The 71299-nt window shown below is 42.0% G+C and overlaps 2 protein-coding genes across 2 annotated transcripts; both read left to right on the top strand.

Annotated features, from left to right (window-relative positions):
* Window positions 1–17893: 17893 nt before the first annotated feature.
* On the top strand, window positions 17894–30903 carry LOC134573601 (olfactomedin-4-like). Its single transcript, XM_063433386.1, has 5 exons — window positions 17894–18034; window positions 18418–18567; window positions 18707–18919; window positions 20600–20750; window positions 30083–30903. The coding sequence occupies exons 1-5, from the start codon at window positions 17894–17896 to the stop codon at window positions 30901–30903; spliced, it is 1476 nt and encodes a 491-aa protein (XP_063289456.1).
* An 18551-nt stretch (window positions 30904–49454) lies between these two features.
* On the top strand, window positions 49455–64349 carry LOC134573466 (olfactomedin-like). Its single transcript, XM_063433232.1, has 5 exons — window positions 49455–49525; window positions 59881–60033; window positions 60726–60935; window positions 61349–61502; window positions 62946–64349. Exons 1-5 carry the CDS (start codon window positions 49472–49474, stop codon window positions 63767–63769), a joined length of 1395 nt encoding a protein of 464 aa, XP_063289302.1. The 5' UTR covers window positions 49455–49471; the 3' UTR covers window positions 63770–64349.
* Window positions 64350–71299: the final 6950 nt, after the last annotated feature.

The raw sequence follows: 71299 nt of genomic DNA, 5'->3' as shown, positions 1-71299 counted from the left end.
ACAAACGCCGACTTGGGGATGGCATCATCGGCTAAAGGAATCTGCCAATATCCCTTACATAAGTCAATTGTAGTGAGATACTGGCCCCGTGCCATTTTATCTAGCAGTTCGTCTATACGGGGCATCGGGTAGGCGTCAGACACGGTCTTGTCATTCAGCCTCCGGTAGTCAACGCAGAATCGGGTCGTGCCGTCCTTTTTAGGCACCAGGACTACCGGTGATGCCCAGGGGCTATCTGAGGGTTCGATAACCCCTAACTGCAGCATTTCATCCAGCTCGGCCTTCATATGAGTCCGGACTGATTCCGGGACCCTATATGGTGCCTGCCGCATAGGTAGCTGTCCCGGGGTTTCAATTCGGTGGGTGGCCAGCGGAGTGTACCCAGGTAAATTAGAGAACGTAGCCCCTTTAGCTACGATCAGCGCCTGTATCTGGGCACGCTCGCGAGGGCTTAGCCGCTTCCCCAGTTGAACCCCCCGGGAGGGCTCTACCGGCTCTTCCTGTTCTAGCAGATCAGGTAGTGGTAAGTTCTCCTGATCTTCCATGGCTGAGGCACAGATTGCCGTCACATCCTCTATCCGCTCGTGGTAGGGTTTGAGCAGGTTGACGTGAAGCATGCGTCTCTTCCCTACCCCGGAGCAGGGGCCAATCACATAGGTAGTGTCGCATCGCTGCTCCACTACCTGGTATGGGCCTTGCCAGATGGCCTGCAGCTTATCTGTGCGGACAGGTTTTAAAATTAAAACTTTCTGCCCCACTTGAAAGCTGCGGTCTCTGGCTCCCCTATCGTACCATCGCCGCTGACGTTGCTGGGCCGCCTGGAGGTTGGTGTGTATGGCCTGGGTTAGCGCCTCCAGTCGGTCTCGGAACTCCAGTACATATGATATTATAGGGGTTTCGCTAGCGATACTCTCCCCCTCCCAGTGCTCCCTAATTAAGTTTAAAGGTCCCCGTACTCTTCTCCCGAACAGTAGTTCGAATGGGGAGAACCCGGTCGATTCTTGGGGAACCTCTCTATACGCAAAGAGCAGGTGAGGTAGAAATCTCTCCCAGTCTTTGTGGGTTTCCCCGAACGTCCGAAGCATCTGCTTCAGCGTCCCATTGAAGCGTTCACATAGTCCATTGGACTGGGGGTGGTAGGCTGAATTGACTATGGGCTTAATGCCACACACTTTCCACATCTGTTGGGTAACCTCAGCAGTAAATTGGGTGCCCCGGTCAGATATTATCTCCTGGGGGAACCCTACTCGGGAAAATATTTTTATTAGAGCTTCCGCCACGGTTTCAGCGTGAATGTTAGAGAGGGCTACCGCTTCGGGATATCGGGTGGCGTAGTCCACCACAGTTAAAATGTATTTCTTCCCAGAAGGACTGGGTTTTGGCAGGGGCCCTACTATATCTACTGCGACCCTGCCGAAGGGTTCGGCGATAATGGGAAGGGGGCATAACTTGGCCTTGTGGCGATCCCCTCGTTTTCCTACTCTCTGGCAGACGTCGCAGGACGTGCAATATTGTCGCACATCCTGTGAGATTCCGGGCCAGAAAAACGCGTGCGTTAGGCGGTACCGGGTACGGGTCATCCCTAGGTGTCCTGATAAGGGGATATCGTGAGCAATTCTGAGCAGCTCCTGCCTATACTTCCGGGGTACCACTAGTTGTTTGTTCGTCAAAGTGACGGACCCCCCCACGTCTTTGGCCGTGATACGGTACAGTAACTCTTTTTCCCACGTGTAATGCTCTCCCTCTAGCCCGGCCTGGACAGCTTGTGCCCGGTCCCTATAGACTTGTAGAGTGGGATCGGTCTGTACTTCGGTGATAAAGGTAGTCGGGGTATCCCAGGATATGGAAGTCGGGGGAGGGTCGTGGTCTCTTACCTGAGCCTCAGAGTGTATCGGTGTAGCCGTGGTGCGTGCCTGTTGCCGTGTGGTTACTGGATGGGCTTCCTGGTAGGGTGCCTGTGGAACAAAGGCAGAGGTCATCTGACCCAAATCATTCCCTAACACAACATCTGCTGGTAAGTTCTGCATTAGTCCCACTTCTACTGTCCCCTCTCCCGCACCCCAGTTCAAATGTACTTTCGCCGTGGGTAGTCGGTATACAGCTCCCCCGGCTACCCGAACGGCCACAGATCCGCCGGTATGCGTGCCCTCCGAAACCAAATGGGGGGCTACCAGGGTTAAGGTAGCTCCCGAATCTCGCAGACCCTGCACTTCGGTTCCCTCAAGAGTTACCAGTTGTCGGTGATGTTGCCGGTTATCAGTGGCTCGGACCGACATGACTTCGTGCAATATGCCCAGAGGTTCCTCCGCCTGTACACTCCATAAATCCTGAGTGGCGGGGTCCCTCTGGTAATGGTGAGCAGCCGCCCTGGGTGCGGGGTTTGGACGGCCCTGATTCCAGGTGGGCCTGCTGCGATTCTGGGTGCACTCTCGGGCCATATGCCCCCATTGTTTGCAGGAATGGCATTGGATGTTGGCCCGCCCGTTGTATCTGGACGGTGGCGGTATCTGTCCTTGTGAGGGACGGAACGGGGCAGCGGTGGGCGCTAGGGGTGTTGTAGCGCTAGGTAGTCCTGGGGGTCGGGAGTAGCTTTTGGCTACGGGTCCCTGGGGTCTCCGGGCATCAAAATGTTGATCGGCCAATCTAGCCGCTTCCGTTAGGGTAAGGGGTTTCCTATCCCGTACCCATTCTTGCGTCTCCGGGGATAGTCCATTAAAAAATTGTTCCAACAACATCAGCTGGCGCAATTCCTCCATGGTGGTGGCGTTGCTGGCCTGGATCCACCCTTGGGAGGCTTGATCCAATTTGTGTGCCCATTCTGCGTGCGAATCTCGCTCCGGTTTTCGTAAGTGTCGGAACTTGCGCCGGTATGCCTCCGGGGTAATGGCATACCTCTCCAAGATTGCACGCTTTACTTTGGCATAATCTTTGCTGTCCTCACTGGGTACAGCACGGTACGCTTCGGCTGCCCGACCTGCTAGTTTGCTTGCTAGCAGTTGCACCCATACGGACCGTTCTAGCTCATGCAGATCACACAGTCTTTCAAAGTCCTGCAAGTACCCGTCTATCTCGTCCTTTTCCTCGCAAAAAGCCCTGAAGGCCTGGTACGGGATCTTGGGCTTTACTGGGTTGTAGAGGGACCCTGGGTTTGACTCGGTTCGAGCCAGGGTGTGTTGCGGGCTGTGTGCCATAACATATTCCTGCACATTTGCCATTACCATATTTAACATGGCATCTGATATCGGTTGCGGCAAAAACGCTAGCCTGGTCCTCATCTCTCTTTCATAGAGCGTTTCCTCCATAACTACCGGGGGGGTAGCGCTGCGGGCTTGGTCTCCCTCCATCAGCTCGGCAATGATTGTCGCCTTGTTTTTGCTGCTGGCTACTTTCCCTCTGGCTTCCAGTAGTTCCTTTAACGTCTGTCGCTTCAGTATGGTATAGTCAATCTCCATACGAATTGCCTTTGCTTTCCTCGTTCGGTAGTTCCAGTTACACGAACTCCGTTTTTCGGCTGTAAGGTTCGGATCCCGTCGCTTGCCACCAATTGTTACGGAACGCAGTATATTAGTCCACGATATCCGTTGGTATCTTCAGGAAACCCACAGTCAAGACAGAAAGCACGGCAATATTCCCCATCCTCCCAATAACCGGACGAAACACAGTTTGGGAGTCAACTAACTCGGTTTATTCGCAGGTAGCATATTTATACAGTTCCCCATGCAAGGGGTTTCCAGACAGTAATTCCAGGGGATTTCTCCCAACATACACTGCGACTTTCCCAACAGGCATTGCTGCACGAGAAGGATACTCCTACCAAAATGGACGCTTAAGTGGATTATCTCCTCGTGCAGCAAAACCGACAATTGACCTTAAAATACACAATTCACACAATACTCGGTACTTTATAATAATTGAACGTTCGGTAGATAGCTGGGGTCGGGGCGCACACCTTGGGAGAATACCGCTCCGATCCCAGCTGAACTGACCGAACGCCGCACATAATACGATAAAACATTCAAGTGGTTTTAAAAGCACCGAATAAGTACAGGGCATAGGATGCACCGAACGCGGGACTCCCGAACGCTCTGAAAGTCCAGCGGTGTTCACTCATCGAGTAGCCGTTTTCCGTTCCAGGCTCTCGACGACCGAACACCGCTGCAGAGACAAAGGATCCAAGATGGCCGACCGCCGCATGGTCGGTAGCCGATCGGCGGCCACCTAGGAGAGCCTTGAAATACCGATTGCAACCGGGATGCACTCGGTTACTTGGTGCCACACGACGGTGAAGGTGTGGTCTACCTGGGGAGCCCACATTCGTACGGCGAACGGCTGTACATAGCATTATCACAGGTAACGACTTGCAGTATACATTCAGCCTATGGACAACATACGATACATATAAGTCAGAAGTGGCTGGGTTTGCCACAGCAGTGTGTGTGTATGAATGCAGTGTGTGTGTATGAATGCAGTGTGTGTGTGTATGAGTGCAGTGTATGTGTGTATGAGTGCAGTGTGTGTATGAATGCAGTGTGTGTGTATGAATGCTGTGTGTATGAGTGCAGTGTGTGTGTATGAGAATGCTGTGTGTATGAGTGCTGTGTGTATGAGTGCTGTGTGTGTATGAATGCAGTGTGTGTGTATGAATGCAGTGTGTGTGCATGAATGCAGTGTGTGTGTGCATGAATGCAGTGTGTGTGTGCATGAATGCAGTGTGTGTGTGTATGAGTGCAGTGTGTGTGTATGAATGCAGTGTGTGTATGTGTGTGTGTAATGCAGAGTGTGATGCAGAGCCTTGGTGGGGGGTGGGCATTTTTATTTTTTAATTATTATTTTAATATTTTTTTTGTTTCATTACATTTTTTTATTATTATTTTTTTTTTATTTTATTATTATTTTTTATTTTCTTATTATTTTTATTTTATTTTTATTTTTCTTATTATTATTAATATATATATTCATTTTTTCGTCCCCCCTCCCTGCTTGCTAGCTGGCCAGGATCCCCCTCCGGCATGCCACAGTCCAGGTGTTAGTCCCCTTGAAACAACTTTTCCATCACTATTGTGGCCAGAAAGAGTCCTTGTGGGTTTTAAAATTCGCCTTCCCATTGAAGTCAATGGCGGTTCGCCCGGTTCGCGAACGTTTGCGGAAGTTCGCGTCCGCCGTTCTCGAACCAAAAATTTTGTGTTCGCGACATCACTACTCTTAATCTGGCCCTGGGCCCCTTACAAACACATGGACTTGGGCCCCTAGTTCCAGAAATATGCAGCCTTCCAGGCAGAGATTTTTAAGCACACACTCTCAGAGAGGGACTCATACTCATGGACACAAACGCATAGACACACATACAAATACACACTGACAGAAACACACACACCAACAAACAATGCCAGAGAAGGACTAACAGGCACAAGAAAACAGACATGGATATGCATTCCAGATGCTCTCACCGGACACTCACACAGAAATACACTCATATACACAAACACACATACATAAGTGCACACTGCCAGACACACACTCAACACTAAACACACACTCTGCTAAACATACACACACAGAATCACAAACACATGCACACTGAACCACACTCCCTACTACACATATACTACATACTCTGCTACACACACAGTGCTAAACACACACAAAGTGGCAGAACTAGTATAGAGAGGGTCGTAGTGCAAGAAATTGTTTGTGCCCTCTCTAGAGCGAGGGTGGTCAAAAGATAGATCTCCATCTGTAAAACTCCTACGATGCTATAGCCAGTGGGTGGGGACTATTAAATAAATAAAAATACATTCAAGTGGTTAATAATTAAATGAGGAGGAGGACCTTTCCCCCCACCCCCTCCCACTAGCCTCCCGTGGGTGGCAAGTGTGGCTATTGTTAAATATAGAAGGGTCGACATTCCAACTGCTGAGGTGAACACAAAGGGAACACAACAATAACACATCCTAGATCTGAATGAATTAAATATTCTTCTGAAATACTTTGTTCTTTACATAGTTGAATGTGCTGACAACAAAAACACACACAAATTAAAAAAATGGAAATCAAATTTTTCAACCCATGGAGGTCTGGATTTGGAGTCACACTCAAAATTAAAGTGGAAAAACACACTACAGGCTGATCCAACTTTAATGTAATGTCCCAAAAACAAGTCAAAATGAGGCTCAGTAGTGTGTATGGCCTCCACGTGCCTGTATGACCTCCCTACAACGCCTGTGCATTCTCCTGATGAGGTGGCGGATGGTCTCCTGAGGGATCTCCTCTCAGACCTGGACTAAAGCATCTGCCAACTCCTGGACAGCCTGTGGTGCAACGTGATGTTGGTGGATGGAGCGAGACATGATGTCCCAGATGTGCTCAATTGGATTCAGGTCTGGTGAACGGGCGGGCCAGTCCATAGCATCAATGCCTTCGTCTTGCAGGAACTGCTGACACACTCCAGGCACATGAGGTCTAGCATTGTCTTGCATTATATGTCTTGCGCTGGATCAAAATCTAGAAATTATAGTGAAAAAATCTTATTTTTAAAAATCTTATTTTAAAAAAGCAGCTCCTTATAAAGTGCAATAGCTCAAACCACACTAAAATACAATACAAAAAAGAAAACAAGGTGCGCCTTGTCTTTAAATATAGACTCAAAACACCATTGAAATTTTTGTATTTGCATTTGCACTTTTTTTTGTTGGATTGCACATAATTGCTATTTTGCACAAAATTGGTTAATTGGGATTATATTCCACACCCATGCAATAATTCATTGGCACTTAAATATTTGAGTCTATATTTAAAGACACAGCGCACCTTTTTTTCTTTTTTTGTATTGTCTTGCATTAGGAGGAGCCCAGGGCCAACCGCACCAGCATATGGTCTCACAAGGGGTCTTAGGATCTCATCTCTGTACCTAATGGCAGTCAGGCTACCTCTGGCGAGCACATGGAGGGCTGTGCGGTCCCCCAAAGAAATGCCACCCCACACCATTACTGACCCACTGCCAAGCCGGTCATGCTGGAGGATGTTGCAGGCAGCAGAATGTTCTCCACGGCGTCTCCAGACTCTGTCATGTCTGTCACATGTGCTCAGTGTGAACCTGCTTTCATCTGTGAAGAGCACAGGGCGCCAGTGGCGAATTTGACAATTTTGGTGTTCTCTGGAAAAAGCCAAACGTCCTGCACGGTCTTGGACTGTAAGCACAGCCCCCACCTGTGGACGTCAGGCCCTCATACCACCCTCATGGAGTCTGTTTCTGACCATTTGAGCAGACACATGCACATTTGTGGCCTGCAGGAAGTCATTTTGCAGGGCTCTGGCAGTGCTCCTCCTGTTCCTCCTTGCACAAAGGCGGAGGTAGCGGTCCTGCTGCTGGGTTGTTGCCCTCCTACGGCCTCCTCCACGTCTCCTGATGTACTGGCCTGTCTACTGGTCGCGTCTCCATGCTCTGGACACTACGCTGACAGACACAGCAAACCTTCTTGCCACAGCTCGCATTGATGTGCCATCTTGGATGAGCTGCACTACCTGAGCAACTTGTGTGGGTTGTAGACTCCGTCTCATGCTATCACTAGAGTGAAAGCACCACCAGCATTCAAAAGTGACCAAAACATCAGCCAGGAAGCATAGGAATTGAGAAGTGGTCTGTGGTCACCACCTGCAGAACCACTCCTTTATTGGGGGTGTCTTGCTGATTGCCTATAATTTCCACCTGTTGTCTATCCCATATGCACAACAGCATGTGAAACTGATTGTCACTCAGTGTTGCTTCCTAAGTGGACAGTTTGATTTCACAGAAGTGTGATTAACCTGGAGTAACATTGTGTTCTTTAAGTGTTCCCTTTATTTTTTTGAGCAGTGTATATTACTGCTTCCAGTAGTTAATCCCTTAAAGGAACACTCTAGGCACCCAGACCACTTCAGCTTAATGAGGTGGTCTGGCTGCCAGGTACCTCTAGGATTAACCCTTTTTTTTTATAAACATAGCAGTTTCAGAGAAACTGCTATGTTTATAAATGGGTTAATCCAGCCTCCAAATCCTCTAGTGGCTGTCTCACTGACAGCTGCTAGAGGCGCTTGCGTGATTCTCACTGTGAAAATCACAGTGAGAGCACGCAAGCGTCCATAGGAAAGCATTGTAAATGCTTTCCTATGCGACCGGCTGAATGCGCGCGCAGCTCTTGCCGCGCATGCGCATTCAGCTGAAAGGGAGGATCGGAGGCGGAGAGGAGGAGGAGAGCTCCCCGCCCGGCGCTGGAATAAAGGTAAGTTTTAACCCTTTACTCTCCCCAGAGCTGGGCGGGAGGGGGTCCCTGAGGGTGGGGGCACCCTCAGGGCACTATAGTGCCAGGAAAACGAGTATGTTTTCCTGGCACTATAGTGGTCCTTTAACGCCGTTCTATGCCGTCCCGCTTTAATTGGGCTTTAAAGCCGTAACGGCTGCAGCCCCCAGAGCGCCCCGGGATACTTACCTTCCCGGCGCTCCGCTTCGGGAGGACTGTCTGACAGCCCAGGCAGCCCTCCCCCGGCAAAAGAAGCCCCCAGGGGCAATGTGATCACTCTCAAAGAGCGATCAAATGGCCCCCTATAGCTGGCTGTGGATCTGCCAGCAGGGGGACTGTCTGAAATGTCAGACAGTTTCCCTGCTGGTGGGAAGTATAAAAAAATTATTAAACATGTTAAAAATAAAATAGAAATATATTTATATATATATAATATATATAAATATTATATATATGTAACGTCATACAAAGTGTATTTTAATATTAATATAAGTACATATATTAGTATTAAAATACACTTAGAATGACGTTACATATATAATATATATATATATATAATAGATATATACACATATATTATATATATAAATCATAGGCGTGCGCAGCCTATTGCGTTAGGGTGTGCACCCTAAAGCACAAACACACACGCCGAGTGTGTATATGTATATTATATATCCACACATACACGTGCAGTCAGAGAGGGCTGGTAACCTAAATAGTTAGTTTAACCCTATAGTGTCAGGAATACCTGTTTGTGTTCCTGACTATATAGTGTTTCTTTAAATATATGCTAATAATCTATTCATTGCAATATTTAGGTGGAATTAAATCCTTGAAAGGGAGAAAAATACCCAACCCGGGTGTCTTGTAATAAGGCAACCAGATGGGTAAAGGCCCAGTCCAATCTTAAACTAAACGTAGCAAAAAAACAAAAAACTTTATTAAAGTCTATTAAAAGACTGGGTCCGCATAGTGATGGACAAAGTCCTATAAGGAGAGCGATAGCTGCATAGGTAGTCAGCTTACAATAGGCTGATTCTATTAGACGAGCCCCTTGTAGATCGAGGCAGTATGCTAAACCATGCAGCAATCCGGGAAACAAGACAGCAGTAAGGACAGGAGGGGGGAGAGAAAAAGTAAAGTGAATAATCTCACACAAAACCCCTAAAGTCCTGTGCTAGCCCTTATTCTCCTAAATAACACCTTCGTGGGTGTTCTAATCTAAGACTAGACTAAGTCCATACACATATAGCCCCAGTTAAAAACGCTAAACAAACATGAGTGCAGAAAAAGGTGCTGAAGTGCTCAAGTAAGTGAAGACTGACTGAACCCGACGCGCGTTTCGGCGTAACCGTACGCCGTCATCAGGGGTATCTGTAAGTATCAGAGATTATTCACTTTACTTTTTCTCTCCCCCCTCCTGTCCTTACTGCTGTCTTGTTTCCCGGATTGCTGCATGGTTTAGCATACTGCCTCGATCTACAAGGGGCTCGTCTAATAGAATCAGCCTATTGTAAGCTGACTACCTATGCAGCTATCGCTCTCCTTATAGGACTTTGTCCATCACTATGCGGACCCAGTCTTTTAATAGACTTTAATAAAGTTTTTTGGTTTTTTGCTACGTTTAGTTTAAGATTGGACTGGGCCTTTACCCATCTGGTTGCCTTATTACAAGACACCCGGGTTGGGTATTTTTCTCCCTTTCATGTTTGTAATTTCAGGGTTATGCCCTACTACCCAGTCTAGGTGACCATCTCTCCTGGGGTACGGAAGTTGGGTTTGGAATTTTCTTCCCAGTCTTCTGGCCCCTAGAGGCCTTTCATTTTTTCGGAATTAAATCCTTCCCTTAATATCTCAGTCAGCAATCAAAATCTTTGTAGAAGTTTTCTTTGTTCTTTGCTGCACATTTTTTATATTCTTTATTTTTGCAGTGCATATGAGTTAACAACGTACATGGGGTACCCCAACGGCAATCCTCATGCTTTATTTTAATAAACATTTGTAACAATAAGGGGTATGTTGATGCATGCACAATTTTATAAGTAATAAGCAGTTTGGTAGGATTATTCACGCTTTGGTATCTCTTAGCTGTGAAGCAGTAGTATAGCATTTGTGAATAGCATTTGTGAATCAAGTAAGATAAGCAACGCTTGGGTGGAACTGCTGGAGTCTAAAATAAATGTGAGGTTACATGCTAGCCCATGCACTCCTGCATTTGCTAAAGCGGATACTGTGCATTTACATGTTATATATACATGCAGGAGTGTGTTGTGGTATTAGATTGACTCTGCAAGGTTAACAAGGATTTCCAGGCTATAGGGTTGGTCTACTGTCTGAGAATCGTTTCTCAGGTTACCCTCAAGTTAGACTGCACTACTGTACTGTGTGGTTTGCACATGTCTACAGTGGACCAGGTAAATATTAATATTGCCAGCATGTTAGTGAGTAGGAGCTTAAAATCAGGCACTGTGGACTATCAGGTTTCGTCAGCAGGGATGCTTAATCTGAAAGGTTAGCCGCCTTATGCCTAGCTGTCCCTGCACTATTGCGCGCTGCCCTGACAGTTTGTGTATTGGGTGGCTCGTTCGATGCCCACTGCCGGTAGGCTACCACCCCAGAGCACCAAGGTCTCAAAGTCCCAAAGTCCTTTACACCGCTGCTTCTTGGCTGCCGTCAGGCAGCAAGGTTCTTGTTTCAGACCATTTCCCCATGGTCTATTCCGTGTCTGTAGTGGGCGCTGTAGCACGTGTCTCTTCTGCCAGGTTGATTTGGGAGCGTGGGGTCGGTCTATTCCTGACCAGCGTGTGGTAAAGCCGCAATGAGGCTGGTGAGAGGGTCTGCGTTGGCGCCATGCCCAGTGAGTGTGGGTGTTGGGCGGCTGCGCGGGCGCTGGTTTGCTTGCGGGCAGGTAAGTAGGTGGTCGCTTTGCAAAGGTGGGAGGTTGTAATGGGGCTTGTAGGCATACGTAGGGTGCTGTGCCAGGTACCTTTTTCAGGTGAAGTGCAGCTTGAGCAGGCCCTCCGAGTGCAGCAGTGAGTCTGCGTTAGGAGGCTAGGTCTGTGGAGTCCCGCACAACTTGCTCCCCGTTTATTCTCTGCTGAGCTTTGGTTGTATGTACCTGGATCCGGTCATGCTCTGGGCAGGTTGTCATGAAGGTCGGGTGGTGTTGGGTGGTCTCTCCTGCGTTCGGCTTGTTCGTGCCTGCTGGTCGCGCACATGGTTGACGTGCGGCGGCCATCTTGAGGGGCCCTGCCCTGTAAGTCTTCTGCAGTAGGGCGGTTGTTTGGGCCCAGGTCAGCATTTCTGTAGCAGCCCATGGAGACCGGGATAACCCCCCCGGTCCAGGGGGGGGGGGAAGGCGAGACGCCGGCCGGAGACCCGGGAGAGCGGCCGTCTCTGCCCGGCTCAAGCTCCAGCGAGCTTCGGGCCTCGTCGGAGTACTTTGGATGCCAGTCTAGGTTATGAGGTATCCCCGTGTGCCCCATCAGCTGGAGGTCCCGGTGGGCACCAGTATGGAGCTGTAGTTGCTTTTGGCTCCTAGTTGGCTCCGATTCTTCAGGCCCTGAAGCGGGAGCTCAGACAGAGCACGTCTGATCCCGCCGGCGGTCAGGCCCCGCCCCCCGCTGCACATTTTTTATGTATTATAACTTTTAGTAACACCCTATTTATCTCAAGACAATGTCATGCAAACTGCATCCAGGGACTTATAGCACCATAACCACTGTAGCACACAACAGTGGCTATGGTGCTTAGTGTCTCTTTCAGTCAGGGTAGGCACCCAAATAATCCCCTCATCTAATGTTGGATGCTGCCAGTTCACAATTATGACCCTTCCCCCCAAATAAATACATTCATAAAATATATTAGGCTACTATTTTGTACCAAGGCAAATTAGAATTTTTATTAATTTACACTTTAAAAAAAAACAAAAAAACTTTTTGACCATTATTTTGAGCTTTCTGTGTATTTCTAACATTATATCAATGTAATGACCGGATGATAGGCTTATTATGGCATTTACAGTGTCAAATGTTTATTGTAGTGAGAAATAAATGAGTCTTATATTATTATTATTATATTATTATTATAAATGCCATAATACGTCATGCTGCAGGAAAATAGAATCTATTATAGAATAATATAGCCTATAATAGAATAATAATAGAACCTTACTGTGAGCCAGGCTGTATACAAACGGTCTGAGCCAGTGTATTCGTTGATTGAGAAGTCCTAATTATCCTATGTGATGAGTGGAACTGTGGCTGGGGAAAACCTATATTTCTCTTGGTATACAGAGATTTATGGGATTAGAAAAAAGCCTAAATTGAGCCTCTTTTATGTCAGAGAGCAGTCAGTCTGTTCAGAGGGAATTCCTGCCCATTGTGTCCATTGAATGATGCACAGCAACACCAATACATGTATATAGTATGTACAGAGAATCAATAATTTGGAATTCAGATACAAAATAACACTTGATTTGAGTTCAGTGTTAATGAATTCCACTAAGCAAACCATAATGACCTCATATAGACCTAACCCTGTCATTGCATGTTCATTGATAGTAAAAGACCTAGGTAAAAGTGCATGTGTTGAAGGCAAAGTAAGAAGGGGAATGGGCCCAGTATCTTCTAACTTGTAGACCTGCATGAATGCTGTATGGACATACCCAAAATAAACATACCTGGTAAAGACGGGAGACACATATTTGCTGTCAATCAATCTCTGTCCCATTCAGAGTAGATAAAAAAAAACATTTCCTGATTTATAAGCATGACACAATGATATACAGTAAAGTTCATTTTCAAGAAATCTCTCAAGAGCTTCTTAGCCTTACTATGGATAAGTCCTGGAGGGACCAAGCTAACCTCGTAGCTCATATTTTGCCTGCTGAATTTGTAAATATTAGTGAGTGAGTGATATTTCTGTAAATGCCAAAATAAGCCATGCTGCGGGATTCGGGAAGGGAGGGGAAATAATCTGTACGTGCCGTTCTTGGAGAAGATACCGCTCGCATAGTGAAGGATCGGATGGGAGGGAAAAATTGTGCTAAAGACCGTAAACGGCAGTGCAGCACGGAGGTGATGGAGACTCAATTTTGAGGCTTGATTAGGGTGTGCCCAGGCTCCCCCGGCACACCCCGGGCGCACGCCTATGATATAAATACGTATAATTACAATAATAAATAAATTATATAATAAAATTCATAAATAAAATATTGAAACAAAATTTAATATAAATTATATATCCATACACGTAGAATTTAAATACCTATAAATGCATATATATTAAAATTCTACATGTATGTCTAAGTAATATTTTAACATAATTAGGTGATTTGATTAATTAAAATTTGATTGACATGCCTGACAACACAGGGAGAAAGTGCAGAGAATTTAATTCGCAAGCACTATATTTGACCCTGTAACTCTCCAAGACACCATAAAACCTGTACATAGGGGGTACTGTTTTACTCGGGAGACTTCGCTGAACTCAAATATTAGTGTTTCAAACTGGTACATTGTATTACAACGATGATATTTTAAGTAAAAGTGAAGTTTTTTGCATTTTTTACAAACGAACAGCACTTTTATGGACTATATTATTGTTGTAATATGTTTTACTGTTTTAAAACACTAATATTTGTGTTTAGTGAAGTCTCACGAGAATAACAGTACCCCCCATGTACAGGTTTTATGGTGTTTTGGAAAGATAGCGAGTCACATATAAGGCTTGCATTTCATTTTTTTCACATTGAAATTTGCCAGATTGGTTATGTTGCCTTTGAGAGTGTATGGTAGCCCAGGAATGTGTTTGTGACTAAGTGGCTACTAAAAAAGACTAAACATACCCCACTTTCAATACCTTGGGTTGTCTACTTTTTCAAATGGTATGCCATTATGGGGGTTATTCTCATTCCTGGGCTACCACACCGTCTCAAAGGTAACATTACTAATCTTGCAAATTTCAATTAGAAAATTGAATGTTCTATATTTGACCCTGTAACTTTCCAAAACACCATAAAACCTGTTAATGGGGGGTACTGTTGTACTCGTGACACATCGCTGATTACAAATATGTGCATTTTTTCGCAGTAAACCCTAACAGTATTATGACATTCACAGCTAAAATGTCAGAGGGAAATACAAATTTAAAAATAATCTTATTTTCTCACATTTTTTTTATTTTATTAATAATAAATTATGTTCCATATATGAATAGTTAATGATAAATTAAAGCCCTGTTTCTCCTGAACAAAATTATATATAATAAGTGTGCATATAATATGAAAGAGGTGAATTACGGTTGAACAGACATATAGCGCAAATTCTAGTTTTTGTTTACGTTTTGTTTTGATCAGAACGTGCACTATTGACTCCGTCCTGAAGGGGTTAAATAGTACAAATCACAAAGCAAATTAAGCTGGTTCGTCCATTGACCATTTCAGTTATTTTGTGATTCGGTGATATTGCAATTTGGAATTTCGACGACCCCCACATTGCACAACATTTGGATGAATTTCAATTTAGCTGAAACTGAATGTACAAATCTAATTTGCAGTAATTTTGCAGAAAATCAATTTTATTTATTCTTCCTTTTTCCCACCCACCCGGCTGTCAATCCAACTGTCACCCTAAACACTTCCCAATAACATCTGTCAATGTTGTCCAAATATCCATAGCGTGATAACTCTGAATCCTGTCTTTAGGACTGGTGAACATTATCCTGGTTTTGCATACACTTGTCCTACTAATCCCCTTGCTTGGAGCTTTGTGCTAGTTGGACTGTGCTCGTAGTCCTGTTTAATGTTCTCTAACAGAAGCAGTTCATACTTAATTAGAAGCTGTTGATTGGACGTTATTCAGCACTAACAAATAATAAACTGCTGGAATAATTACTGTGTGAATCCAGAGGGCAGATGAGGCAGTCCTACAGCTAATCATAGCTGAGTTTTTATTGAATCATTATGGAACCTTCACTGAAAGCTATGGGGCCTTTTCTGTGGAACACATCAATACTTAGTGCTATTGTTTGGTAATATATTTATTGTGGAAACCTTCTGATAGCAGGAGCCCCTTGTATGAAGATACTAAACACTTTCCCATCACATTTATATTACCTTACTTTTTATTACTTCCCTCCAGCAAAGTATTTTTTCATCTTATCATCTGTAAAAAATGGTTTACCCATCGTAGACGCCATTAAAATTAAGATTTATTAAAGTATATCCATATAAAATTTACTTATTGGTGTACTGTACTCACTCATATCTCATCAATGTCATTACTAGAACGTTCCCACGGTCCCCGATCACTACATTTCTAAACAACATGTTAATATCCTCAATTACTGAATTAATTTGGGCAAGATTAAAAATTACTCAGATAACGAGGAAATGAAAAGTAGGAGGAACGGTTAGAGAAATCCCTTTATATACAAACAGTGAATCCAATAATGGACAGAAGGGGAAGACAGACAGACAGGAGAAGAGAAGATGGTCTACTTCCTAATTTTACTGCTGGGAATTACCCAAAGTCAGACCACAGAGCTGGTACGTTATAAAGTGTATTTATAATCTCACTCTGCGTTGGGTATTCATAATTTATATAGTGAGCCGGTAAATTATAAAGGGTATTTATAATCTCACTATTTATAATTTATATAAAGCCAGGTCACAGAGCCGGTTAGTTATAAAGGGTATTTATAATCTCAGTATTTATAATTTATATAAAGCCAGGTCACAGAGCCGGTTAGTTATAAAGGGTATTTATAATCTCAGTATTAATAATTTATATAAAGCCAGGTCACAGAGCCGGTTAGTTATAAAGGGTATTTATAATCTCAGTATTAATAATTTATATAAAGCCAGGTCACAGAGCCGGTTAGTTATAAAGGGTATTTATAATCTCAGTATTTATAATTTATATAAAGCCAGGTCACAGAGCCGGTTAGTTATAAAGGGTATTTATAATCTCAGTATTAATAATTTATATAAAGCCAGGTCACAGAGCCGGTTAGTTATAAAGGGTATTTATAATCTCAGTATTAATAATTTATATAAAGCCACGTCACAGAGCCGGTTAGTTATAAAGGGTATTTATAATCTCAGTATTTATAATTTATATAAAGCCAGGTCACAGAGCCGGTTAGTTATAAAGGGTATTTATAATCTCAGTATTTATAATTTATATAAAGCCAGGTCACAGAGCCGGTTAGTTATAAAGGGTATTTATAATCTCGGTATTAATAATTTATATAAAGCCAGGTCACTGAGCTGGTAATAGGGTGCTTATTTCTCCTTTGGAGAGGTTTGTAATATCGGCTGGCAGGAACTCAGTTAAAATGAGGCCAGTCAAGATGGCAGTGGAACCCATACCTCCTAACATTTCACATGAACCAACAAAAACACTTTAATTTTAGTGGTGTGAGTGAAATGTGGCCAAGGGTTGGACTGTTCTTACTAATAACAATTTATCAAAATAAAATGTAATTTAGACTAACAACAATATTTCTTATTTCATCAGACTTATATCTAACAACATTTATTGTATTTTAAAGACACATGACTGGGAGTATTATTGCTGTAGTATTGCTGTTATACACTCAGACACATCAACAATATGGAGCTCCTAGAAGAGCGGGACATTAGGAGAGAAAAGAGGGACAGAGGAATTTGGGCTCAAAATAGTAAATGACCATCCTAAATAGGGACACTTGGGAGGTATGGCAGAACTGGAAGCCCCTTTAATGTTTAACTTTCCAGAAAATGTAATTTCACACTTGGCAATGCACGCTGTAATCCTAGTGTTTGTTTACCTAGAATAGTATTTTTATTAAATTAATTAAATTATATTTAGTGTTATCTTAGAAAGTGGTAAAACTCAATAAACGGAGTTTCACCTTTCAGTGGCTGACTAAAGCCATTAAATATCTAGATATGGGAATGTCAGCTGACCAAGAGGACCTCTATTGCTTGGACTTTCCCCCTATGTTGACAGTATTCCATATAGACCTAGCAAACTGGTCCCTACCCCACCACTCCTGGCTAGGCAGGGTGAGCGTGGTAAAGATGAACCTTTAACCTGTATGTCTTTCAGGCGCTGCTATTGTAATACCTACTGTCTTTTTTTCCTCCTTACGATTGCTATTTATTAACTATATTTGGAAGAAGGAATTTATAATTTAGTTCTCCATTGTTACTTGGTGAGCAAAACACAGGAGTCTGCCTATAAACTTCTATATTTGTGGTATAAAACCCCAAAGGCCCTCTCCAGGTTTGTTCCATCTCAGAATGGTGCATGCTGGAGATGTCAGGATGCCCTGGGCTCTTTCCTCCACATATAGTAGGACTATACCCAGATTACCTATTTCTGGAAAAAGATATATTCACCAATCACCTCCTTCCATTCCAGCCAGCATCATTCCTACTCCAACATATCTCAGTGGCGACTTATATAAAAAATCTATGATTTCCGCATATGTAAAAAAAAATCTATGAATCTATTAAAAAGTCTATTTAAATACTGAACACTGCCAAACACCTAATTCCCCCAATGTGGCCTAAACCTGATACATAGTCTTTCAGGCTTTGGTTTTCTAGAATGGAGAACCTCGGAACAATGGAGGAGCTTATTTTCATCACATCGGGCTATATTGAGACATATACAGCAATTTGGGCACAATGGATTCACTACTACCGAGACAGTGGACTTCTAGAGGCTTCTAGATTGCCCCAAGCTTTTACTTCTGTCGGTTGGAGAGTATTTTTTTCTCTTTTTCTATCTCCTTTCGGTTTACATTTTTTGGGGGGGATTAAATAATGACTGAGCAATTATTATCTGTATTGTCCAAATATTACTGAAACTTGTACAGAGAGTTTTCTTTGTTGCTCGCTTTATTTTGAAATCCCAGATACCTGAGAGCCTCACTGTATATTAGTTTATGTCTTTGTTTTGAGACCTGCGAGTCCTGCAGTGTAATATTTTATGATCGATACATTTCCTCCTAATAAATAAAATTTCACACAAAGAAAACTTAATAAAACCGAAATGTATTTTAATTCTTCTAATTCTGATGTAATGATGTAACATGATGTGATCATCAGTGTGCATATTATTAATTCCCATATGTCTCCACAACCCAGGTCCAATATTCCACAGGGTCTCTGGATGAAAATGGGGTCTGTCACTGCACCGTGATCCTCCCAGATTCCACTTTCCCGGCTGATCGCATAGAGTACCTCGAGATCTACAATTACAACATGAGTATCAGCGTCCAACAACAGATTACTAAGGTAGGTAATAAGGCTTTATGCTCTTCGTTTCACATGTATTAGACCATATAAATAGCATTACTTAAATGCATTGTTATAACCCACCATGTAATTGTGACAGCAATAGACAAAGTATCTCATTATTTTACAATTCCTCCAGATAAACAGCTATGAACTCATGGTGACCGTCTACATAGAGAAGCTGAAAGACCTAACCAAGCGGGTGGAGATAATGGAGACAGGAGGGCTTACTTACACCGAGTTGGACTTCGAGCTCGTGAAGCTGGAGATCAGAGAGATGGAGTCTCTAATTCTGGAACTGAAAATATCTCTTAATGGGAGCAACGCGATTGTGGAAGCTCTCTATGTTGAGGTAATTCTCTGAGATTTCTGTATTTGGAAGGTGCCACTTGCTATATTACGGAACAGAATGTTATATTGATCTGTACCAGCCTGGCCGGTGGAGACATCACACCACTCCATTTATTATGAATGGGTCATGTCTGTGTGCAGCTTAGTCATCTCTTGTCTGCATCCTTTGCAAACCCTCCCCTTCTAACCCCGCCCACACTTTCTGTGGCTGTCCAATCACAGACTTCCCAATGCAGCTCTATGAGAAGTCTTTGCTAGGCAGGTGCTCTGGACAATTCCTACTTCTTGAGATTAGCTCCATTGACCTAACCAAACCAGGAAATAACAGGACCAGACATTAGATTGACAGCCAGGGGGTGTACCAAGGTTAATTTATAAAAGTGTCAATTTCTATTGAAATCTGCACTTTTTGTAAAATGAAGAAATAGGACACACTCTTCACACATAAAGTATGTAAGCAAGATAAAGAACTTTAGGGGTCTGGAGTGTCCCTGTAAGATCAAAATAGCCAAACTGGAAAATGTCTTTGTCAGCTATGCTTTAAATTCAGCTACTTTTACTCCAACACTTATCTTTACGAATAATGTCCTGTTGGGAATCATTGCTTAGGTCTCTCCGATACAAACCCTAAAATGCCCCTTTGTGACCTCACAGAAGACTCGCCAAGGTCCAATCAAAGGCCTCTCATAGAGAAGTTTCTCAGAATTCATGTGCGCACCGGTGAAAATAGCAGTAAAGGGAGTGCGAGGAAGAAGAAATAAAATGGCGGAGGGCATAGGGAGGAGGGAAGACTGCATTTAAGAAGGGAGGGAAAAGAAATAAAATATTGGTGGGTGTAGGGAGCAGCGAGGGCTGCAGTTAAGAAGAGTGGGATGGAGACAGGGGAGACACATGCTTTCGTTACACTTGCCACCAGTGCAAAGAACGCCGACGACGGACGTAAATTATGCACAGATCTGACACTGGTTAGTCTGGACAGAGTTCTGGGTTCCCAAACTGACATGTGCCGGTGGTTTTATTAGCCCCCCAGCAGACAATTGCAAATATCTCATATGTGCAGCTTTTCAAGCACGAGACTCCTACCACCATGACCAATTCTAAAAGCAATAGTGGTCATGGTGGTTGGAGTAACCCTTTAATTTAAGATTCACTTTGACTTCTCACTTCAGTAAATAACCCTGATTTTGTTTATAAATAAAATAGCACATGTATAAATTCTAAAGATCACTTTATTCTGCGACACTTCTCATCCTGTGTAAACGATGAGAAGTTGAATAATGATGATTATCTTTTTATAAAATCAAGGGATTTATATACTGGTGAGTGTCGTGATTTAGCAAATTAAAATGTAGACAAAAAAACAGTTAAGTCAGCAGTTCATTTATATATTAAAAATCTGTTCTCAAACTACCGCTGCTATTTAATGAAAAGATTTTTCTCTTTATAAATCTCCCCAGTATCTCTCCCACCTCTCATCACCCAGTTAGAAGACCTCCAGTCTAGCCTTGATATTATTTGCCGTTCTGCTTTGTTCGGCTGTCTATTTCTCTTATTACAAAGTGTATCAATATAGATGCTATAGATAATGCATATAATTATTTATTCTATATGATTTTTTTAAAGAACGAATATTCACTTTCCATGATACAGAAGTATTAATTCTGTATTTATTCTGCTCTAGATCCATAACATTTCCATCTTGGTCAACCAACTGGAGTCCTACGACAAGAATAACGTTCTCGTTATACGAAGGGAAATTGTAGCCCTACAGAAACGACTGCAAGAGTGCCAGGACCATGTCAACGCTACTCCACTTCCTCCGGTGGACATCGGTGAGTACCGAATGTAGAAGATAGAAAAAAAGCAATTCTTCATTGTAGAGGAATTCATCAGCTAACTCTTATTTACAGTGTAATATGTAAAGGAATCTGGAGGATCGGGGGGCTGATCCATCATTCCCCAGTTATTTTTACATTTAATTTTTTTTTTAAAGTTCTGCAGTTAGTCTCCCTATTAATCTGTGAAGATGCTGCAGTAGGACAAGTATTATGGTAGTGTTGAAATGTTCCTATTTTCTGGTTAAGGATCTCTCAGATATTATTAGTCTGCTCTAAGATGTCCAAGATTTCTTGCATCACTCATTGGTTTTGCATTGGACCATCAGATCCTATATGCCTTAAGGCATGCGTTTTGTTGTGTCTTCTACGATTTTCATTGACCACATTACAGAGTGGAGTCAGACATTATTTCCCCCCATTTGTATTTGTATCTTGTATGTATATTTCTATATTTGTATGTTCCTATGTATATTAGTATATTTCTATTGATAAACAAAGATTGAGGTCTCATTGGGTCAGTGGTTGAGTATATGGGATGAAATGGGCAGAATCTCAGGATTAGTAGTCCCAACCCGCAAATCTAGGAAAGCAAAGAGAATAGAGCATTAGCGTTAGCGTCTCTGTCTGTCACGGTTTATATACCCCAACACGCAGGAATAGTTCAATAGTCAAGAGACAAGAAACAGGGTTCGTCTTACCGGACCTTAGAATGGCCGGACTAGGACGAGTAAGAAAGACAGAGTCTAGAACAAGCCGAGGTCAAGGGAACTGAGAGACAGCGTAACGTAGAACAAGCCGAGGACTGGTACACAGAGGACAAAACAGCGGATAAGCAAGCAAGGGTAAGGAGAGAGCGGAGTCAGGAACAAAGCCAAGGTCAAGCGCCAAAAAACCAACTGAACGATACAAGCACTAAAGGGAACTGGACAGAAACCACGATAGGGCAAGGAGTAAGGGAAACAGGTGAGTATAAATACCCTAAGGTTCACCTTGATTGGCCCTTGTCATATCCACGCCCCCAAAACGTGAGAGTATGGGGAACGTGGCACGACAGGGGCCAATGGGAGACTGATTCTAATTTAGTCTCCCACTGTCCCTTTAAGAGCGCGCCCGAGATGCGCGGCGCGCTCTTAGTGTCGGGCGGGACACGTGACCGCTTCTCGCGGTCACTGCCCGCCTGACTGATCTTATCGTTGGCTGAGCCGCGCGCGGCTCGTGCAGGAGCAGGACCGCGCGCGGCGAGAAGAGAGGACCCCGGCCGGCCCCTGGAGAGGGTAAGTACCGCTACAGTACCCCCCCCTGAAGACACGCCCACCGGGCGGGGAGGAGCAGGCCTGGCAGGAAAACGAGCGTGAAAAGAACGCACAAGGCGAGGAGCGTGAACAGCGTCAGCGGAAATCCAACTGCGTTCCTCAGACCCATAGCCCTTCCAATGTACCAGATATTGGAGGCGACCCCGAAGCAAACGAGAGTCAATTACAGCCGCCACTTCAAACTCCTCATGGCCCTCCACAGAAACCGGAGGAGGAGGAGGGACATGCCGAGTATAACGGTTGCACAGGAGGGGTTTTAACAAGGAGGTATGAAACACGTTAGGAATGCGTAGATTTTTAGGAAGATCCAATGCATACGAGACAGGATTAACCACATGCAAGATACGAAAAGGACCAATAAAACGAGGGGCCAAATTCATAGAAGGCACACGAAGACGAATATTGCGAGTAGAAATCCAAACCCGGTCTCCCACAGCATAGGATGGAGCCGCCCTGCGATGCTTGTCTGCCTGAACCTTCTGGCGAGCAGCTGAAGCCACCAAAGAACACTGAACCTGCTCCCAAGTATTACGTAGACTAGCCAAATGTTCGTCCAGAGCTGGCATGCCCTGTAAGGAGAATGCAGCTGGAAGAACCACGGGATGCCGGCCATAAACAACGTAAAAAGGGCTGTTACTGGAGGATTCATGAGCAGCATTATTACGAGCAAACTCAGCCCAAGGAAGAAGGTCAGCCCAATTGTTCTGATGGTGGGACACGAAACAACGAAGATACTGCTCTAGAGATTGGTTGGCACGTTCAGCAGCTCCATTAGACTGGGGGTGGTAGGCGGAAGAAAACGAGAGGGAGATACCAATCTCAGTACAAAACGCTCTCCAGAATCTGGAGATAAACTGGCTACCCCTGTCGGACACGATCGAAGTGGGAATACCATGCAACCGAAACACCTCCCTAGCAAAGATAGAGGCAAGTTCCTTGGATGATGGCAATTTGATAAGAGACACAAAATGAGCCATCTTAGAAAAACGATCCACAATCATCAGGATGACAGTTTTACCATTAGAGGGAGGTAATTCAACAATAAAATCCATGGATATATTGGACCACGGCCTCTCGGGTATGGGCAACGGATGCAACAACCCACAAGGAACTCTGTGGGAGGACTTCATACTGGCACAAGTGCTACAGGCATTAACGTAATCGGTGACGTCCTTGCGCAAGGAAGCCAACCAAAAATATCTAGAAACTGCTGAGAATGTCTTAGAAATACCAGGGTGTCCAGCAGTTCTAGTGTCATGATATAATGACAAGATGTCTCGTCTCTCCGGTATATCAACGAATAGCTTATCAGCAGGCCTCTCCCCAGGAGCCAAGTTTTGTTTAGCCTGAATAGCTTGTAAGAGAGAAGACGAAATAGAAAGAACAGTAGTCGCTATTATTCTGTCAGGCGGAATGACAGGGGTAACATCGACCTCGAGTTTGTCAGCAGTCTCGAATTGTCTGGACAGAGCGTCAGCTTTAGTATTACGATCACCCGGTCTGTATGTGATTATGTAATTAAAACGAGACAAAAACAGAGACCACCTGGCCTGCCTAGAAGACAATCTTTTAGCTTCACTAAGGTATGAGAGGTTTTTGTGATCCGTTAAAATGAGAATGGGATCCCTAGTACCCTCTAGCAGATGTCTCCATTCCTTGAGCGCCAAAATGATAGCAAGGAGTTCACGATTGCCTACATCATAATTCCTCTCTGCTTTGGACATCTGTCTGGAAAAGAAGCCACAAGGGTGTAACGGCTTTTCAGGTGAATCTCTTTGAGACAAGATAGCACCTACCCCTATCTCAGAAGCATCAACTTCAAGGATAAAGGGCAGTGAAGGGACAGGATGCTGTAAAATAGGAGCAGAGGCAAATGTAGCCTTCAGGAATTCAAAGGCCTCGAGTGCTTCTGGTTTCCAGACATGAGTATTACCATCCTTCTTGGTCATTCTGGTTATAGGTGCTACAATGGCAGAAAACCCTTTAATAAAGCGCCTATAATAATTAGAGAACCCCAGAAAACGCTGAATGGCTTTCAAACCCTGGGGTAGAGGCCATTCCATAATGGCAGACAGTTTCTTGGGATCCATACGAAAACCCTTGGCAGAGATTATATAACCCAAGAATTGGACTTCAGATTGATCAAATGAACATTTTTCGAGTTTGCAATAGAGACCGTTAACCAGAAGAGTTCTCAACACTAATTTAACATGCATGTGATGAGTCTGTAAATCAGTAGAATAAATTAATATGTCGTCCAAGTATACTATAACGAATGTATGTATATATTGACGTAGGACATCATTAATAAATTCTTGAAAAACTGCTGGGGCGTTACAAAGACCAAAGGGCATCACAGTATATTCGTAGTGGCCACTCCTGGTATTGAATGCGGTCTTCCACTCGTGATCCTTTTTGATACGTATGAGATTGTAAGCACCCCTAAGGTCCAATTTAGTAAAAACTGTGGCCTGTTTAAGCCTATCAAATAGTTCTGTGATCAAAGGTATGGGGTACGCATTTTTGACGGTGATTTTATTTAGGCCCCTATAGTCAATACAAGGCCTTAATTCGCCATCTTTCTTAGATACAAAGAAGAAACCCGCCCCTGCCGGGGAAGAGGATCTTCTTATAAATCCCTTCTCTCTGGTGGGTATGTTATTCTCCTTGACAAAACTGAAATCAATAAAGTTTTCGGCCGCTCCGGAATCAACCAGGGCTAGTATATTCCCTGCTATGCAGTTACTACCAAGGTGCAGGGAAACAGGAAGAAGTAATTTATTAAGAGGCAAATGTGAGGACTGTGATGTCACACCCAAGGCCAGTCCTCTATACGGTCTTAGGTGCGATAGTTTCCCGGACGCACGGGACATTCTTGTCTCATATGACCCCTCCTACCACAATAAAGACAAAGTCCCTCCTTTCTCCTATAAAGCTTTTCAGCGTCAGTAAGTTTGGCAACCCCTAACTGCATAGGTTCCTCCTCAGACGCTTTAGATCCCTCGGGAGTCTCAGCTCTAGGGGAGTTAACGGGAACAAAATGTCTATTTCTGGACCTGGTATATAACCTGTCACGGATCCTGTTATCTATATCGATAAGATAGTCAATCAGGTCCTCCAGGGGTACAGGGAGGTCCTTAGCTGCTACCTCATCCAACATAGTTTCAGACAGGCCTTCCATAAAGGCAGTAGTAAGCCCATTATTAGTCCAATCTACCTGTGAGGCAAGGGTACGGAACTGGATAGCATAATCGGCGACAGATTTAGATCCTTGTTTTATTCTCATTAATGCCCTGGCTGCATTTTTTGACCTTTTAGTCGTGTCAAATGTTCTACGAAACGCTGTGAGGAAGCTAGTGAAGTCGTGTACCATAGGCCCATTAGCCTCCCAAATAGGATTTGCCCATTCTAGTGCCTTATCCGTAAGCTGGTGCATAAGAAAACCCACCTTAGATCTATCAGTGGGGAATGAACGTGGGTACATTTCAAAGTGGAACTCCACTTGATTAAGGAATCCCCTACATGTCTTAGCGTCCCCTCCATACCTAGGTGGCGGGGTTAGATGTGCAGAAGCATTAGGCATATTAGCTGTGTCTGGTATAGGGTTTACAGGAGGCGCAGGTACAGGTACCGGAGCTGATCTGGATAACAGTGTCTGGATGGCTTGAGCCATTTGATCCATATGGTGATCCTGTTCTGCGAATCTAGCCTCATGAGTGGCCATCTGTTGTCCTAAACCTGCGGGGTCCATGGCCCTATCGTAATGTCACGGTAATATACCCCAACACGCAGGAATAGTTCAATAGTCAAGAGACAAGAAACAGGGTTCGTCTTACCGGACCTTAGAATGGCCGGACTAGGACGAGTAAGAAAGACAGAGTCTAGAACAAGCCGAGGTCAAGGGAACTGAGAGACAGCGTAACGTAGAACAAGCCGAGGACTGGTACACAGAGGACAAAACAGTGGATAAGCAAGCAAGGGTAAGGAGAGAGCGGAGTCAGGAACAAAGCCAAGGTCAAGCGCCAAAAAACCAACTGAACGATACAAGCACTAAAGGGAACTGGACAGAAACCACGATAGGGCAAGGAGTAAGGGAAACAGGTGAGTATAAATACCCTAAGGTTCACCTTGATTGGCCCTTGTCATATCCACGCCCCCAAAACGTGAGAGTATGGGGAACGTGGCACGACAGGGGCCAATGGGAGACTGATTCTAATTTAGTCTCCCACTGTCCCTTTAAGAGCGCGCCCGAGATGCGCGGCGCGCTCTTAGTGTCGGGCGGGACACGTGACCGCTTCTCGCGGTCACTGCCCGCCTGACTGATCTTATCGTTGGCTGAGCCGCGCGCGGCTCGTGCAGGAGCAGGACCGCGCGCGGCGAGAAGAGAGGACCCCGGCCGGCCCCTGGAGAGGGTAAGTACCGCTACACTGTCTTTTGTAACTCCCCTTCTCCCCTTGCTCATTGTGTCCATATCGACCTGTCTCTTAGTTATTGTGGTTATAATAAATAATTACTTTTAGCCAACAATTGTGTCTAAATCCTCTGTCCTGTAATTGGATCAGGCGCCATTGATTTGTTTGTGTGCATAGTGGAAGACTCTCGTACAGTAGAAGCACATTATTTATCGTTTTTCGTGTGGATGTTTACCTTGCCAGAGAGCCAAAAAGGAACAGCACGCAAACACAAACATCCGGTTTAAATTTTATAAGGCGACTTAAAATCACCAATCTCAGCAGACAAATACGGGGATTCAGCTCCACCATATGGCCATATTGTGTATAGCCCTCCACTACTTCACCATACCACAATATCAGTGGATCCTACACTAATACCAACATGGGAGATTAACATGCTAATTGGAATACTTACTGGCAGCTTAAACAGCTTCAAGAGACTCTCCTCAATGTATTATTTTCAGTGGTTACCACCAAAGGGGCACCTATAGAGGGTGGGTTGCTCAGCCCAATAAGGATCTGGTCGGGAATTTACACAGACATAAGGGGAATTAGGGGGAACACTCAGAACATGCATTTCACAGTAGTGCTTCTGCCTTAGAGACCAAACTTAAACAAAATACAGATAAAGGAACAACACAGAGACACAAACATACAGTTTACATTTTACAAGGTGACTTAAAATCACCTTGTAACGGAGCTTCGTGTACTCCGACCGAGTACCCTCCGTTGATGGATGCTTCCTAGCTTGCGCCGAGGACCACAAGCACCGCACCGGAAACCACAGCCACCGCAGACTCCACCACCGCCGTAGCTTAACTGGAGCCTCGCCGTCTTCCTTCCACCCTGGATCGGCTTCTGTCCTCCAGGACCGTGTGGGGAAGACCTCTCCTCCAATAGAGCGTATCCAGAACAAGCTCCTAAAAGAGCTGAGTGATTAAAGCTCAGGGGAGTATGTAAAATATAGCAATCCCCAGTGTGATATAGCAGTTCCCTCCAATAACGAGATGAGGCTACGTATTGAGGGTCAAAAAGAACTGAACTCTAGATTTATTCATACACTGTCTAATAAAGGATTCTCCCATGCAAAGGAGGGATTTACCATACACCAATCACACAATGGTTACATCCCACAGATTCCCTCCCCTTAGCCTGAGAGGTAACCCAATTATACGTACATTTTAAAACATACTTTTTAAACAACATTCATAACTCTAAAACCATACATCCAATATTAATAAACTCAGCACATTCCACATACAAACATACCCAAAAATAATTCGAATACGTTCAGCCGTTCGGGAGATAGGTATAAGTCCTTTATGACCGACCGCAGGCACATTTTCATGCCCAAAACAGTTCCATGGATTTGGGCTGTGCGGTCGGTCTATATTATACCGAAAAAATGACTAAGTCCCATTCGAACGAGCGTTCGAAACTTCGAACGGGACTTAGTCTCCAGCCGCAGTGTCGAAGAAGGTACGGGTCAGTGGTGTTCGTGCAATTGGGTAGCCGCAAACAGTTCCAAAGATTTGGCTGCACACACCGCTGACCGCGTTCGGATAAGTTAAAATGGCCGCCGCCACGTGTTCGTTTGTTGAATGGCGGCCACTTCGACGACTTCGGCACTTCGACTACTTTGGCACTTCGACTGTATCCAAAGTGCCAATTTAAAGTTGCAACACTGCTCCAAAGTAATTAAAGGGCCAGGAACATCATTATAAAAATCCATTATGCCCAAATACAGTTCTTAAAAGGGCAATACATCCCAGGGCCATAGTCGCAGGGTAGGAGGCTAGCAATCAGTCCTCTCCAATGCCCAGTGGCAAATGGCATTTTGTCACAGAACTCTCCTCCTCCTCGACATCAGACCTGAATGTGCATGCGCGGCAAGTGCTGCGCGCACATTCAAACAGCCCATATGAAAGCATTACTCAATGCTTTCCCATGGACGTCCAGCGTTTTTTCACAGTTTGAATCGCGGAAGCGGACTGTGGCGGCTGTCAGTGAGACAGCTACTAGAGGCTGGATTAACCCTCAGTGTAAACATAGCAGTTTCTCTGCAGGGTTAAAACTAGAGGGACCTGGCACCCAGACCACTTCATTGAGCTGAAGTGGTCTGGGTGCCTATAGTGGGCCTTTAAGGTCAAAGTAGCCAAACTGAAAAAAATTCCCCAAGTCAGCTTAGAGTTTGGAGTCATTTACAGTTTGGCTACTCTGGCCTTACATTTGAAATTCCCTTTAAATTCTCACTGTATAGTGATATTCACTAAAGTCTAGAAGGTATCCGACTGCATTCGCGCCATTCTGACCGCAAAATCCAGACAATGTTCACGCTATTTAACAATATCCAGATTTTGCCGTTTCGGCTCCAAACAAGCCTGAATGCATTAGAATTGCATGTTCTGGGTGTGTCCCAAATTCCCTTATTATTTATTATTCTAAGGATTTTTGGAGTACAGACCAGATTCATTTTGAGTTGAACTCCCCGCCCAGCCCCCCAGCTTCGGAGGTCCCTTTGGAGGTGACCACAGGAAGGTATACATTTCAGGAGGTTTTGGAGAGCAATGTCACATTGATTATAATGTTTCTGGAGCAGATATATGATTTGCATTGTGAATAAATGCATAAAAGCACCATCACTTTCATTGTTTGATTTTGACACTGCATCTTGTTTTTGATCACACATTTTGTATGACATATTCACAATGCTCTTACAATGGATGAATTAAATACAATTTAGTTTGTTATACAGGTGGTCCTCATGTAGCGACCTACCTGTTTTACGACAGCTCGCACTTACGACCAGGAGTAAGTGCGAGCTGTCGTGGGGATTCCCTGCTCTGGTGCGCATGTCTATGTTCAGGGAAACTTCCCTGAGCATAGATTAGAGGGATTCCCTGATCTGGTGCGTTTGTCTATGTTCGGGGAAGTTCCCCGAACATAGACGAATGCACCAGAGCAGGGAATCCCTCAACTCCTCACTTACTGACCGATTCGTTAAGTCTCCCATATTGGAATTAGTGTAGGACCCACTGATATTGGCTTAATGTGGAGTAGTGGTGGGCTTAGCACAACATGGCCATATGGTGGAACTGAATCCCCATATTTGTTTGCTTTGATAGGTGATTTTAAGTAGCCTTAGATACCTTAAAACTGTACTTTTGTGTGTGCGCTATTCGTTAATCTGTATTTTGTATGAATTTTGGTCTTAAGGCCGTAGCACTACTGAGAAATACATATTACGGATGTGCCTCCCAATTACTTTTTTTCTATAGAGCTCAACAAGTCAGGGATAATAAGATTCTGGGGATGGACTTTAGAACCAGAAAAGGTATAAGAAAGCAATAGGCACAGAATATGAAACAAAAATGAGTATGGGACGAGTGGAGAAGATCAGAAATAGCATTGGAAGGGACAAGAGGGGAGAAACACAAAGCACTGTAAGAGCCATGAAGACAGACTTAATGGTGAATTTATGGTTATAATGGTGTGTGCGTGATTTTATCAACAACACTTAATTATACTTTTAAACAACATCTGTAAATGTTTTGTGCAGGTTCCTGTGAACACGGAGGACTTGTGAATATCAGCAAGCCATTTACAGTGCAGCTAAACTGGTTGGGATTTTCTTACAAATATGGAGGATGGGGCAAGGACTCTGCAATGGGAGCCAATCAGCAATTGCACTTCTTGGCCCCTCTGCAAACAGATGGACGGATAATGAACATGTTTCGCACATATTCTTCTCGTGATGACCTTCTACTGTATAAAACACATTCAGAGAAGAGCCTTAGTAGTAATAACTATGGACAAGGTGGTGGAGTGATAATGTACAACAATTATCTATACTTCAACTGCTATAACTCCAGAAACCTCTGTAAACTAAATCTTCAGAACTATGTAATCACCCGCGTAGCACTGACAGATTCTACATATAACAATCGGTTCTCCTACTTCACAACAACTTGGCAAGACATTGATCTGGCCGGTGATGAAAATGGTCTTTGGGTCATTTATTCCACAGAGCAGAATAAAGGGAACTTTGTCATCAGTAAACTGAATGAAAATTCCTTTGCAATACAAAAAACGTGGTCCACCTCTCAATACAAACCTGCAGCCACAAATGCGTTCATGGTTTGTGGTGTTCTGTATGCAACAAGAGCCCTCGATACACGAACAGAGGAGATCTTCTACATGTACGACACAAAGACGGGCAAAGGAGGACACCTTAGTATTCGTTTCAACAAGATGATGGAAAATATACAAAGTTTATCCTACAACCCCAACGACCACAAGCTCTACATGTATAACGATGGCTACCTGGTCACTTACGATCTTTTATTCCAACCTGTTGCAGGTGAGAAACCCAAAATTTAACATAATATCTCTAGAGAACCATGTGCCTTGAGTGGTAGTTCTGTAAATCCTGGTTCTCTGCATTCTGTGAGTTTCTCACCTTGTAATCCTAACTTAAAATTCCAAGAAATATCAAAGTAATCCCTAATGATGATTTATCAAAGCAGTTTTTACCAGCTGTATAAAGTCATATTATATGATATATGATACCCACTTTACACCAGGTGCAGCTCTTTGGCTGTGCCAGTAGTGAGCCTATAGAGAGAACAGATCTGGGCGAGAGATGCTATAACTGGGTGTACCCGGGTTCGGAATCCAGCTAGCTGTGTGCCTGCTCTGTCATATGTAAAATAATCCTGGATCTGTCTGTGAATTGGAAATCTGCCGCTATCGACAACTACAAACCTATAATATATAAACCGATATCATGGACGGACTATCAGAGGAAACTCCAGATCATAATATACATAACATACAGCGACCACATCTTCTGAGATTAGAAACTTCAGCTCTTGTTATCATGATTTATGTGTTCGGAAGCTAATTAATAAAATATAGAAGCAGCAATCTGTCTGTTGTGGTTTTTTGTTTCTGTTTTTTTTAATGCGTTTCTTGTCACTAGATATAAAATATGAAAGGACTATCAGTATACACCAACAGTAAATAAAATATATCTCTGATAGACCTTCTCATGTGTTTCCTCACATAAAAACCCAAATGATACAAAAAGAAACATACAAAATAACGAGGGAACTACTAAATTCAAGATAAAAAGAAAAAAGACATAACAAATCTCACAGAGATCACATCTCCCAGGGGGAGCATCAATGCCACAATCCACAAAGGCAAAGTGAAATAAGACAAAATAAAAGTACATACAATAAAATAAAATTCAGAGGCAAATCATTCCAACACGGTTTATCGAGATACTTCTTCAGGGATGTATAAGCCTGATAAAGGACCTTTTGTGAGGACTCCATATATAGACCTCTCCCTGGCAGAACAGGCAGTGATTTGCTACATGTCTATCTGTATATTGTATCGTAAGTGCATTGTTTTTAGTAGTGCAGTCAGTGGTTCTAATTGGTATTATGGACTTCAGTGAGGTGTTTTGTAACTTTTGATTACTTTATTTAATTTTTGTTCTGTTCAGCTCTGGCTCTATGGAGATATACCACCAATTGCATTATTTTGCTTACTTAGTGTTGTATGGTAAGTATTTCCATGTTGAGTTTTCGTTTTTTACGTTTATGTAATTTCCAACTTAGTCATTCATTTTTTGTGGCCCACTTTTAGCTGCAACCCAGTGCTAGCGATCACCACATAGCGATCATCAGATATCAATCATCACATTGCGACCACAATATATTAAGAGTAGTGGTCCCAGAAGATTGGAAGTTAGCGAATGTTGTGCCCATTCACAAGAAAGGTAATAGGGAGGAGTCGGGCAACTATAGGCCAGTAAGCCTTACTTCAGTAGTGGGGAAAGTGATGGAAACCATGTTAAAGGATAGGATTGTTGAACATCTAAAATCACATGAATTTCAAGATCAGAGACAACATGGGTTTACTTCAGGGAGATCATGCCAAACTAATCGTATTTATTTTTTTGATTGGGTAACTAAAATAATAGATCAGGGTGGTGCAGTAGACATTGCTTACCTAGATTTCAGTAAGGCTTTTGACACTGTTGCACATAGAAGGCTTATCAATAAACTACAATCTTTGAGTTTGGATTCCAAGATTGTTGAATGGGTAAGGCAGTGGCTGAGTGACAGGCAACAGAGGGTTGTAGTCAATGGAGTATATTCGAAGCTTGGGCTTGTCACCAGTGGGGTACCTCAGGGATCTGTACTTGGACCCATTCTCTTTAATATTTTTATTAGTGATATTGCAGAAGGTCTTGATGGTAAGGTGTGTCTTTTTGCGGATGATACTAAGATATGTAACAGGGTTGATGTTCCAGGAGGGATAAGCCAAATGGAAAATGATTTAGGTAAACTAGAAAAATGGTCAGAGTTGTGGCAACTGACATTTAGTGTGGATAAGTGCAAGATAATGCATCTTGGACGTAAAAACCCAAGGGCAGAGTACAGAATATTTGATAGAGTCCTAACCTCAACATCTGAGGAAAGGGATTTAGGGGTGATTATTTCTGATGACTTAAAGGTAGGCAGACAATGTAATAGAGCAGCAGGAAATGCTAGCAGAATGCTTGGTTGTATAGGGAGAGGTATTAGCAGCAGAAAGAGGGAAGTGCTCATGCCCTTGTACAGAACACTGGAGAGACCTCACTTGGAGGATTGTACACAGTACTGGAGACCGTATCTCCAGAAGGATATTGATACCTTAGAGAGAGTTCAGAGAAGGGCTACTAAACTGGTTCATGGATTGCAGGATAAAACTTACCAGGAAAGGTTAAAGGATCTTAACATGTATAGCTTGGAGGAAAAACAGGAAACAAAGGTGAAAAGCACGTTTGCCATAATTGTCTTGTGCAATTAAAAACAAATCAGTGTCAAAATTAAACAATTAAAGTGATTGCACTGTATTTATTCACAATGCTCGTACAACAGATTATTAAAATACACTTTAGCTTACTTAGCACTAGCACTGTTTAATTTGTCTCCCACACTGGAATTAGTGTAGGACCCCCCAATATTGGGGTACTGTGAAGTAGTGATGGCCTTAACATAACACGGAAGAATTGTTTGCTGATATAGATGATTTTAAGTAGCCTTATAGAATTTAGAAATGTATTTAATGAGCGAGCTGTTCCTTAATATGTATTATATATTAAAAGATAGGACACAAGATCATGTTTTAGTATGGGCTAAATACAGTAGAGCAAGGTTTATTCCACAAGGTTTTTATGAGAATTTTAATAAATTCACAATAGTTTTATTTGTTATGATAAACAATAATACATTTTATTAATCTTAAGGATTTATTTTTTGGTAAACTACAGGAACACTTACAATAGGCGAATGTGGGGGGTTAGGAGGAACGTTGGAGGGCGATGACGTAAGACGCCGCACTCACGCTCTCAATGGTGCGAGGTGTTGGAGAGGAGAGCCGAGTCCATAGGCGACGTGGCTAATGGTCGGTGAGAGGCAGTGTGGCACGTGGGCTGCTCTGGAAGAGGTCTAGAGAGTCCCAGAGAGATACAGAGGTTTGCACGGGGAGCTAGAACGAAACAGATAAACGTGACCTCTCCAGGGAACGAGCGGAGTCAGCACAGAAGCCATGTGGTAGGAAATACTCAGAGGTTTACAGCTGGATAAGAGGTGATACACACTGCAGTAAAAGTACATACTGCTGCGCACAGCACATAACATTTCAGAGTTTTGACTTCCCTTATTGTTACATTTTCCCAGGCTCTTTTCACCCTGCTAATATACTGCTCATTGCTTTATTACCTATAATTCACTTATTGCTTTGACTAACAGATAAACATTGGACTGTCTGAAAGGTTTGCTTTTCCCAATACAAGGCTGACTATCTGCTGTAACTATTACACGGATACTGGGCTGCCTCACTCTTCACTGCTGGCTGCGACTGACATAGCTGCTTGGAGACACCTTATCACTTAGTCGCTTGTTGTTAATTGCTGGATCTCACCAATGTTAAGGCTTTGGACGGCCTTGTCGCCTGCTGCCCACAGCTGACCGAAGCGAATGCATAGATATAAATGTAGGCCCGCCTTAATGCTTTTATTTTTATTTTTTTTAATCTAACCAACTATTGCTGGCTGGGACGAATATAAAGACGTTGCCTTACTGCCACTCAAAGAAAGAGGTGAGACAGAGGAAAGAGGAGCGTGGATAAAAAATAAGGGGGAAAATGGAGCAAAGAAACAGGGAAGAATGAACGTATTGGATTGCCTCATTGTTTATTATTTACTTACGATTGGGACCAATATAAATGCAAAGATTGCTTTTCTGCTCTATTGTCTAACTGACTGGCTTGATCAGAATTTCATCCTTAAAACTATGATAGAGGTAAAAAAATCATACATTTATTTACACAAATTTATTGCCCCAATCTGTGTGCGTTACACTGTTTCTTCCCTCCGTTCAACCGAATGGAAAAACTCCATACGCATAACCATACTTCTTAGAGAGCTCTCTTTTTTTTTTCAACCAACTAACTCACTATTTAGGAGACTCGCCCTCTTCTTTTTTCTTTTTCCTTTCAACATGGCTTGTAAAAGGACAAAAAACTAAAAAAGTCATCTAAAAAGGAAACATCAACGAGAAAAAGATAAGGGACTCAGAATTCTTCTCTCCCCAATAAAAAAAACAACAACCATTTCTGATAAGGAGCTAAGTTTTACCTCTCTATTACAGAACAAGGACTCTAATTCATTTATAATTACTCCCGAACTGCTAGCGCAGTCTTCAGTTACAACGTGAAAAAGTAAAGACGGAAATACAAATGAATACAAAAGATCTAAAATGTGACATTACACAACTCTCTCAGAAAGTTAAATTACTAGACGACAAAATAGAAACTATTTGAAAAATGCGCTACTGAAAGAGTCCTACAATGGTTTGCAAGAAAAATGTGATCTATTAGAAGGAAAAATATATTCCAAGGGTATTTATTCACGATTTAGGATGGGACGAACTAGCCCTGAAGAAGACTCTTGTGAGTCGAAACGCGTATGCTACTCGTCTTTTATTGACTTTTGGGATTATTTTTATCTATTTAATTTGCTGCGTTTTTATCTTTTTATCTTCTTCTCTGTATACGCTGCCTACTTTGTCCCTATCTTTATTACAATAAACAGTTTAATATTACTTGGAATCCCTGCTATTGTAGGGATTCAGATATTGTGAAGAATCCACGTGGCAGCCTGTATAGGAGCTCATTATATAGAGCCTGACACGGCTCTAGACCGTGTGAGTGATTTTCCTTTGGTTTTTTTTATGTGTTTATCAATTATACAGAGAACACTATGTTTTAATTGTTCTTATATTTTTAGACATATTGCCTCTATCAGAGGTTTGTCTCCTGTTTTAGGGATTTATTGAGTGCACTCACTTGGGGTGTATTATTATTTGTCCTATATTTCACTTGTTTTAGCTTTCAGGTGTATCAGCATCTGACATAGGGAGAAATAGTGACATCTAGTGGTTAATCCTTGGAATTTAAGGCATTACATCACTGCAAATATCTTTAGTGGTGCTGATACCATTTACACTAAGTTGAGTGACCCCCAGTCGCCAGAATTTATATCAACTCTATTAGTGGATGCCTGAACAGTACTCTTTTTATTATTATTATTATCATTGGTATTTATATAGAACTTTACAATATAATTAGCATTTATATGGCGCCAACAGATTCCGTAGTGCTTTACAATATTATAAGTGGGGGGGGGGGGGAGATTTCATATTAAAAAAGACAATAACAAAAAACATACAGGAACGATAGGATGGAAAGGACCCTGCTTACAGAAGTGGGGTATAAAACACATTACGACAGGAAATAGCAATCAAACAAGGTGGGAGTGAGGCAGAGCTGGAGGAGAGAGTAAAGTGCTGCCCGTTAGGAGAGAGTTTGTTATATTTGGAATGTGACAAGCACAGCCTTTTAATCAAGTCTAAGCACCACTTATACAACTTAAACCGTGTGGCAGGGTTGCGATGTTCGTTATATTAGGTCAAACGTAAGTCATGTGATATATCCCTGGAATGGGAAAATGGTAACAAATTCATAGAGGCAATTATTATTTCTGTGGCAAGTGCAGTAGAGGAGATAAAAGCAAAAGTTTCTATTTGGCTTGTTGTTTTCTGGAACACAAGGGAATGGCTTCTTATTGTGTCTATAGGTACACCTTATCTCCACCTCTGGGAAGGCTGGGAACTTGAGATTAATCTAAAAGGTATATAACAAGTGATATTGAAAGGTCTTACCAAACTCTAAAAAATATTATGTACACATACACATATAAACTATGGTCCGTCTACTTTAACAAATATTTATTCAGAGACAAAACAACAACAACAACATACAAATAACGACACACAATCTAACTAACTCAACAACAGCAACAGCAGCAACAGCAGCAACAGCAACAACAATCTAACTAACAATAACAACTAAATCTTATAAAATCACCAGATCCCACTCACAGTTCAATATGATAAAAATTAGCCCATGTCTGGTAAAAGATCTGCTCAGTAGCACAGCCAAGAAGGAACAGGAAGGAATGGGGATAGGGGGAAGTGGTTAGCTCTTTCCTGACTTGTAAAGGTATTGAATTACCCAATTACCATACCAAAGGGTAAAGCTTATCCCACTGTAAGAAAGGCATACATGAGCTTGGTCACATGACCCCTTGTCACCATATTAATTTGATGACAGAATGTCACCACATAGGTGGTAGTGGAATCCAAACGAGGTAATATGTTTACCAAGAGAGGCAGTATAAAGAGAAAATAGAAGGGGACCAAGGACAGAGCCTTGGGGGACTCCAACAGAGACAGGACGAGGGGAGGAGGTATCATTAGAAAAGGAGACACTGAATGTTGGGAGAGACGGGAGAAAAACCACGAGAGGACAGAGTCACAGAAACCGAGTGATTGAAGAGTCTGAAGAAGGAGAGCATGATCAACTGTGTCAAAGGCAGCAGAGAGGTCAAGAAGAATTAGTATGGAGTAGTGTCCATTGGATTTAGCTGCTAGAAAGCATTTCAGTGGCAATACTGCACCCTAGTGGATTATTTGTAGTACTACTGGCACCAAAGTTTTGAAACGATTTATTGTGATGTCTGTTTAAATCATATTCCCTTTAATAACTCTGTCTGGGCAGGATTTATACCACCAGTTGGACATTGGGTACTATTTTCAAACGATTTAGAGGCAATAACGTAGTGAACATTAGGCTGAGTGGATTTTGTGTCACTAGTGTCTAAATACCTCTTATTTCTTCATTCTATTAAGGGAGAACTTTCGACTATTGATTTACACATAACAACCTTGTCTATTCATTTTATAAATTTGTCCTGTAACTACCTCGCTGTGGGTTGGGTTTAATAATATGTAAACACCGTTGGAAGGTTGTTTGTTATTAGGAATACTTCATACACACATTTGTAACCAGCTCCAGTAGACTGGCTCGTATTTTGTAACCACCTCATTGAAGATTTTTTGCCCATTTATATTGTACTGATCTTTACAATACAAACACTCCATCTGATGGTGCTACTTATAACCAAACTTATTGTATCTGATTGTCTACTGTCTAATTTCTGATGGCGCCAATCATTCTCTATTTATGGGTCGTTTACCCTTTTTATATTATTGCTACTTACCAAAGGTTACGTTTTAAATCTCAACCACACATCTGTTTCATCTAATTAAAAAAAAAAAATTAAAAATTATTTTTTTTTAAAAATAAAAAATAGATGAATAAAAAAAGAGAGAGAGGAAAAAGGTAGGCCACCAAGGCGAAAAGCGTCTCTCTAATTTAATTTCTCCACAAATAGAAAAGATGGTAGAAACCAGCCACCATGAATCGCTGCGTTGATTAGAAGATGAGAATTGTACAGAATCCCAAAATGGAAAAACTGCAAAGAGACTTAAGATATGTTGTATCTATAAAATAAAAAATAACTAATATAACAAGTATGTAGGGCGCTAACTATAAAATTTGCAATACCTTAATAAATCACTTAGCAGCACCTTATAAGTGTATTTAGCTCTAAAACCACTAAATACCAAGATTTCAAACAAAAATATAAAGTGTGCAATTTCAATTAAAGTGCTTAATAGCAAAAAAATATTGTGCACGTCAACTTGTGCAATTTTAATGTGAATAGAAATTGCAATTTAATATTTATTGCACAAGTTAATGTTTTTTGCACAATATTGTACAAGCACCTTTTTGCTATTAAGCACGATTTAAAGGCACAGCACACTTTATTTTTTTTTTGTTGGATATCTTTAAAAGAACATTGACAGAGAGTGTGTGCTTTGACAAATTATTAGGAACAAAATGAAAGATGAAATCCACAACATTACAGGTGGTTTCAAAGAAGAATGGATGGAAATGACAAATAAAATAAATTCTCTGAAAGATAAATTAGAAAACTCAGTGTTACAGTAGACCCTAGAGAAAGAGAAACTCTCAACACGGGAACGAAGGATCGAACAACTAGAAGTAAAAATGACAGATAGTGAAGACAGGGCACATCAAAATAATATGAGAGTTAGAGGAATTCCTGAAAGCATAACTCACTCAGATATGGAGAAATATTTGGCAGAATTTTTTCCCATTCCTATGATTACAATAGGAAAATAAAGTCAATTTTATAGAGAGAGTCCCGAAGACATTTAAATCCAATGACAGCCCTGCTCATGCTTCCACAGATCTTATAGCAAGTCTGCAAACTTATATCTGCTATCAGGACAGCCATGAGAGAGAAATCTCTGAAATACTCGAGATATGAATTTATAAAAAAATCTGATCGATCTCTGGCAACGAGAAACGCAAGAAGGTCTTTTGCTGCTCAACCCTTGATATAACTGTTTATCTGTACTCCCTCCGTAAGCCCATTCCCCATTCCATCTCGACTGCAAGTCTCTGCAATTCTGCTCAGCTCAACCCACCTGCCCACCCAGGTTCCCCCTAAATTCATAGCATGCTCCTCCAGCTGTTTAAAATTCTCACTCACTTACCTCTTCATTCTCTATATATTCTACCAATAGCTGCAACTCTCGGTTTGCTTATTTAGCCAATCACCTTCAAATTTCCCATGCCACCTCTTGTCTCAAATCCCCATGGTATCCTTTAGATTGTAAGCATCTACCAATGCACTTTGTATAAAAGAGCTTAAATGGCAAGATTTCAGCTTATGGGCCGGGCCCTCTCTACCTTTTGTATCTGTCTGTTTATATTGTACGTTCTTCACTAATTGTACAGCGCTGCGGAATCTGTTGGCGCTTTATAAATACCAGTAATAAATAAAATAAATAAACCCCTAACACTGAGAAACAGCAATATAAAATGCCTGTGGCCTTTCCAGTCAACCATGCAAATGGTTATTAGAAAAGAAATTAAATTAAAAGGAAACAGTCCATAATATCAGATTGGAATTGTTCTATTGTTCTGGATACATATAAAGCCTTCCCCTCTTGTGTTTTTATCACTTGCAATATAGTAGTTACATAGTCACATAGTCACATAGTTACATAGTCACATAGTCACATAGTTACATAGTCACATAGTCACATAGTCATAGTTACATAGGCACATAGTCATATAGTTACATAGTCACATAGTCACATAGTTACATAGTTACATAGTCACATAGTCACATAGTTACATAGTCACATAGTCACATAGTCACATAGTTACATAGTTACATAGTCACATAGTCACATAGTTACATAGTCACATAATCACATAGTTACATAGTCACATAGTCACATAGTAACAGTTACATAGTTACATAGTTACATAGGCACATAGTAATATAGTTACATAGTCACATAGTCACATAGTTACATAGTCACATAGTTACATAGTTACATAGTCACATAGTTACATAGTCACATAGTCACAGTTACATAGTTACATAGTTACATAGGCACATAGTCATATAGTTACATAGTCACATAGTCACATAGTCACATAGTTACATAGTTACATAGTCACATAGTCACATAGTTACATAGTCACATAGTCACATAGTCACATAGTTACATAGTTACATAGTCACATAGTCACATAGTTACATAGTCACATAGTTACATAGTCACATAGTCACATAGTAACAGTTACATAGTTACATAGTTACATAGGCACATAGTCATATAGTTACATAGTCACATAGTCACATAGTCACATAGTCACATAGTTACATAGTCACATAGTTACATAGTTACACAGCTGAAAAGAGACTTGCGTCCATCAAGTTCAGCCTTCCTCACATGTCTTAGCTGTTGAGTCAGAAGAAGGCACACAAAAAAACAGCTGAAGCGCTTCCAATTTTGCAACAAACTAGGAAATAATTCCTTTTTGACCCCAGAATGGCAGTCAGATATTTCGTTGGATCAAGCAGCTATTACCCCACTAATTAGAAATCATACCCCTGTATGTTATGTTTTTGCAAATATTTATCCAATTGCAGTTTAAACATCTGTTCGAAATCTGATAAAACCACCTCTTCAGGCAGAGAATTCCATATCCTTATTGTTCTTACTGTAAAAAAAACTTTTCTTAGACTAAATCTCCTTTCTTCCAGTCTAAATGCATGACCTCGTGTCCTACGTATAGTCCTGTTAATGAATAGATATTGGCCACAAATATATTTGTATCATGTTATCATATCCCCTCTGAGGGGACTATTCTCTCTGTTTTCTAAGTAATTATATAGGGTTATCACTTATTTCCTTTTGTCCCAATGCTTATATTTCTATCTTAACTCATTCTTGTCTGACTTTAATTCACCTATTTTATTTATTTTAAATTCCAGCTTAAAAAACTCGAGAATCCGGAAATGTGATGAGAGAACATTTATACCATATTGAGATTTGATGCTATGTTTATATGTTTATACAATAAATACTGTAAAATTCTTATTTTATTTGTTTTTAAAATGTGAAAAAAGAAAAAATGAATACAAAGATGTGGCGTGGAGGAGGGATTTTTACTAGAACTATGTATGTGCTCTACTAACTTTTATTAACACTTTGATAAAGCCTTGTGGTGAAACTGAAACCATTCGTGTTTTTATACTGTTCATAGTGTATTCAACTTTTATTGTGTGATAAAGGATAATTCATTTTATTATCTACTAAAAGGTTTTTTTTTTATTCTACACAGAAGTTTAAAAATGTTTTAAGCTAGTCTGTTTGGAGCGGCTGGGATACCACCTAAAGTTATGTTACTTCAAGCAGGTTTATATAATGAACAATGTGAGTATATATTAAATGAAAATAAATATTACTATAAAATCACAGAATTACACTATCGCAGCATTTTTCTTCCCATCTGTCAGCTGAATCGGAGCAGGACATTGCACAGCAGAGCTTCAGTTTAATTGAACTGCAAGACATTGCACTGCATTCAACTTGCTTGGTGGGGAGGACTCAATAAGGGGAATCTTAACTGCTGCTGCCTGTTTGACAATGAGCTAGTCCAAAAGATCTTCTCCACATGAGTGTGGCTCCTTTGTTTTAATATTTTTGTTAAAGTTTCAAAACAGAGTTACACTATATTTTTGAATTTCTCTCTTGAGGCTGAGTGGGAGGGAAAGACTGCTACTAGCAACATTGCTACAATTTATTAGACATGTGCAATTCGTTTCATTCCGAATGTCAATTCGGACGAATTTCTGCAAATCCGGACATTCGGATACCAAATGTCCGAATAGCTGAATTTCCGAATTGCCGAATTTCCGAAGTGCCGAAGTTCTGAAGTTGCCAAAGTTCTGAAGTGTCGAAGTTCCGAAGTGTTGAAGTGTTGAAGTGCCGAAGTGCCAAACCACAGAATTGTTCAAAGTACTAATATACCCAGTGGAAGAATGAAGAATGCTACACTGTATACCAGTTTAAATAAAAAGTATACACACATAGCCAGGATTCAGCTGTAAGCATTTGCAACACTTACAACAATAAAGTAACACGTTCATATAAAATGTAAGTTACTTAGCCAGTCAATGGATGGGAATGAGTAAGTAAGTAGGTAACTCTCTAATTCCCACGGTATTAGGGAGTTATCTACCAAAAGGCTGAAAGACCTAAATTAGGGAGCGGAGCTAGCTGGAGAACAGAACGGTCGCATCTTTCTGAGCTCTGTGCCTCACCCAGAGATATTGGACCGGTAAAGGTGGAAACGAGCCCCAAAACTGGGCACTCACCTTGGCAGTGGCACAAGAGATCACCATGGGCAAAAAAAAAAACAAACCAAAGGCGGGATATCGGAGAGCTGCTCGGAAGCGCACACAAGGCCGCATGGGACAAAATGGCACTGGCAGATGATCTCTCCTCTTACTCCTCCGAGGATTTCACAGCCGATCTTGACACAGGGGCTACAGCTGGCAAAACACCAGACCCTACCAGGGCACCACCAAAACCCGGGGACTCGGTAACAGCGGATCTGCTCCAAATGATGCTGGGAGAGTTGACCGACATGGCCTATTACAAAACTGCCATTGAAACTGCCACCTCCAACACCCAAGACTCAAAGCTGACAGTTGTGAAGCAACAAATAGCCGATCTCCAGCACCAACAAACCACCACCACGGGTAGAATCAACGCCATGGAAGACCAACGCAAACGTTATAATCTAAAGGCATACTCAGTGGGGTAACAGAGGCGCCACACTTTATCAGACGCCTTTTGACCATCCTATTACCACTTAAACAGGCAAAAGATATGATAATTTCCTGACGAAAAGTAAAGGCTTTTATGGGTGCGGAACGTGCCTCGCATGTAGGGAAACATCAAATAAAAAAAGACATATAAAGAACACAAATGAAATTACTAACAAAGAGTTTATAATAAGAGACCAATTGACCTGTTTCTCTAAGAATATTATTTATTTATTAATTTGTCCATGTAACAAAATGTACATAGGGAGGACAATTAGATGTCTTCACGTCAGAATTTCTGAACACGTGAGAAATATCAAAAAAGGAGTTGAAACACATAGCGTTTCTCAGCATTTTAAGCACCACCACCATCAAAATCCACAAGGTCTTATGTTTTGTGCACGTAAATTGGTTAAAAATAATTGGAGGGGTGGAGATTTTATAAAGAAAATTGGTATAGAAGAAATGACTTTTATTTACAATTTTAATACTATGGTCCCCCATGGATTAAATTTAGACTTCGAATTATGTCATTTTTTGTCATGAATACCCCCTATCCCTTTTGAAGTCCTTCCCTTTTCCCCAGCTTTTTATCATAATTGTGATTGGGATTCTTATAGTTTTTTATTTATAGCAACATCTCCTCTCTACCCTTCTGGATTTTTACCCATTCTTATCTAAACTTTTTTATATGATTACAATAGTTTTATATATTTTTTATTATTATTATCTCCTATATTCCAAAGTATTATTACATGTATTTCTTATATTTTATTAATGATTTTATTATGTTCCCTTTTTTGTGTCTTATTATCTATCTTTATCTGGGTCCGTTGAGACCTGATGGACAATATATTCAAGGACTTTGTACTGAACAATATCTAATCCGGTTGTGGAACGCATGCAATGCGCTCCACGAAGAAAAAGGAAGTGGAACAGCCGACTCCTACAATTGATGGCTGTGGAACGCACGCGCTGCGTTCCACGAAGAATAAGGGAGGCAAACAGCTGAGTCACGTGATTTACGCACGCACGTATGACCGCGCGTGCGTTCCAACAGACCTCACGTGCGCTCAACACAATGAACTTCCGGTCCGGCAGATGCCGGTAATTTTAGAATTAAGGAACATATAAAAGAACACGAAGAGACAAGGATCATTACACCAACTGAGGAAGCCAGCTACTGGCGAAACGCGTTTTGGATTGATTCTACATATATATTTCTTATATTAATTTTTAAATTATTATTTTATATTGATTATTTTTTTATTCAATAAATTTCTGTTTAAACCTTCCTTGGAGCTTCCCTTTTCTATTCCTACCAAATTGGTTCAAAGTGGAGGAGACCAGGAGGAGATAAAAAGAGGGTGTTGGGGGGGCGGGGCTTAACAAGCAACCTGACCAGACGCCATTTCTCTGAGCTCCCAAAACCAAACAGCAATCTTGCGTATATCAGCCGAACCGAGCCCAATCCAAACTCCATACCTGCACAACCAGCGCCAGAAAGGCAAGGGGCACCGATCGATGCCTTTCTTTCAACCACCGAAGACAGCAAGACGAAAATACAAAACTGGGGCCTTCCACACGCTGTCAGACTTCAGGGATCTCCTAGGAAGCATCGCAACAACCAGCGCTGCATCACCCCACAACCTAGCTCCGGCTACCTCGCCGACCTACACTCCGAGCATGGGAAGGCGCTCTCAAAAACCGCACACCCCAGCGGAGGGCAGAGATATAGGAGCCATGCTCCAGCGGCCGGCGCAACCTAGGCCCACCACCGCCGAACGCCCAGACACGGGGCAGAATCTGTCGCTCCAACATCAGGAGCCCGACAACCCACAACACTCTCCAACACCAGCGGTCGAATCTCCTGAATCTGCCGACGACACTGCACCGGCCACCAAGAAGGATTTAAAAATGATGCTGGCCGAAATCCATAAAATGCTAGCGGCCGACTCGGCCGTACTCAAAACGGAAGTCAGGGCAGTATCGGAGAGGGTAAGAACTAACGAAACAGCCCTAACAGAGGTTCAGTCCCAGCTCCATACGATGGCGGACTCTATAAAAGCACTACAAGCGCAGCAACAATACACGACACTCAAGCTTTCCAGTATGGAAGACCGCCAGAGGCGCACCCACATCAAAATCAGGGGTATCCCCGCACTGATCACAGCAGAGGAACTACCCCACTATATCAGAAGACTGCTAGCCACAATCCTGCCACACACAGGGGCTAAGAAGATGGCAATAGAAAGCGTCTACCGCCTCCCAAGTCCTCCGCATCATCGGTCCACCACGGGGAGAGATGTCATCCTTCGCTGCATCTCCCTACCTGACAAGATGCAAATATTGTCGGGCCTGAAAAACAAAACTCCGCTCAACTTTGAAAATTCGACCCTGACCTTCTTCCAAGACTTGACAAGGTCCACACTATTGCACCGCAAATCATACGCCCCAGTCACGACACTGCTACAAACCGCGGGACTGAGCTACCGCTGGGGAGGGAATGGCTCACTAGCGGTCACTAGAGACGGGACAATGTATACTTTGCCATCCATGTCTGAGGCGGCAACCTTCCTGGAAACCCTGGGACTTTCGCCCCAAGACACACCAGCTGCATCGGGAGAACGGAGGTGGGACCCGGCTTCCATAACGCCCTTCGTCCCCAGAACAGCAAACCGGCAAGAAACAGCCAACCCGGACTGAAGAACATGGATTGGACTTTTGCTACTGCACCTCATTACACCTTATCTGCCTAACTTCGCACGCAACACACGCCTACCCATTAGGGCTCCTCAAGGTCCAAGCTCAATACAAACTCGCCGTTTAGACGACAGAAACAGCACCCACAGTAAGTGGCAATAATACCCCCCCCCCCGCGGCCCCATGGTCAAAAGCCTGCCTGCATAGGTTGACACAATACCACTGGGCCTTATCCTCGCCCACTATGCAAATACCCCCCTTAATTGAATGTTAGCACGACACAACCCTGCCCTCTTTCTAACCAGGCTCCGGGAAAGGAGCCGATCAGATGTCATAACCATAGCTCCCTCCGAGCTTTTCGCCCACACCTGATCACTCCACACCCGTAAGGCAACTACACCTTAACACTTTCACTTTCAGTTCCCAGCCTAGGAACTCAGAAGACAACATAACCCCTCTATCGCACCTAGGCAGACTGAAACCATACGACACTGTACAACCGTACACCTGACACCGCTTGTTAAATGTATAAAAATTGTGCTTTCGTTGATATACCACATACATGTGTATCCAATGCTTTTGTACCCATTGTTCTTGCTGTGGCTATTGTGGCTAAGCAAGCTGATTGTTAAGATTTGCACACAAAATAAAGAATAAAAAAAAAAAAAAAAAAAGAGGGTGTTGGATCTCCCTTAGAAGATCCTGAGGCGCTTACCATTAGAGCCAAGTGTGTTATTGGCTCTACGTTTATTATTGTAATAGCACCTTGTCTACTTATACAATACTACTGTCTGTAAAGGTAAACTAAAGCTCCACTTATATCTTGTTTGATTTGCATGTTTTGTGTTGTGAAGGTTAAGGGATTCCTTCACTTAAGTGTAAGAGCTTACTTTCACCTTACTGTTATTGTGTGCACCTTCTTTTTTATATAAAAAGCCATACAAATCGACGGAATGTTTAGGCTACCAAAGCCAGCAAGGGCTCCGGCGAATTATGGATCTCATCTTGTGATTCCAGTCGCTCCAACAAAAGGCATTGATTCTCAGGGCACTCCGGGGGAAGACCCCACTACTCTTTGAAGGTTCTACGCTGTCTATCTTCCCAGACCTGACAAGGAATACCCTTTCTTGGAGAAAAGGAATGCAACCCTTCCTGCAACACCTGCGAAACAAGGATATAACTTACAAATGGGTAATCCCACGAGTGCTCCTCTTTTCTCAGGAAGGAACTGCCCACAGAGTACACAGCTCCCAAGAGCTAGAAGCGCTGCTAGCCACTTTGGGGCTCCTGAAACTGACAATCCAACAGGGTCTGAGCATGTCACAGCTGAATCCAGCCAACGTACCGGAAATTACCCCCAGACAAGCACGGCAGGTGCAATGGGCCACCGCACCAACATGAAGGACTTTGCCCCTTCTAAGGGATTGACTTTCCACCAATACCTACCACTACTGTACATTACATTATAGTTAGACACCTCACATTCGGTTAAGCTCCACTTTAACTTCTAGTTTCTGTTGCACGCACACTACCCCTTGTAGCAATATCTCATATAATTTACCTCACCTGCTACCCAACATGGTTGATACACACGGGGCCTGCTCTGTGAGACAGCTGCCTGTAAAGGAGTACCTTGTAATATCTTTAACCCTCCCCCCCATTCCCACCACTGATCCACCCGAGCTAAGGCACCAAGCAGCTACAGCTGATGGGGATGCACTAAAATGATTTAAAATAATAATAAATCCTGCTATTTTTCATTAAATGATAATTTCCAAAGATAGACAGACTTAGCTCCACAGAAACAAACAGACAAAACAAAACACAACATTTTCATGTCAGAAAACAGTGGTGGAAAGGCTGAGAAATCCATTGCATTGCTAAAAAAAAAAATGACATGTATTAAAAAAATTTCGTTCGGGAGCAAAAGAAGTAACAGGGAAAAAAACTAAACAGATTATTAAATTGCACCAAAAAATTGCTGAAAATTAGATGTAAAAGTACCAGCAACAATTTGCTAAATCTCCCCGACAGTGTCTTTAAATGGACACTCCACAGTCCAAATACAAAAAAAATCAGTTTAGTAGATATCCCCCATTTTTTTCATTAAGGCTATATCTAACAACAGCTTTCAAAAGCTGTGGCTTTCTTGACTGCAATCTTTGCACGCCGTCCCCTTCTAGCTCCACCCAGACTGTCTGTGGCTGTCCAATCACAGACTTCCCAATGCAGCTCAATGAGAAGTCTTTGCAAGGCAGGTGCTCTGGACAATTGCTGCCTCTTGAGTTTAGCTCCACTGACCTAGCCAAACCAGGAAGAAAAAGGACTGATTGTCTGATTGACAGCCTGGGGGGTGTAACAAGGTGCATATATAAAAGTGACAATATCTATTGCCCAAGTTGAAGTGGATCCTAAAGGTTCAATCGAGCTTTGTGTCTGGCAGTCTGCACATCACAATATAACACGTTCTGGTGAGATAGGTGGACTTCCGATTCCTCAAGAAAATGAAATGATGATCCTGGATACACACGCTAAACGCCTGATTATTAACACTGCAATACAGAACCATGTTAAAAAAAAACATCGCTGCGATCCGACTCATTTCACTTATTAAATCCTCTTCAGGAAAACCTGCATACAGGGCCAGCCACCCCTGAATGAGGTACCCTTATATCTACACCAAACGAAGGTCTAAATTAAATACTCCTGATTTATATTCCAAATGGAGTAATTCATTTATCAGCTGGCATTCAGGTATTCATGGTCCAATCAGATCATAATATGACATTTTCAGTATGTTGGCTTTTTTCGTCTTGAATTGGTTCGTATTTGCTCGGTGAAATTAAGGAGGGCTTAGACCCCCCCAGTCGCATCATGTAAGTCACAAAATTCATAATTCGATCCACCAATCAATCAGCACTTTCCCTATGTACAAGGCATATACTGACGTACAGCACAACGGCTTGCTATATTCCCTGGGGCATAATAAAAGTATAACACAGTGGGGTCAGGTTCCTGCATTAAACTGTGAATGAATTGGAGGGGTGTCCATTTCCTGCGTTAATCCTGTAATCCTGCTTATATAACAGGGACACACTGTAATGTTTGATGTACAGATCGGGTCTAAGCTTACAGATTGCAGGAGGCGGCTGATTATAGATTGCCGGACCCGGCTAATGTTCCGCTCTGACACCATACACCTCTAGGACAGAACAGACAAGTGATGGTTGTAACCTCTAGGACCTATTAATGATGCTGTATAGAAATAAAGTGATACCGCTAGGACTGGACAGTAGCTTGTCTTCCTGTAATAGTGAGGTTGGCACAATAGGAGTGGCACTGCATGGCTCGATGCCATCCGGATACCATGCTGTAATCCCCGGCACTGTTTCCCTTAATCCTCTGTTTGCACAGAGTGAAAGTGACCCTCTTCACCCAGCTCTCACACTACACCTGTGATAATCTGGGGGATAGGGAGGAGGAGGGCAGCTAATACAGGTCCGAACCCTCTATATAAATCCCAGAGGTCTGATGTGAGGACCAAGCAGCACACCCTGGTAAATGATGTATTTCTATCTCCTGGCCCTCGTCCTCCTGCACTCTGCCACCGGCTTTGTGAGTATCTGCATCCACACTCACTCTTAGATAAGTTAGATCAGTTATTTATTTCATGTCTTCCATAACTCCTTATACACCCACACTCACACTCAGATCAGTTATTCATTGTATGTCTCCCTTATACACCCACACTCACACTCACACTCAGATCAGTTATTAATTGTATGTCTCCCTTATATACCCACACTCACACTCACACTTAGATCAGTTATTAATTGTATGTCTCCCTTATATACCCACACTCACACTCACACTTAGATCAGTTATTAATTGTATGTCTCCCTTATATACCCACACTCACACTTAGATCAGTTATTCATTTCATGTCTCCCTTATATACCCACACTCACACTCACACTTAGATCAGTTATTCATTTCATGTCTCCCTTATACACTCACACTCCTTTCTGTTATTCATTTAAATGTGAACTGTCCCCTCCCAGGATTTGTAATATTATATTACTCAGTCCCTATAACTAGTATATTTGTATTTGTGATGTAATAAAATTAAATTAAATGTAGAAATCCACCCCTCTTCATCCTGTAACTGGGCCGTCGGCATAGAGAGAGCCACCTCCATCTTAGCTCCCTGTCAATCATTGTTATAAGCTCCGCCATTTACACCTGGCAGTCAGCATAAAGAGAGCCGCCTACATCTTAGCTTCCTGTCAATCATTGTCATAAGCTCCGCCCTTTACACCTGGCAGTCAGCATAGAGAGAGCCGTCTACATCTTAGCTTCCTGTCAATCATTGTTATAAGCTCTACCCTTTACACCTGGCAGTCAGCATAGAGAGAGCCGCCTCCATCTTAGCTCCCTGTCAATCATTGTTATAAGCTCTGCCCTTTACACCTGGCAGTCAGCATAGAGAGAGCCGCCTACATCTTAGTTCCCTGTCAATCATTGTTATAAGCTCTGCCCTTTACACCTGGCAGTCAGTATAGAGAGAGCCGCCTCCATCTTAGCACCCTGTCAATCATTGTTATAAGCTCCGCCCTTTACACCTGGCAGTCAGTATAGAGAGAGCCACCTCCATCTTAGCTCCCTGTCAATCATTGTTATAAGCCCCGCCCTTGACACCTGGCAGTCAGTATAGAGAGAGCCACCTCCATCTTAGCTCCCTGTCAATCATTGTTATAAGCTCTGCCCTTTACACCAGGCAGTCAGCATAGAGAGCCACCTCTATCTTAGCTTCCTGTCAATCATTGTTATAAGCTCTGCCCTTTACACCTGGCAGTCAGTATAGAGAGAGCCACCTCCATCTTAGCTCCCTATCAATCATTGTTGTAAGCTCCGCCCTTTACATCTGGCGGTCAGTATAGAGAGAGCCACCTCCATCTTAGCTCCCTGTCAATCATTGTTGTAAGCTCCGCCCTTTACATCTGGCGGTCAGTATAGAGAGAGCCACTTCCATCTTAGCTCCCTATCAATCATTGTTATAAGCTCCACCCTTTACACATGACAGTCAGCATAGAGAGAGCATACAAAGGGGAGGGGACATGAAGCAATGTTTCTATTTCTCTCTCGTCTTCATTTGCATTGTGTGCCACAACTGTGCCATGTCTGAAATCGATTATAATATAATTTACTAAATCTTCTATATTATTTGTATTTATTTTTTAAGTGGATCACTTAAAAAATAAGTTATAGTTGATTATCAATGATTTATTCAATTATGAGTACTCCTCTTTAATGTGTCTTTCATAACGCGATCATGTACTCACACTCATACTCACATCCGCACTCACACTACTATCTGTTATTCATGTATCGTGATGATCATTGCTTCCTCGTGCACTCACACTCATACTCACATATCTGTTCATGTAATGTATCCTTCATTGCTCCCTTGTGCACTCACACTCACATTCCGACTGTAAATACACCTGTGAGAGGAAGACTTGGCTGGGTGTATAAATCATGTATGACTGTTCACATATCAATATGGCGGTAATGCACACAGAATTCTGGGTAAAACTCTAAAACTGCAGAAAACAGCAGGAATTTTCTGCGTTAGAAGTTTTCATCAGAAATATTCTTTCTAAATCTGGTTCTAAAGGGAAGAAATGTATAAAACTGGGGGGAGACCAAGGTGGAAGTGTTACTATAGAAACCACTGGGATTGTTTGGTTCCATGTTGATTGCTCTGCTTTCCTGTTTCAGCACATTTCTCACTGAGTATATTGCGCTCAGCTAGAGAAAGACAAACAAGCGGAGATTGAACATGGCTTTGGATGTCACTGCGCCGTGTGTCTCGCTGTTATGGGACTTAGTTTGGGGTTTAACAAGCGACAAGCCTGCTGTATTATGTGTATGTGAAGTGTGCGGTCATACTCAGTCTTGCTATAGAATGAGGCAGAGACTGAGGGTAATTAGAACAGGAAACAGTGATACATTATGTAACATGTATGAGCACGGAATCGTAGATCGGTAAACAAATATCGTATTGTTTAGAAACCATAAACAGTGAATCTGAGAAATGGAGGCTGCTATCAACCTTCAATCTTTTTGTAATAATTTTAGTTAAACTGATAGTATGTCTAACCTCTCCTGGGATGCAATTCTTTGCATCCACTTTTCTGCCTTGATCTGTTTGCCCTGTGGTCTATAAGACTCGGTGAGAAGACGGCAGTAAGGAGTAAGAGAGTGGATAAAGTGCAGAGCTAGCATATAGTAGAAGGTGTACATACTCGAAGTGCTATGGTGTTTGTGTAGAAAGTCATTTCCTTCCATTTGGCTTTGAAACCTGATAATTTAATGTTCTTGGATTTTCTGATCCCATGCTAAAAGCCATAATTTTCATAATTTCCATCTAGCTAGTAACTTCCTGAAACGCCCGATATAATGTCCTTAGCCGACATGCATACAATTTCAGCGAGGAACTTGGCCTCCTCCAAAGCTCTGCTTCCGCACAATGCAGGCTATTTGTATAACAGACTTGGAGATTTGTTTCATTTTAAACCTGTCCAAATTTGGGTCAATTGACTGATCGTCCGAGTTCCAAAAACTCCAAGACAAAACATAACCAAATCACAAACCAAATGAGACACTCAATGGACGAGCACGTTCGCTTTGAATGTGATCTCGATTTCTGACGATGGTGCCAAATAAAGAGAAGATTGATGGGAAAAAGATGATTGGTGGTTAGGGTACAGTCTCTAAATGTTTATTTTATTCACAGATGACGTGAGAAGTGATCAATACAAGGAAAAGAGTAGGAGCAGTAAAAACAAATCTATATTTATATATTATATCTTTAATAAACATATCATATATTAATATATAACTAGATTGTTTTTGATTGATTTTCCTATTTTTTCCTCTGTTGGTTACTTTTTCTCATTTGATCTGTGAACCAAAGGTGGGATAATGTGCCTATCAGTGTACTGTAAAATATAAACAATATATGATATTATGTGTCTATTTTGCAGTACACTGTTTGGCCCAATTTTTTGTCCTTTTGGTTTGTCTGATTCGTTTTCCAAATCGTTTTTCGTTAACAAAAGCCGAACCGCCATATATCTGAAATTCGTCTGTCCTGAAATTATTATTTTTTATTAAAATGTTTGGCCACGCATAAGTCTACAGTAGAATAGCCAAACTTAATGTTATCAAAAATGTCCTAATGTATTACAAATAAAATAAATAAAACATAGGAACTTGGTGAAATCTTACGCGATCCCTTACAACCTTGGACTCCAACGAGCTCAATGCCAAGTCCAACAGTTTCTTCTTCATTCACCTCCTCAGCTTGAGTCAAGACAGCTCAGTCATGATGGGAGCCTCATGGTGGGTAGTATTCTAATCATGGCGTGCCTCCGTTGTAGCTAAGCTAAGAAAAGGACGACACTGAATTATTGTCCTTATCTAAAAAGGAAACAATTTCAGAAAGCTGGCTCCTTGTCATATTGATCCATTCTACTCTGCGGCATCTACTTCTGCTAAATTTAGAAGCAAATAAAGCACCGCATTTAAAAGGTGGACATCTAGAGGACTCGTGACAGAAGACAGAAAGAAATGCTTGTGGTAGGTTGTATCCTTGTCTATAACAAAATGTGTTGAATTGTATAGTGATACTGAGTATTTCTGCACACTTTCAGAGTTTTCTGTTGATGAAAAAATATATATATATTGTCAAATGTCTCTTTTGGAAAAAACTGGGACAAACAAACGTTATGAACATTTACTGAACAGGTGCACATTGATCATTATTGTTTGCACAACTTTAATCTTTATATGCACACATTTTGTAGATCTGGAAGTGTGTAGTAATACATTGCACCAATTTACAGTTGGAAACGTGTTATAAATATTGTTTAACTTACTACTTAGTGCATAATGTCACTGTCATTAGTACACTAGGAAGGACTGACCATTAAACATGTCACTGTCATTAGTACACCGTGACCCTGGGAGGGACTGACCATTAAACATGTCACTGTCATTAGTACATTGTGACCCTGGGAATGACCGACCCTTAAACATGTCACTGTCATTAGTACACTGTGACCCTGGGAGGGACCGACCATTAAACATGTCACTGTCATTAGTACACCGTGACCCTGGGAGGGACTGACCATTAAACATGTCACTGTCATTAGTACATTGTGACCCTGGGAAGGACTGACCATTAAACATGTCACTGTCATTAGTACACCGTGACCCTGGGAGGGACCGACCATTAAACATGTCACTGTCATTAGTACACCGTGACCCTGGGAGGGACTGACCATTAAACATGTCACTGTCATTAGTACATTGTGACCCTGGGAGGGACTGACCATTAAACATGTCACTGTCATTAGTGCACTGTGACCCTGGGAGGGAACGACCATTAAACATGTCACTGTCATTAGTACGCTGTGACCCTGGAAGGAAGGGACCATTAAACATGTCACTGTCATTAGTACACCGTGACCCCGGGAGGGACTGACCATTAAACATGTCACTGTCATTAGTACACTGTGACCCTGGGAGGAAGGGACCATTAAACATGTCACTGTCATTAGTACACCGTGACCCTGGGAGGGACTGACCATTAAACATGTCACTGTCATTAGTACACTGTGACCCTGGGAGGAAGGGACCATTAAACATGTCACTGTCATTAGTACACCGTGACCCTGGGAGGGACTGACCCTTAAACATGTCACTGTCATTAGTACACTGTGACCCTGGGAGGGACTGACCATTAAACATGTCACTGTCATTAGTACACTGTGACCCTGGGAGGGACTGACCATTAAACATGTCACTGTCATTAGTACACCGTGACCCTGGGAAGGACTGACCATTAAACATGTCACTGTCATTAGTACACTGTGACCCTGGGAGGGACTGACCATTAAACATGTCACTGTCATTAGTACACTGTGACCCTGGGAGGGACTGACCATTAAACATGTCACTGTCATTAGTACACCGTGACCCTGGGAAGGACTGACCATTAAACATGTCACTGTCATTAGTACACTGTGACCCTGGTAGGGACTGACCATTAAACATGTCACTGTCATTACTACACTGTGACCCTGGTAGGGACTGACCATTAAACATGTCACTGTCATTAGTACACTGTGACCCTGGGAGGAAGGGACCATTAAACATGTCACTGTCATTAGTACAGTGTGACCCTGGGAGGGACTGACCATTAAACATGTCACTGTCATTAGTACAGTGTGACCCTGGGAGGGACTGACCATTAAACATGTCACTGTCATTAGTACATTGTGACCCTGGGAAGGACTGACCATTAAACATGTCACTGTCATTAGTACACTGTGACCCTGGTAGGGACTGACCATTAAACATGTCACTGTCATTAGTACACTGTGACCCTGGGAGGAAGGGACCATTAAACATGTCACTGTCATTAGTACACTGTGACCCTGGGAGGGACCGACCATTAAACATGTCACTGTCATTAGTACACTGTGACCCTGGGAGGGACTGACCCTTAAACATGTCACTGTCATTAGTACACTGATAAGGACTGACCATTAAACATGTCACTGTCATTAGTACACTGTGACCCTGGGAGGGACCAACCCTTAAACATGTCACTGTCATTAGTACACTGGGAAGGACTGACCATTAAACATGTCACTGTCATTAGTACACTGTGACCCTGGGAGGGACCGACCATTAAACATGTCACTGTCATTAGTACACTGTGACCCTGTGAGGGACCGACCCTTAAACATGTCACTGTCATTAGTACACTGGGAAGGACTGACCATTAAACATGTCACTGTCATTAGTACACTGTGACCCTGGGAGGGACTGACCATTAAACATGTCACTGTCATTAGTACACTGTGACCCTGGGAGGGACTGACCCTTAAACATGTCACTGTCATTAGTACGCTGTGACCCTGGGAGGGACTGACCATTAAACATGTCACTGTCATTAGTTCCCTGTGACCCTGGGAGGGTCTGACCCCTTAACATGTCACTGTCATTAGTACACTGTGACCCTGGGAGGGACTGACCCCTTAACATGTCACTGTCATTAGTACCCTGTGACCCTGGGAGGGACTGACCCTTAAACATGTCACTGTCATTAGTACACTGTGACCCTGGGAGGGACTGACCGTTAAAAATGTCATTTTGAAAATTACATTTGGGACTAGGAACTATTGAACAGGTTAACAAATGTCTACAGCAAATTACTTTCTATTTTCTATATGCAGAGAATTGGATATCAAGATACGACTTCCAGTGATCAACAGTCCATTGGCTGGAATATTCCATATGACGAACTGCCTCAGCAAATGAGACATAAAGCATTAATGTAAACATACAATTTGCCCTCTCCCTTGTGTCCTGTCTCTTTCCCATTTCCCTGTCTCTGTCTCTGTCTCAGGTGAGTTTGCTCCATCCAGAAATTGTAGAACTGTGTATACGTCATTACTTATCTGTCTATTCTTCTTCTACCATTATATTCTCTAGTCCTGTAGTAAGTCACCAACCCACCTGTGTGCTCTCTGCAGACGTCTCCTAATGAAAAGGATGCACAGGATCCCAAGCAGTGTGTCAGAGGACCCAGAAGACCCCGAAGACTTGACTGATGACGTGTGGGAAGACGAATATGACCCAGACATGGTGAAATGTCTGGAGCTGGTGAGATGGACAGGAGATATATCGAGATCAGTGTTTTTCCTTTGGAGTTTGCCCAGAGAAGCAGTCCTCTCACCTGTTTAAAAGACATTGTAGAATATTTATTTACTGTGATCTGTGATCATTGACATGTGTGTGCGAGTTATCTGATAACTGTCTCACTTGGGTCAATTCTTGAAACTATGGCAAGTAAGACAGGAGAGTCCTGCAAGTTCAAGCTATGAGTCGAATTATATTAATGTCTGGATTACGTAATTTTAAATAGTTTTTTATTGCCTGAAATCTGTGGGATGAATCTGGGCAACTACAAGCTTCTCTGACTGGATATTAGTGCGAATTCTCAAGAGAATTGGTGAATTGTGCTGTACTAGGGAACGATCACAAGTTGTAGATTTTACAGTCACAATTTGTTGCAGAGTGTGAAAATAATACCTGAAAACTGAAAAAGGGGAAACAAAATGTAAAAACAAAAACATTATACCGAGCATCTCACTAGTTCAATCGTTATGCATTTGTGCATGGAGGAAAAAGTTGGTTCATCTAAATCGATTCATCTGAAAATCTGATAATTGTGTTTGGAGTGATTTCGTCCATGGGACATTTTCGTTCGGACGGATTTCGTCCATACAATCATTTTGGGAAAACTATTTGGATGAACCAAAATGGTGAGAATATTAGTGTCAATTAGTGTACAACAAAATATAATTATATAATGACAATTAGCATACCGTAAAATATAGTAATATAATGGCAATTAGTGTACTGTAAAATATAATTATATAATGTCAATTAGCATATCGTAAATGATAGTAATATAATGTCAATTAGTGTACTGCAAAATATAATTATATAATGTCACTTAGAATACGGTAAAATAAAATAATATAATGTCAATTAGTATACCCTAAAATATAATAATATAATGTCAATTAGTGTACTGCAAAATATAATTATATAATGTAAATTAGTATACGTAAAATATAATATAATAATTAGTGTACTGCAAAATATAATTAAATAATGTCAATTAGTATACTGTAAAATATAATTATATAATGTCAATTAGTATACCGTAAAATATAATAATATAATGTCATTTAGTGTACTGCAAAATATAATTATATAATGTCAATTAGTATACCGTAAAATATAATAATATAATATCATTTAGTGTACTGCAAAATATAATTATATAACGTCTCTTAGAATACGGTAAAATAATATAATGTCAATTAGTATACCCTAAAATATAATTATATAATGTCACTTAGAATACGGTAAAATAAAATAATATAATGTCAATTAGTATACCCTAAAATATAATAATATAATGTCAATTAGTGTACTGCAAAATATAATTATATAATGTGTATTAGTATACTGTAAAATATAATTATATAATGTAAATTAGTATACCGTAAAATATAATAATTAGTTTACTGCAAAATATAATTATATAATGTCAATTAGTATACCATAAAATATAGTAATATAATGTCATTTAGTGTACTGCAAAATATAATTATATAATGTCAATTAGTATACCGTAAAATATAATAATATAATATAATTTAGTGTACTGCAAAATATAATTATTATGTATCTATTGGACACTGATAGGTGCATTGTCATGCCATTTGTTTCACAGATCAAGTAAGAAAATGTAACCAACAGAGGGCAAAAAAGTAGGAGCAGTAAAAAATCAATAGTTATATATGATATATTTATTTTATATTTTTCAAGTATACAATAATATATATTGTTGTTTTTTTTTATACTGCTCCCCTTTTTTTCCCCTATCGGTCACTTTCTCATTTAATCTGTGAATAAAATTAACACTTAGGGACTGTTCCCTATGGCCGTCAATTACCTTTTTTCTCATAAATCGTATTTTTTTTTTTTTTATGCCATGGACAGAACTCCAAATCATGAAACAAACAAACTGTTTGTCCATTGTCATTTTGTTTATTTTGTGATTTTCCCATGTAGTGTTTTGGAATTTGAAATTTCCAACAAATCGCTGATCCCCCAACATTTAGATGAATTGTAGTTCCTTTGAAACTATACGCACAAGTCTAGTCTTACAAAGATACAAAGTATAGCACTTAGAGGATGTGGAATCCACAGAAAGAAAGAGTAATAACCAAAGAACAGGTATATTATAGAAACAGCGGCAAGGCAGAGTCAGGGAAATAAGAATTGAAAGAAAAAGAGATAAGACAAAGCCAAACAAGCTCTTATTATGTAAGGAATCTTCTGTGAGAGACAAAACTATGGATTGTACAGGAGTGTATGGCGTGCGCCAAGCGTGCATTGGCCTGGATTGTACAGGAGTGTATGGCCTGCGCCAAGCGTGCATTGACCTGGATTGTACAGGAGTGTATGGCGTGCGCCAAGCGTGCATTGGCCTGGATTGTACAGAAGTGTATGGCGTGCGCCAAGCGTGCATTGACCTGGATTGTACAGGAGTGTATGGCGTGCACCAAGCGTGCATTGACCTGGATTGTACAGAAGTGCTAACATCGCCGCACAATTACTTGCTATAAGAGCCTCCATGAGTGATCCTGATTTCATGGTACGCATTATTTGTTAGTCCTTGTGTTAGTGAGCACTGGTGACTCGGAGGACGAGAGAGTCATGACAGGTGCTGAGAAAAAAGATAACGTCACAAATCCGCAACCACCACGACAAATGTTATAATGTGTCTGCCTTGTATCTATTTCCTCTGTATGTTCTTTTATTCTGGAAACCTCAATAAATGTCTAATGTTTTCTGCTTGCAGTGTGCGTATTGTATGTGACATGGAGACGGATATGGGAATCCTGGCACCTGGGTCCAACAGGATGTTCACAGAATATCCTTAAATGCTACTAATTTACACTGACGTTAGCAGTAACGTACACATTATAGTGCTTTATGTGTCCATTTCAACGTTGTCTACAGTCCGTCCTACACAGCAGAGGCTGTGATCTTAGTTTGGCTATGATATATATGATATGATATATTATTGTATGGTTGTTTTATTTATTCCCAGAGGTAATTGATTTAATGTTCAAAAATCATTTGAATGTAAAAGAATCCGCATTTGAAGACTGACAGTTTCTTTCAAGTGGATAAGTTTATATATATATTTTTAAATATTTTGAGTTTAATTACCATTCCCACCAGCTCTGATATGAGTGCTAACTAACGGCGATATATCCGAAGTTGTATAATGTGGGTTCTCTTGGCAGGTGACCCAGAATGCTACAGGAACGTTAATGGGAAAAGATCGATGTGTGTGTGAGGTCCAGTTACCAGACAGCTCCTTCCCAGCCAAAAAAGTGGGTTATTTGGAAGATGAGACCATTCGTTTAAGTAACCGAGTGGAACATGAAATGCAGATGGTAAGTTGGACATTACTGTATTGATGTCACAGATAATGAGAACTAGACTGATAACCCACCATGTCTTCAATATGTCTAAAACAATGATTCAGCACTACCAGAGTCAACAACTCCTACCACACAAAAAACCTCTCCAGACCCGTGTTACCGAGCGGACATTTTCTGGTGGTGCTTGTCAGTTTGATCACGATTAGTTTAATCCCAATCATTTTGGCTTAGCATCATTGGGTGAACTAAGATTTGAATATGGGATGGAGGGTAGCGTAAGCAAAGACGATGTTGGGTTAATGTTAGTGATAGAACGATGGCTGATAATGATGGGTTAGGAAAAATCTAATGATATGATAAGAACATTTTGTTTGTGTCAGTGTGTAAAAATCCCATCTTAGCAGAACAGTGCAGACATAGGAGAGATGGCAGATTCAAAGGTTTAATTTGTTCCTTTTTAATGTATGGAATATGAAGTGTTACCATGAAGTATCTGAGCATTGAGCAGATCCTGGTAAATCTGTTGTTTATTAACCACTTCAGCAGTAGATGAATTATACAGACTGCAGGGCAGCACTGTTCGTGCACTGCCTAGTATGCTGAACAAATAATTCAGATTTGGGTATACAATTATTGAAATTCTTATCTCTCGGCTTCTTTTCTGTAACCCTGCTTCTCATTACTGCTCGGTTTGTCCCCTTCAGATTGAGGAGCAGTATATCAGGCTGGATTTGTATTTGGAAAACCTCACAAACCTCACTAAGAGGGTGGAAAATTTGGAGAAGATGCGCCCCGAGGATCTGATAGAGTTCAACTTTGAGCTGTTGAAGAAGGAGATAAAAGAAATGGAAATATTAATCTTGGAGCTGAGAAAGAAGCAGAAAGGCAGTCACGTGGAGAACTTGGACATGGAGGTAAGTCTATCTATTGTCAGCACAGGAGGAATAATATCATCCAAGGAGGTGGCTGAGCCACAGGAAAGGGGTGGATGGGTATAAAAGGTAAAAGGTCTTGCTTTGTCACCTGGTCCTTTAATAATCCCACTCTATACAACTTCTTATACACAGTGGGTGCCACCTACTTCCTTAATAATTCCGCTCTATTCAAGTTCTCAAAGACACTGGGTGCCACCGGGTCCTTTAATAACCCCCCTCTATACAAGTTCTCATAAACACTGGGTGCCATCTGCTCCTTTAATAAGCCTGCTCTATTCCAGTTCTTATACACACTGGGTGCCATCTGCTCCTTTAATAAGCCTGCTCTATTCCAGTTCTTATACACACTGGGTGAAAGGTTTCACTCATCCATGTGGCCGTCCTCTCCGTAGGTCAGGAACATCTCCAAGATTGTCAACCAATTAGAAACCCTGGACAAGAACAACGTTCTTAAGACACAGAGGGAGATGGAGTTGCTCAAAAAACGAATCCTGGACTGCGAGAAGAATCTAAAAAATATGAAGCCCGCTGTTCCTATACCCCTTGGTAATATAAACGTCCCACGATGCAGAATATACATTGATAGGTTATATGGAGTAATAGAAGGAGTTATAGGGAGGGTTATATGGAGTAATAGAAGGAGTTATAGGGAGGGTTATATGGAGTAATAGAAGGAGTTATAGGGAGGGTTATATGGAGTAATAGAAGGAGTTATAGGGAGGGTTATATGGAGTAATAGGGGGAGTTATATGGAGTAATAGAAGGTGTTATATGAGGAGTTATTTGGAGTAATAGGATGAGTTATAGGGAGAGTTTATATGGAGTAATAGGAGGAGTTATAGGGAGAGTTATATGGAGTAATAGGAAGAGTTATAGGGAGAGGTTATGTGGAGTAATAGGAGGAGTTATAGGAGGGATATACTGAGTAATAGGAGGAGTTATAGGGAGGGTTATATGGAGTAATAGGAGGAGTTATAGGGAGAGTTATATGGAGTAATAGGAAGAGTTATAGGGAGGGGTTATATGGAGTAATAGGAGGAGTTATAGGGAGGGTTATATGGAGTAATAGGAGGAGTTATAGGGAGGGTTATAGGGAGTAATAGGAGGAGTTATAGGGAGGGTTATATGGAGTAATAGGAGGAGTTATAGGGAGGGTTATATGGAGTAATAGGATGAGTTATAGGGAGAGGTTATATGGAGTAATAGGAGGAGTTATAGGGAGAGTTATATGGAGTAATAGGAAGAGTTATAGGGAGGGGTTATATGGAGTAATAGGAGGAGTTATAGGGAGGGTTATATGGAGTAATAGGAGGAGTTATAGGAGGGATATATGGAGTAATTGGAGGAGTTATAGGGAGGTTATATGGAGTAATAGAAGGTGTTATATGAGGAGTTATTTGGAGTAATAGGATGAGTTATAGGGAGAGGTTATATGGAGTAATTGGAGGAGTTATAGGAGGGATATATGGAGTAATTGGAGGAGTTATAGGGAGGTTATATGGAGTAATAGAAGGTGTTATATGAGGAGTTATTTGGAGTAATAGGATGAGTTATAGGGAGAGGTTATATGGAGTAATTGAGGGAGTTATAGGAAGGATTTATGGAGTAATAGGGGGAGTTATAGAGAAGGTAATATCAAGCAAAAGGAGGTGTTATATGAGGAGTTACATGGAGTAATAGGAGGGGTTATAGGGAGAGTTATATGGAGTAATAGGAGGAGTTATAGGGAGAGTTATGAGGAGTTATATGCAGTCATAGGATGAGTTATAGGGAGGGTTATTTGAAGTAACATGTAACAAAGAGAACATCATAGAAATAGGAGGAGCTTTAATATGAGCTATATAGAGGTGATAAAAAAGTATATATTTATTAATTAAGTTATGTAGTATGATGTGTTTTGTAGTAATTGAGTCTGTGTTGCTATCTATGTTCATTAACATTAATTTTCCAAGTTGATCTAATTTAACTTTTTGTCACTTTTTCCTCCAGGATCATGCCAGCACCATGGTTTGGCTCGCATCAGCAATCCAAACCTTCTGCAGATGAACTGGAAAGGTTCTGGGTACAAATACGGGGCCTGGGGCAAAGACGCGGCCTGGAATGCCACCAAGAAGATGATGTATTGGGTAGCACCACTTAACGCAGATGGCCGAATACTAGAGTCAGTGCGAATATATCCAACTCTTTATGACTTACAAATGTACAAAAACCAGATGGACTTGCCTCTTATAACGACCATTAAGAATAAAGTGAACTACACCATCGCTGGTCAAGGTTCAGGGATGGTTGTATACAACTATAACTTGTACTACAACTGTTATAACTCAAGAGATATGTGCAGAATCAATTTAGGTAGTGCTTTCCAACAGCGGAAAACCATTCCGGGTGCAGTTTTCAATAATAAGTACTCCTATTCTTCGTCCAGCTATCAGGATATTGACTTTGCCTCCGACGAGAAAGGCCTGTGGGTTATATTTACCACTGAAGAAACATCTGGTAACATTGTAGTGGGTAAAGTCAATGTTGCCACCCTGACAGTAAATAGCACCTGGACCACCACACAGTACAAGCCTGGTGTCACCAATGCCTTCATGATCTGTGGTGTCCTCTATGCAACCCGCTCTGTCAGCCCAAAGCAAGAAGAAGTCTTCTACATGTTTGACACCAAGACAGGAAAAGACGGACATATCAGCATCATGTTCGAGAAGGTCACGGAGAAAGTGCAAAGTCTGAATTATAACCCGAATGACCGCAAGCTGTACATGTGGAGTGATGGGTTTCTGACATCCTACGATATTTTTATGAAACCTTGAGATTTCGATCCAATGTTCTTCCTATAAAGGTCTGTCCTGTCTTCTTTCAGTTGTTCTTAGTTGTTCCCCTTGCTTAACGCAAAATAAATAAATATACAACACTGTATTGACTTTTGACACTTTTTCCACTAACTTTCTTCTGAGTATAATTCTGAAGAATAATTTAAATAATCCCTTATTTGTTTTGCTTTTTTTTATAACAAGTCACGTAGGAGAGGTGCAACAAGCCAAACAAATACTATACTAACTTAGTTCTTTAAAAAAAATCCTTTTTAATCTTTTGGTGGCAGAGAATACTGTGGTATCCAGTGGACGTAGCAACCTGCCTCTTGTCACTGCAGACAGATAGAAAACATCTCTTTCAAGGTTAGATGATACGATCTGCATACAGTGCTGAGGTCCCCGAGTCCCCTGCAGGAGAATATTATGACCCAAATCTCCTAGATCCAGTTCGAGATGCTCTCTCCGTATATTCTGCCTCTGTTTAATAAAATCAGTCTGATTTAATGGGTTCTTACAAATCATGTAAGTTATATTTACAAATGATTATATCAGAAAAATAAAGTAATTATGTGAAATATTTCCTGCGTGCGGCTGTTTCCTTACTTTGTCTTCAGAAAGGAGAAATGAACACCAACTGCGATAATAGCAGTTCAAGGATGTCTCAGTCAATATAGTTCTATTTTTTCCCCCTATTTAGTCAATTTGTAATGCCGTTTACTGCAAGAATATGTAAAAGTAATTCTTTGGCGGCATCTTGCGGCCAAACTCTGTATTACTCTTGTAATTTGGGTTTAGCCTCAAAATAGTCCATTTATTTTACTTTTTAATATCAGTATGTCTATATGCTTTATATGGGATGGTCCACATATTTTAGAAGTAGTGGCGCCATATAGATATAGCGCTATTTATGATTAAAAACATTTAAGGACAGAGTTAAATCCATGTGGCCAGTTTGGTGCCCCACCAACTTGAAAAATCATCAGCGGTCACTGGTGGTGCCCCGGCTACCCCTACAGGCGAGCTTTCGCTGCCTAATAGTCAGCTAAAAGTAAGCTATTGGTTCTACTATTTCTGTAAACAATCTTTATATTTCTGTTTATTTTCATTTAAATTCTAAAAAGCTTACATAATGCCAAACTGGTCAGAACTAGCTTTAGCTAGGAACAAACTTATCTTTTAAGAACACTGTAGCAGGATATATTTGCTAACTCAAGAAGTGTCCTTGAGGGGCAATGAAGCAAAGATGGATTTTGACCCTTCAATCCCTCCTTTTATTCTGAAAGAATAACTAGGCATAAGCATACTAAGTGTAAATCAGTAGGGGTCGGCAAGGTGGAGTAGGGTCATCAGGATGCAACCGAGAAAGCCAAAGCACCCTGATAGTGGGTTCTGTGGGTAGCCTCCTACCATAGGTTGGCTCAAAACCAACAGTTGGACATAGTCCAGATGCCTAACCCTAGGCTGGGTGTGGTTTTAGATCATTTTAATTACATTGTGGTCTGGATGTTTTCAGATTGCAAATAAAGATATACATGTGATTTGCCATAACCAGCCAAACAGTCCGCACTCACAAGGATCTCAGAATAATCTACAAGGTAGATCATGGAAAGGAAAAAAAAAAAAAATCAGCGCTAGTGCCATACTAAAATAGTCCAAAGGCAGCTTAATCACCAAAAGAGGAGTTATCTTGTCCGATAACGGGTAGGATAAAACAGAAAACGAAGGTGTAGTGCTAGGAATGTCCTTTGGGAAATATATATAATGACAAGAAGCAAAAAGAGAGAGAGCTGATAGTGTAGTCAGTTAAAAACTTCTCAATGGAGTATGGATAAATAAAGTTTCGCACTCACACTTTCAGGGAAGAATAATCCTCGCCTGTGGATATAGTGTGGTGTAGTATCTTCAGGTAGCCCTTCTAGCAGTGGGTATCCTCATAGAAAAATAAAAATCAAATAAAAATGTATAGTGTAGTATGTTGAGCTAATCAGCAAGGGTAGGTATATAGATAGGTGAACACTCACATATTATGGAGCCTAAATCTTGGACCGAGATAAAGCGCGTGAAGTGGTATGATCCTGTTGTGGTTTTGACGGGTGTTGCCCAGGAAGCAGCTGTAAGCCAAATGCAAGGCAGCAAATAGGGATGAGACCATCTCGTAGTCAGGGAACGCCGAGGTTATCGGTAGGCAGTGCAGGTTCAGAAACGGTATAACAGGCACGTAGGTCATGGATTAGATATCTACAGGATTCACAGATGCATACACACCAAAAAGCACAGAATAACTGAGCACTGAGGTAATGGTAGACTGTGATTATATAGGGGAGAGGTATCCACCTCTCTAATACTATTGGCTGAAGTGATTAGTCCCTTAAAGATATAACAGGTGTATAAAAAGGTTGTTTTTCAGGCGCACGCGTGCCTAGGATCTTGTCATATTGTGGAGTCTCCACATGTGGCCTCGGCTGGGGAGAGGAGCTTCCTGTGGGCTGCAGTGTAATGGAGAGAGCAGCAGCACCGTGTCTATGTGCCGGAGTCTCTGGGCAAGGGGGAGCTACGGATGGAGACGAGATGAGCGACACCCAAGTAAGTGTAATCGTGACAGATCCCCATTCTATGATATAGGTGATGTGGAATTTCCTCTGTGAATATATATATATATATATATATATATATATATCCCATCCCTTAATCTTGGGGACTTCAACATTCCCATTAAGCCTCTAAACTTATTTCAATCACCTCCTGCTTTGGACTATCGCAATGGGCTAACTCCCCCACACATGTAGCTGGCAATACCCTCAATCTCATTTTTTCAAATGCATGCTCAGTCTCCAATCTCTGTAATACTCCATTTCCTCTATCAGACTACCACTTCCTATCATTTGTTATTGAGTGTCCCCACACCCAATATCCTCAGCCTAACCCCACCCCCCCACCCCCACCCCCCCTCAACTCAGGAGGAATCTGAATTCTCTTGACCTCCAGCAGCTCTCAACTGATATCCATTCTGTACTCTCATCTATCCATACCTTATCCTGTCCATCAATGGCTTTCTCCTCATATAATGCTACCCTCACCTCTGCCCTAGATGCTGCAGCACCGCTCCAAGCACGCACTTCAAGGAGGGCGCACCCCCAACCATGGCGCACCAAGTCAACCCACTACCTGCAGAGATGCTCCCGTTCAAATGAACACTGCTGGAGGAATTCTCACACCCTGTCAGACTTTCTACATTATAAATTTGTCTTGCCTTCTTACAGCGCAGCCCTCACCCAATACTATGCTTGTTTGTTTGTGTTGTTGCAGGGCTGTTGATAGACTGGACTTTATGAAGTGCACTTGGTCCGTTATCAAGGGTCAACTGTACAGTTTTTTACCTATATTGAGAAAAAAATCTAAAGGCTTTTAATTAGTAAAATACATATTATCTATTTCTTCACCTAAAAATAAGAAAAATTCTTAGGAATTAAATAGTTCAGCAATTTATTATGGCAAAGTAACACACCATACCAGTATAATTTAGAGTGCACACTTAGCGTACAGCCAAACATGCAAAAGTCAGGCAACACTCATTCTGATTCCACTGTCACAACACACAGTTCAATCGTGATAATACACAACACACCTGTTTAATTGGTTTGGGTCATAACCATATCATATGTATCAATCATGATAAACACATAACAGATTATTCCATTCCCATAAGACTCACATGTGTATCTTGATATTTTGGTATTTGACTTTGGCTTCGTTATGACTTCCCTGATTTCTGGTATCCTTAAATTTTGCCTTTTTTTTCCATCGTTGTGTCTGATTCTGTATCCCTGACCTCGGCAAGTATTCTGACTATTCTTGGGTACGTTAAGTCCAGCCATTCAAAGGTCCAGTTAGACGTTATCCTTAGTCCTAGGTGTGATACAATTCTGCTTGCGCGATCAACTAGTAATCCTGACAGTTGGTCCCACAGAGCCTACAAAATTGTTGTGTGACCTCCGCTGTGAACTGGGTGCCCTGATCTGAGAGAATCTCTTGAGGAAACCCCACTCAAGAGAATATTCGCAAACACATTAGCAGGATTTATTTGCTGACTCAAGAATTGTCCTTGAGGGGCCTTGCAGCAAAGAAGGATTTTTGACCCTTCAATGATTTCACTGTATCTGGAATTTATTCTTAATTGCAAATATGCAATACTTATAGTAATGCCTTCAGGACAGTGGTGGGATTCAGACGGTTTGCACTGGTTTGCGCAAACCTGTTTTTAAAAATGTAACAAGCTCGCTGAACTGGTCATTAATTTGGCTGTGGAGCCCACAGAGCTGGCCCTACAATGGTGGCAATTTGCCACCCTTGCCATGTCCCAAACCATTTTTTTCCACACACTAAAAGCAGGGAGTGTCGCCCTCCCTGCGCTCTGTGTTGAAGTGCCAGGTGTCACATGACTACCCGGTACTCGGTCTGAAACTACAGGCAACATGCCGGACAAAGAGAGCCCGCTTCCTCTGCCATGGCATGGAGGGGCACACCAATCTGTGTGTGAGCAGAGCTGGTGCTTGCTTTGCTCAGCGCACCAGCTCTGTTAGGGTGAAAGTTAAATACTGCTTGGGAAGAAGTGGGGGGGGGGGGGGAGATATGGAAGGGAAAAAGAGAAATGGATGGAAAGGGGAAGAAAGACATGGATGGAAAGGGGAAGAAAGACATGGATGAAAGGGGGAGGGAGACATGGATGGAAAGGGGAAGAAAGACATGGATGAAAGGGGGAGGGAGACATGGAAGGAAGGGGGAGGGAGACATGGATGGAAGGGGGACATGGAAGGAGGGGGAGAGACACATGGAAGGAGAGGAGAAATATAGAACGGAGAAGAGATGGATGGAAGGGAGATAATAAACATGTTCAGTTAACAGTAGATTTGTGTAGAAATTACTTATTTTTTTCAAAATGGTAAAAGTATAGAATATCGGTAAGTTATCAGCTATCGGCATGAAAGTTGACAGATTATCGGCACTAAAAAAATCAGTATCGGTCGATCTCTAGTATCCAATGATCTTATCGCTGCAAAATCTCGCTGTCACTATTCTATCCTAATTATCCTTGACCTTTCTGCTGCTTTTGATACTGTTGATCATCAACAGCTTCTTCCCATTGTGTCTACTAGATATTGCCCTCTCCTGGTGCTCCTCCTAACTCACCCAGCGCTCTTTCAGTGTTCCTTTCTCTGGTCCTTCGTCCCCTACTGTTCACGATCTACTGCCTCCCTTGGTAAACTCATCAGCTTCTTTGGCTTCCAATATAATTTCTATGCGGATGACACTCAAATCTATCTGTCCTCTCACCAACCCTCTTGACTTGTGTCTCTGATTGCCTCTCTGCTATTTCTAACTGGATGGTTGCTCACTCCTCGCAACCTGTAAAAAACAGAACTTCTGGTCTTTCCTCCCTCAAGTGTCTCCCTCCATGTTAACGCCACTACCATCATCTCCACCTCGCAGGCTCGCTGCCTACGTGTTCTCTTTGACTTCGACCTATTCTTCACTTCTAACATTCAGTCGATCGCCTCATCCTGCCGCTTCCATCTGAAACACATAGTGTACATCCGCCCCTACTTAACGCTGGATGCAGGTAAGGTGCAGATCCATGCCGCTATCCTCTCTCGCCTTGACTACTGCAAACCGCTTCTTACTGGTCTTTCGTGGTCCCAACTTGCCCAATTACATTTTCGATTCTTGCTCAACAATCTATACATAATGGTGCTCCAACCGACCTATCCTCCCTAATACACAAGTATGTCGCGTCGAGGCCCCTGCGCTCTGCCGAAGAACTACGTCTATCCTCTGTTCGTACTCTGATGCTTGCCTTCAAGACTTCTCTATGACTGCACTGTTCTTGTGGATCTCCCTTCCCTTCTCCGTTAGACGTTCACCCAGTCTCCACTCCTTCAAGAAATCATTGTAAACTCACTACAGGAAAGCATATCAACTAAACTGTTAATAGCTCTCCTCACACACCCTGATTCGTGTCAGACAACTGTCATTAAAAAAAACCCCACAAAGTCATCAGTGAATACTATTCCACCAACCAACTCTTCTTCCCTACCCTTAGTGTCACTATATCCCACTCCCTCTAACATGTAAACTCACTGAGCAGGCCCTCAATCCCTCTGTTACTGTGTCACAATACCCCACTCCCTCTAACATGTAAACTCACTGAGCAGGCCCTCAATCCCTCTGTTACTGTGTCACTATACCTCACTCCCTCTAGCATTTAAACTCACTGAGCAGGGCCTCAATCCCTCTGTTACTGTGTCACTATACCCCACTCCCTCTAGCATGTAAACTCACTGAGCTGGGCCCTCAATCCCTCTGTTACTGTGTCACTATACCCCACTCCCTCTAACATGTAAACTCACTGAGCAGGGCCCTCAATCCCTCTGTTACTGTGTCACTATACCCGACTCCCTCTAACATGTAAACTCACTGAGCAGGCCCTAAATCCCTCTGTTACTGTGTCACTATACCCCACTACCTTTAGCATGTAAACTCACTGAGCAGGGCCCTCAATCCCTCTGTTACTGTCACTATACCACACTCCGTCTAGCATGTAAACTCACAGAGCAGGCCCTCAATCCATCTGTTCCTGTGTCACTATACCCCACTCCCTCTGTTATTGTGTCACTATACTCCACTCCCTCTAACATGTAAGCTCACTGAGCAGGGCCCCCAATCCCTCTGTTACTGTGTCACTATACCCCACTCCCTCTAACATGTAAACTCACTGAGCAGGGCCTCAATCCCTCTGTTATTGTGTCACTATGCCCCACTCCCTCTAACATGTAAGCTCACTGAGCAGGGCCCTCAACCCCTCTGTTACTGTGTCACTATGCCCCACTCCCTCTAACATGTAAACTCACTGAGCAGGGCCTCAATCCCTCTGTTACTGTGTCACTGTACCCCACTCCCTCTAGCATGTAAACTCACTGAGCAGGCCCTCAATCCCTCTGTTACTGTGTCACTATACCCCACTCCCTCTAACATGTAAGCTCACTGAGCAGGCCCTCAATCCCTCTGTTACTGTGTCACTATACCCCACTCCCTCTAACATGTAAGCTCACTGAGCAGGCCCTCAATCCCTCTGTTACTGTGTCACTATACCCCACTCCCTCTAACATGTAAACTCACTGAGCAGGCCCTCAATCCCTCTGTTACTGTGTCACTATACCCCACTCCCTCTAACATGTAAACTCACTGAGCAGGCCCTCAATCCCTCTGTTACTGTGTCACTATACCCCACTCCCTGTAGCATGTAAGCTCATTGAGCAGGGCCCTCAATCCCTCTGTTACTGTGTCACTATACCCCACTCCCTCTAACATGTAAACGCACCGAGCAGGCCCTTAATCCCTCTCTTACTGAGTCACTATACCCCACTCCCTCTAGCATTTAAACTCACTGAGCAGGGCCCTCAACCCTTCTGTTCCTGTGTGTCCAACTTGTCTGGTTACAATTACGTGTTTGTTAGTCCACCCATTGAACAG

This window comes from Pelobates fuscus, chromosome 9 (genome assembly GCF_036172605.1).
Source record: "Pelobates fuscus isolate aPelFus1 chromosome 9, aPelFus1.pri, whole genome shotgun sequence".
NCBI classification, from domain to species: Eukaryota; Metazoa; Chordata; class Amphibia; order Anura; family Pelobatidae; genus Pelobates; species Pelobates fuscus.
The sequence above is the reverse complement of the archived record's forward strand: the minus strand, read 5'-3'. Positions and strand labels throughout refer to the sequence as shown.

Excerpts from the sequence above, each read along its gene's own strand:
- LOC134573601 (XM_063433386.1), top strand. The coding sequence starts at position 17,894 with ATGGAGGAGCTTATTTTCATCACATCGGGCTATATTGAGACATATACA. Across the intron at positions 18,035-18,417 it reads TTACTTCTGTCGGTTGGAGA|GTCCAATATTCCACAGGGTC; the intron begins GTATTTTTTTCT and ends TCCACAACCCAG. Across the intron at positions 18,920-20,599 it reads TGGAAGCTCTCTATGTTGAG|ATCCATAACATTTCCATCTT; the intron begins GTAATTCTCTGA and ends ATTCTGCTCTAG.
- LOC134573466 (XM_063433232.1), top strand. The coding sequence starts at position 49,472 with ATGATGTATTTCTATCTCCTGGCCCTCGTCCTCCTGCACTCTGCCACC. Across the intron at positions 49,526-59,880 it reads TGCACTCTGCCACCGGCTTT|GTGACCCAGAATGCTACAGG; the intron begins GTGAGTATCTGC and ends TTCTCTTGGCAG. Across the intron at positions 60,936-61,348 it reads TGGAGAACTTGGACATGGAG|GTCAGGAACATCTCCAAGAT; the intron begins GTAAGTCTATCT and ends TCCTCTCCGTAG.